This window comes from Malania oleifera, chromosome 9 (assembly GCF_029873635.1).
Source record: "Malania oleifera isolate guangnan ecotype guangnan chromosome 9, ASM2987363v1, whole genome shotgun sequence".
Lineage (NCBI taxonomy): Eukaryota > Viridiplantae > Streptophyta > Magnoliopsida > Santalales > Ximeniaceae > Malania > Malania oleifera.
In genome coordinates, this window is record NC_080425.1 from 96,063,829 (window position 1) to 96,135,917 (window position 72,089).

General features: G+C 38.0%; 3 protein-coding genes across 6 annotated transcripts; 1 reads left to right on the forward strand and 2 right to left on the reverse strand.

Annotated features, from left to right (window-relative positions):
- The first annotated feature begins 9,743 nt into the window (after positions 1–9,743).
- Positions 9,744–14,967, forward strand: LOC131165059 (protein gamma response 1). Of its 2 annotated transcripts, none has more exons than XM_058122711.1 (3): positions 9,744–9,996; positions 12,384–13,637; positions 13,947–14,967. In XM_058122711.1, the coding sequence occupies exons 2-3, from the start codon at positions 12,386–12,388 to the stop codon at positions 14,639–14,641; spliced, it is 1,947 nt and encodes a 648-aa protein (XP_057978694.1). In that variant the 5' UTR covers positions 9,744–9,996; positions 12,384–12,385; the 3' UTR covers positions 14,642–14,967. The 2 variants fall into 2 exon arrangements, with proteins under 2 accessions (XP_057978694.1, XP_057978696.1); XM_058122713.1 differs by having other exon boundaries at positions 9,839–9,996; positions 12,535–13,637.
- Positions 14,968–17,201: 2,234 nt separating this feature from the next.
- On the reverse strand, positions 17,202–18,649 carry LOC131165061 (DNA damage-repair/toleration protein DRT100-like). Its single transcript, XM_058122716.1, has one exon. The coding sequence runs from the start codon at positions 18,502–18,504 to the stop codon at positions 17,410–17,412; it is 1,095 nt and encodes a 364-aa protein (XP_057978699.1). The 5' UTR covers positions 18,505–18,649; the 3' UTR covers positions 17,202–17,409.
- Positions 18,650–22,319: 3,670 nt separating this feature from the next.
- On the reverse strand, positions 22,320–57,657 carry LOC131165062 (uncharacterized). 3 transcript variants are annotated; one of them, XR_009139399.1, is made up of 10 exons: positions 57,400–57,638; positions 57,080–57,180; positions 51,053–51,121; positions 50,772–50,830; positions 50,461–50,521; positions 50,328–50,381; positions 29,822–29,956; positions 28,942–29,586; positions 28,404–28,472; positions 27,600–28,254 (listed from the first exon to the last, which is right to left on the reverse strand). XR_009139399.1 is itself a non-coding variant. In XM_058122718.1 (8 exons), the coding sequence occupies exons 1-8, from the start codon at positions 57,545–57,547 to the stop codon at positions 22,642–22,644; spliced, it is 687 nt and encodes a 228-aa protein (XP_057978701.1). In that variant the 5' UTR covers positions 57,548–57,657; the 3' UTR covers positions 22,320–22,641. The 3 variants fall into 3 exon arrangements, 2 of the variants coding, with proteins under 2 accessions (XP_057978701.1, XP_057978700.1); XM_058122718.1 differs by lacking the exons at positions 27,600–28,254; positions 28,404–28,472; positions 28,942–29,586 and adding an exon at positions 22,320–22,701 and having other exon boundaries at positions 57,400–57,657; XM_058122717.1 differs by lacking the exons at positions 28,404–28,472; positions 28,942–29,586 and having other exon boundaries at positions 27,600–28,165; positions 57,400–57,657.
- Positions 57,658–72,089: the final 14,432 nt, after the last annotated feature.

The window sequence follows — 72,089 nt, forward strand, 5'->3', positions numbered from 1 at the left end:
CACAACCACGAACTGATCTAAGTACTCGTGAAACACCTTGTTCATCAGGTCCATGAATGCCGTAGGAGCGTTGGTTAAACCGAAGGGCATAACCAGAAATTCGTAATGGCCATACCTAGTGCGGAAGACTGTCTTTGGTACATCCTCTGATTTAACCTTCACCCGATGATACCCGGATCGCAGATCGATCTTGGAGAAGACCTGTGTGCCCTGTAGCTGGTCAAACAGATCGTCAATATGGGGTAACGGGTACTTGTTCCTTATTGTCACTTTATTGATTTCCTTGTAGTCAATGCACATCCTCATTGACCCATCTTTCTTCTTTACAAACAACATCGACGCTCCCTAGGGTGATACGCTCGGTCTAACAAACCCCTTGTCAAGTAGTTCCTGTAGCTGTTTCTTTAACTCCTTTAGTTCAGCCGGGGTCATTCTGTATGGAGCCTTAGAAATCGGCCCTGCCTTTGGAGTTAAATCAATGACAAACTCCACCTCACGATTAGGAGGCAATTCCGATAAGTCCTCTGGAAAAACGTCTGAGAACTCCCTTACCATGGGGATATCCTCCAACTTAAGTTCCTCCCTTAGTGCTTCTTTCAAAAACACTAGGTACCCTTGACATCCCTCTAGAAGTAGCCTCTTTGCCTAAATAGCTGAAAGAATATGTGGTGTAGAGCGCACACATGACCCTACAAAGTCAAACTCTTGCTCCAGTCTGAATACTACCTTCTTCCTGTAGCAATCAATACTTGCGTAATTGGATGCTAGCCAGTCCATCCCTAGAATGACATCAAAACCATCCATGTCAAAAACAATCAAGCTAGCAGGCAGCATTCTCCCTTGGATCTCCACTGGGTAGTCTCTGATCACCTTATTACGCACTACAACTGACCCTGTCGGTGTGACCACCACTAACTCGATATCTAACAACCATGTTTCCTACCTTGCATAATTTAATGAACCTCCGCAATATAAAAGAGTGCGTCGCTCTTGAGTCAAATTTAGGAATTCCTCCACCTTAGCTTCTTGGGTGGTAGCGGGGATATACCTATTGAAAAAGATATCCCTAAAACAGCTCTAAGTAATAACCGTAGGTCGTGGTCGCTGTTCCTCCACCAGCTTCACCACTCTCTGCCATCGTTTAACCTCCCCCCCCCCCCCAAATTTGAAAGTAGCGTATTGCACCTTCTGCTCATTCGTGCAATGCAGCACACTCAGCAGTTCCTTTCTCTCATGAACCCAATCCTCAACTGCGATTGGGTCTGCTCGTCTTGCAAATGCTGGCGGACTCATCGGGGTGAACTGCTCGATGGTGCAGCCCCGATCAACCGGTGGTTGATCCTTTCCTCTGGAGTCTCTCTGAATCTCCTTCCTAACCTATTGCGCTATACCCCACGGCACCGCTGAGGTATCGACATCCTCCTTACTGGAAGTTTCCACATGGTTATCCCCTCAGGAATCAATATTCTTTCCCCTGGAATCCATCCTAAAGATAGGATAGAAACCGACTTAGAAATTCCATATTTATCATGTTTAATGCAAGTATTGAACGAAAAAGTTAATATAACATATGAGTTCTTAGTTTAAGATTCATTCACACAGTCCTCCCACAAAATCGTCGACGGTTTTTATAGAAGGTCCCAAAACTGTCGACGGGAAACCTGAAATACAGTGAGCCTATTTTGGAGAAAACCGTCGATGGTTTGTATTTGCCCTCAGGAAATCGTCAACAGTTTGCCTCATGCAAACCATATTGCCCCTTTTTGCTTGTGTACCCTTAGTCTGTTCAAAGTATCGACCTCTAATCACGACACTGGCACTATACACATACCCAACTGACTTAATGTTCCAGCCTAAATCTCCAAGTTTTAGTCTCTTAACCCAGAAACGAAACCATCGATGGATTTACCGTAATTTTCCTGAAATCATCATTCTAGGAAAAACACAAAAGACCGTCAAAGGATCTTCGCCTCTAAGCTTCTAGACCAAAACCCAACCCAACCTACCCACTCTTATTCTTATCTTATCTCAACCTATACTCTAGTAATCATTAACTATCAAAGTCTATAAAACCCAGCAAACCTAGGCCTTAATACCACCTGTAACGGCCCGACCCGCCACGTAGGGCCCAAGGTGCTACTTTAATAAATTCTGTATTCCTAATACCATACTCCTTATATAAAAGCAGCGGAAATAATTAAACATTTTTCAAAACATTATCAGAGTTCTAGACTGCCATTATCCATAAGGGTCTCCAAGCATTTAATATTACAATCCAAAAAGAAAAGATAGAAACCAACTTCGTCCATACAAACCACGTACATAAACTAGACAAACTAAACTTAGCCCCTTTAGCACACTAAGCACGATCCCTAGTATTTCTTGAAAAGTTAAATGATCATTGGGGTGAGACGCCTCTTAGTAAGATGGATTAAGTTAATATCAGGGTGTGGCCCACATGAGTTTTAGTAGAATCAGAAAATATTCATTTCTCCATTTAACCAAAAATAAGATTTGCAGAATTGCACTCACACCTCTACAGTTGAAAATACACATTCATTCCCATACTATAAGCCAGTTCGATGAATAGCTAACACCATTTATATAAATTCACATATATGCATAGAAGACACCCGCTGAGACAAACGACATGATTAACTTCCATGACAGGTTGTGTGGCCCAAAGGCTGGACTTCGCCTGGGTGATCAACCTAAACAAAGTCAAAGTAACCATTTGTAAGTATGTCTGTAGGCATTTGCAAGCCCAACTGTAGGTCGGATTGCCTTACCACTTTCTGATCCGGACTTCAGGGAAGGTATAACAACACTTTGCAGGCCAACCGGCTAAAACCACCTACACTTCCACTACAGTGTGGTTGCACTTGGCCAAACAACTCACTTGCAACGGTACCGTGCTCTCAATACAACCGGTCCTCAAGGTTCTTAAACCATATCATGCAATTTAAGTAATAAAAATTGTAATATAAATCTCATTTTTATCACTTAGTACAAAACCTGTCATATCACAACCCGACATTCAGCCGTCACACAAAACCCGGCTCTTAGCCCTCATATCAACACCCCGACATACAACCGTCATATTAAAACCCCAACATACAGTCGTCATATCAAAACCCCACATTTTCCATAACTAGTATAGATATCAATTTCACGATATATTCTTGCAACCATACTCAGGTTCAGTTATGAAATACACCATATAGATTATTCTCATACCATACGATTTTAGTATTAAAACATAATCAGATAGACAACCAGGAAAATACCTTATAGTATATTTAGTTTGTATGATGAAAATGAGGGTATGATCACCTCCATGTTCTAGTTATTCAAAACATGCTTATATACATATATACATATAGATTTTTCCATAAAAATATGAAGATGATCATCCCCCACCCTTTGATTCTTTCCCCAAAACACAGATATGACCATAAAACCAAGCTTTCCACCATTCATCTCATTCAAGATACCGTATGATATACTCATTTTTATAAAGTCCATTTTTGAACGGTTGGATTTCGAAATAACCATTGATAGCATGAAAATACATACCTACAAACAATTTAATTGGTTCAATTTCAATAAAAGACCTGATATAATTTAATCCCCTTACCTGCTAATTATGTTCGGAAAACGAAAAACCCTAGCTTTCGAACCCGCCGCTGAAAGTGAGTCGGCATGCCGAGAGAGGAGAGAAAAATGATCGGGGACCGATGATGAACACCGAGTGATCTTAGAGAGAGAGAGCCATGTGAGAGAGTGAGAGTAGAGAGAGAGAGAGGGAAATGTTAAGTTATGAAATAAAATACATTGCTTACTACTTAAGTAAGCTTGCCCATAGGAAAATCGTCGACGATTTTCTTGGAGTTTCTAAAACCATCGACGGTTTGACAGTTCAATGCTCTTGGTTGTTTGTAACCATCGGCGGTTTTTCCTGAGCTCAGTGAAACCGTCGACGGTTTGGGGTCATGCCAAACCGATTTTCTTTTTTTTTTCTTTTCCCTTATTTATTTCTTCTTTTATTAAACCGATAACCGTATTTCGACTAACCTAGCCTCCTCTGTCCCTCAGGACCAACAAGGGGTAGCATAGGAATATTCACGTGTTGTCAATCGACTACGCCTTTCGGCCTGATCTTAGGCCCCGACTCACCCTCCGTGGACAAACCTTGTGGAGGAACCCTTAGGTTTTCAGGGCATTGGATTCTCACCAATGTTTGCGTTACTCAAGCCGACATTCTCGCTTCTACTTCGTCCACCGCTGCTCTCGCAGGTGCTTCTCTCTAAGGTGGAACACTCCCCTAACGATGATACCGTATGATATACTCATATTTATAAAGTCCATTTTTGAACGGTTGGATTTTGAAATAACCATTGATACCATGAAAATACATACTCACGAACAATTTAATCGGTTCAATTTCAATAAAAGACCTGACATAACTTAATCCCTTTACCTGTTTTTGAAAATAAGCCGATTACGTTTAGAAAATGGGAAGCCCTAGCTTTCGAATCCGTTGCCGAAAGTGACCTGGCAAGCCGAGAGAGGAGAGAAAAATGATCCGAGACTGATGACGAACACTGAGTGATCTTAGAGAGAGAGAGAGCCACGTGAGAGAGTGAGAGTAGACAGAGAGAGAGAGAGAGAGAGAGAGAGAGAGAGAGAGAGAGAGAGAGAGAGAGAGTCTCAAAAAACCTAATTTAGAGAGAGAGGGAAATGTTAAGTTATGAAATAAAATACATTGCTTACTACTTAAGTAAGCTTGCCCATAGGAAAACCGTCGACGGTTTTCTTGGGGTTTCTGAAATCGTCGACGGTTTGGGGTCCTACCAAACCGATTTCCTCTTTTTCTTTTCTTTTCCCTTATTTATCTCTTCTTTTATTTATTTTCTTTTCTTTTCCGGGTTCGGGTCCCTACAGGAAGTGCTCCGAGCCTAGAAGTTTTATACTTTGGCATGATCGTCTTGGCCATCTTGGTTCAACTATGATACGACGAATCATAGAAAATACACATGGACATCCATTAAAGGATCAGAAAGTTCTTTTACGTGGTGATTATTTTTATATTTCTTGTACTCAAGGAAAAATACTTGTTAGACCTTCTCCATCTAAATTACCTTTAGAATCTCCATCTTTTCTGCAAAGAATACGAGGAGATATTTGTAGCCCAATCCATCAATCTTGTGGACCATTTCGATATTTTATGGTTTTAATTGATGCTTCCACTTGATGGTCAGATGTCTACATTCTATTGCACATGTTCATACACAAAATGGTTTAGCGAAATCCTTCATTAAGTGTTTACAATTTATTGCTAGACCTATGTTTATGCGATCAAAGCTTCCTGCATTTACTTGGGATCATGCTATAGTGCATGCTGCGTCTTTTATTAGAATTAAACCAACTGCATATCATAAGTTTTCACCTTCACAACTTGTGTTTAACCACCAACCTAATATATCTCATCTTGGAATTTTTGGTTGCGTAGTATATGTTCCTATTGCACCTGTGCAATGAAGTAAGATGGGACCATGACGTCGACTTGGTATTTATGTTGGTTTTGATTCTCCTTCTATCATTAGATATTTTGAACCACTAACAGGTGATCTTTTTAGAGCAAGATTTTTGGATTGTCAATTTGATGAATTAGTTTTCCCGTCATTAGGAGAAGGAAAAGGTAAAGGATTAAAAATACAAGAAGTTTATTGGAACACACCAACTTTGTCTAATCTTGATATACACATAAATCAATGTGAACTTGAAGTTCAACGAATAATTCATTTGCAGAATGCTGCAAATCAATTGCCAGATTTTTTTACAGACACCAAAAGGGTCACTTAATCACATGTTCCGACTGCAAATATTCTTGTTTGATTGATTGTTCCTGAAGAACATCCAATGGGAATAGCATCTAATGAATCTAAAATGTGCTAGAAGCGTGATAGACCAATTGGTGCAAATGATACTGTTCCTCGAAAGAAAAATGAAATGAATAAAAGTGACACTCCAAAAGAGGTCATTAACTCAACAAGAGGTTAAAAAAAATATAGATCAACAATCCCATATTTTCACAGAAGTAACACCAGAAGTGTTTTTGGTACCGAAAAATTATGAGATCTCATTAAAATTTGGAAATATGCAGAAAAGAAGTGAAGTTGTTGTTGACAATGTGTTTGCTTATGCGATTGCTTCAGAAATTATTTATGATAATGAACCTGAGCCTCAAACTGTAGAAGAATGTCGATATCAAAATGATTGACCAAAATGAAAAGAAGTAATACAGGCTGAGCTAGACTCATTAGCTAAACGTAAGGTATTTGGACCAATAGTCCAAACACCTGAAAATGTCAAACATGTTGGGTATAAATGGATTTTGTATGTAAAAGAAATGAAATGAATGAAATTGTGAGATACAAGGCACGTCTTGTAGCACAAGGTTTCTCACAAAGGCCTATTATAGATTATAATGACACATATTCCCTTATTATGTATGTAGTTACTTTCAGATTTCTGATTAGTTTAACGTTTTCTAAAGGACTTGACATTCGCTTCATGGACGTAGTAACAACTTACTTATATGGCTCATTGGATAATGACATATATATGAAAATCCCTGATGGATTTTAAATGCCTGAAACATATAATCCAAAACAACGGCAAATGTATTTTGTTAAATTACAAAGATCCTTGTATGGATTGAAGTAATCTAGACGAATGTGGTACAATTGTCAAACTGAATATTTGTTGAAAATTATATATGAAAATAATCTTATATGTCCTTATGTTATTATCAAGAAGAAAAATTTTGGATTTGCTATAGTTGCAGTTTATGTTGATAACATAAACATAGTAGGAACTCCATAAGAGATCTCAACAACTGTTGACTATTTAATGAAAGAATTTGAAATGAAGGATCTTGGGAAGACAAAATTTTGTCTTGGTTTTCAAGTTGAACATTTAATAAGTGGAATTCTTATTCATCAATCATCTTATGTAGAAAAAATTTTGAAACAATTTTATATGAATAAATCTTATCCATTAAGCTTCCTGATGGTTGTTCGTTAATTCACTTGATGTGAAAAATGATCTTTTTTGTCCTTGAGAAGATGATGAAGAAATCATTGGTCCGGAAGTACCTTATCTTAGTGCAATAGGAGCGCTCTTGTATCTTGCAAATTGCACTAGACCAGATATAGCTTTTGCGGTAAATTTGCTGGTAAGGTCTAGTTCTACACCAACTTATAGACATTGGAATGGAATAAAACATTTTCTTCGTTATTTCCGCGGCACATCTAATATGGGTAATTTTACCCAAAGGGAGTAAAGTCTGTGTTGAAAGGATATGTTGATGTTGGATATCTTTCTGATCCTCATAAAGCTCGATCACAAACAGACTATATCTTTACATGTGGTGATACTGCTATCCCATGGCGATCTGTAAAGCAAACAATCACTGCTACTTCTTCAAACCATTCAAAAATATTGGCAGTTCACGAAACAAGTCGTGAATGTGTATGGTTAAGAACTATAATCCAACATATTAAAGGGGCAAGTGGATTATTACTGGAGAATGACAAGTCAACAATATTGTACAAGGACAACGCAACATGTATTGCGCAAATCAAAGGTGAGTACATAAAAAGGTGATAAAATTAAACATATTTCACCAAAGTTCTTTTACACTAATGAACTTTTAAAGAAAGGAGACGTTGACATTTGTAAAATTCGTTCAAGTGACAACTCAGTAGATCTATTCACAAAAGAATTGCCAATTTCAATTTTCAAAAAGCATGTACATAACATTGGAATGCGACAACTTAAAGACATTTCTTAATTGATTGTATTTTTTAGAGAAAGTATGAATATTGTACTCTTTTTCTTTCGTTAAGGTTTTGTCTCACAGAATTTTCCTTAGCAAAGGTTTTAACGAGACATATTCATGGTGTGTAGTCATCAAAGGAGAAGTGTTGTAAAACGTGTATATTATACATGTGGATAACTATTTTGAAAATAGGTTATAACTTTTGATATGCTCACATAATGGTTTCTTATGGAATTGACTTTTGAGATGCCAATATAATCTTTAACTATATAAGGACCTGTTTTACAACCAAGGTTGATATATAAAGATAATTAGCAACATCTAATTCCTGAATAATTAGACGACTGAATTTCTATGGTTCCAAATTTCTTTACTTTAATCTTTCCTATATTTCTCTTTTTATTCATTTACAACATAATTTTCAAAATATATTGTAATTATTGACTAAGTTTTCAACTTAATTTATTAAATTGATGTCGTTTTTTTTTTTAAAAAAATTATCTTACCAAAATTGAGTAGAAGGGTAAAATTGTCATTTTTTTTATTAAACTTAATGCTGGACTCATGATCAATAATGAAAGGTTTATCTTGTCAATAAAATTAAACCTTAGGGGTTTTTATGTTAGTTTTCAAAAATTCGAGGGATAAAGTGTTATTTTCTAAAAACTAAAGAGATATTACTAGATTTTATCCTTTAAATAATATAATCAATCTTGGTGTAGCAATTACTCCCCGTTTGGTTTGATGATCGAAATTCAAGGCAGATTGAAATTCAAGTAGCAAATGTATGGAGGGAAGAAGGATTGTAATGGCTTTTGAAATGTAATTATTTTGTTTGGTTAGTAACACTAAATGATTGTAGGAATGTAGTTTCAATTTCTTTCCAACATTTGGTATTCCTTAATAGTTTTTAGAATGGAATGAAAAATAAGTTCTTTCTTATAAGAACCCCTAATACATAATTATTTAATTTGTATCATTATTTTATTTTATAGTAGTAATTTTTATTAGTGTTTATATTCTTTTTTTTTATTGTTGTTATTATTATTTGTTTTTGTACTGATTATTATCCTTAAAATAATAATAATTATCTTTTCCTTTATATTATTATTTTCTTTTTGTTAGCATTATTTTTATAGTAATAAATATTATTTCCGTTGTAATTATTATTGGTTATGATTCTTTTTATTATTTTTATGATAATTATTATTCTTAAGGTAACAATAGTTATTATTTTTGCATTTTTTATTATTATTTTTCTTGTTGTAATGATTATTTAATAGTTATAAATATTATTATAATTGTTATTAGTTATTATTGTTTCTATAATAATAACAATTAATATTATATTATTATTCGCTATTGTTTTTGTTTGAGTATTATTTTCATAATAATGATTATTACTAGTGTAATTATTTTTTTATTGTTATTATTATTATTATTATTATTATTATTTATTTTACCTTTTTTATTCTTATTATTTTTGTTGCTATTATTATTGTACAATAATAAATTTTATTTTTATTGTAATTATAATTAGTTATTATTATTATTTTTATAATAGTTATTATTCTTATAAAATATCTAATCTTAATTTTGTTATTATTAATTTTATAATAATAAATATGATTGTTCTTGCAAGTATCATTAGTTGTTATTATAATATTAATAATAATTAACATTATTAATATTTGTTATTTTTAAAACTTTTTAACTATAAATCTATGAAGTAAAAATCAATTTCAATCTATCTAGATATAAATATCGCAATTTGCTTCAAGTACTATTCTAGCCTTGATTATGTGATATAAATATTAAAATATAATTTTGTTTTTGAAATTTGATCCCATTGGAGGCTTATTAGTAGTGTGCTTCCGTTCGAAGCCAAATTAGATTTGGAGGGAATGGTCAATCTAAACAACGTCGTTTTCCTTTCACCATTAAACTGCGCCACAACCTGCTTAAATTTGCTTCCCCGCTCTGTCCCGCTATCTTTCTCCGTCACTCTCCGTCTCCTCTCCCTCTCTCTCTCTCCGAATCTGCGGAACTTCTGTTCGATCTTAGACGCCAAGCAGCTTTCCTCGCCGTCAATTTGATCATTGGGCCCCGTGGGCCGCCGCCTGTCGCCGTTGTCAACTCCTGCCGCTCAGGTACGTCCCTCTTTTCCTCTCATTTGCTGTCTCTTCGAACATCTGAGACTTCCGTTCGGTGTCAAACCCTACGCTAAGTGCTGGATTGAATCCGCTCCGCCAGTGTATATGTATTACATCCTGAGTTACATGTTGCGATTTGTCTTAAATGTCCGTTTATTCCATTCAGTGGATTATGAGATTATCTTGCAAATCTTGTTTGTAATTCTAGACATGTTTGACGTCTTATGCCTTGGTGAGATGTCTTGTACTATTTCTGAAGCTCAATCTTATTCCCATCCAAAATTATGGCAATGAGTAACACAGGGGACTCGAGAATCAAAATGAAGCAGCAGGGTAAAATAAGGGTTTAACATAGATAAAAGATTTTCTACGAGATTTTTGAAAAAATAACAGACGAAGAGAATTGTTGTTCCTCAACTTTTGTTGGACATGGCAGAGAAAAAGCAAAAAGACTTATATGAGTGCATATGGCATTGATGATTTCCATAGACATTCTATAAATAGTTCAAGCATGTGTATGAGGCTAGGAGGTAAAAAAAAAAATTGAAGGCCCCCAGAATATTTAAAGTTTTTCCTCCCCCTCAAACCCCAAACCAAAATTAATAATAAATAATAAATAAACTGACAAGAAGAATGGAGCTATATTCCATATACCTATTAAATATTAACACAGTTTTTGAAGGTTCAGTAGCAGATGGACTCGTGTTGCCATTAATCCTCTTTTTTTTTTTTTTTCCTTCCCCTTTGATTGATGGCAACCCTTCAATTTTCTTATATTAGCCTCATGCATTTTTTGTCTGGCCAATTTTTTTTTTTATTTTATTTTCTCAGCATTTTGTAGGCCAAACATGAATAAGTTTATCTCTTTTCCTCACTACTCATGGCAAAGGTTTCTCATGTTCTATGTGTTTTCTATGCAAATCAGATATGTTGAAATATTTTTCTTGTAAAATAAATCAAGATGCAATTCAAAATTTAAGAACTGAGTAAATTTTGTTCCCCCTAGCCTAAAGAATAGAAACTTCAAAAAAGGTTAATTTGGATTCTTCTAATTATGTGCAAAACAAAGACCAATGCATGCAGTAGTTTGAAATGATATTGTCCAAGTTGATGATCTATATGGCAAGGAGAAAGCATGAGGCCATGAAGATTTTAAACATGGTTGTAAGAAAGGACAAGAGGCTTACACAATATACAACCCTCAACTGAGTGGAATTTTAAAGCAGCAGTGTTTAGGCAAGTTTAAGAGAGGCTCCTCCTCAGCTAACGCATCCATAGCACATAGTTCATGTAAAATATCTTTTTCCTAGATTGTAACAAAAACCTTCATGTTCCATATTCAAATTTCATCTTTCAAAAACTTGAGCTGGTTCATAAAACAAAAAAATAAATGCATTTTTTTAGATTCTTGAATTTCAGAAACATACATTTGCAATATTTCTTTAAAATATAAATCAAGTTTCCAGACACAATATTCTAGAATTTCTGTTTCAATTATGAACTCATGTTTCTTTTCTTCTAAATTTTGGTGGGGATATGGTTGATTTGAACTAGAAAAGGCATTGTGATCCATGCAACATTACATAAACTTTTGACCTGACAAACAGAGAAGAAAAATCTATTGTGCATTGATGCAGTGTTTTCTTCCACAAACCCAACTTAGTATTTAGAAGACCCTTTTGAGTGGGGAGAGATGTTTGACAACCCAGGTGACCATAATTTTATTGGTCCAGTTGACTACCATGTTAAGATCAAACTTGCCTGTTTTAAGATTTCCACATGCAAACCCACTACGATGGCAAGAAATTCATAAAAACATAAAATTTGGCTAATATCTGATCCCTATAATGTTTCCTTGGCATTGGATAAATTTCAAGGCTATATAGGTGGGAGAGTGGCACACTTGTTTTTCATCTTCTCAGTGAAAAGGGGGAAACATGTATGTTTTTGGTATTTAATTTTCAATTTGTCTATCGATTGGTTCATCGTTTGGGTTCTTATAGATAATTAATCAATTATGATCTATGGCTTCTTGGAAATGCTTCTGCAAGTGATGGTAAAGGGGGTAAACCCACCTCTTTTTATATTCAGGCATGAATTTTGTTTCTAGATTGTGAAAATAGAATTGCATCCAAAATTATTCTGTTCTAAAGTTTTGGGGAATAGGGGCTGCTTTTACCTGTGTTTGCACATGGGGATCTGTACTACGAATATTGTTTGTTGGGTTGCACAGCAAGACTTTATCTTGGTAAAAAAATATTTCAAGGTCACCTTGTCAACTTCTGTGATTCAAAATTGACTGGTGTTTTGAGAAGGGAATTTATACTCTGGATGCTAACAATGATATTATGTTAGGAGTCTCACGCATCACTTTTGTATTCTAGATATGAGGGGGCACCTGCAAAACTCTTTGCAACTAGAGTATCCCAGTGACAATGAGGATGAGAAATTTGTTTCTGGGCTTAGTACTATACTGGTTGCCACAATTCAGGAAGCAAAAGATAAAATTTCTCAAATAGAATATATTTTCTGCAGCCAACTATTTCCTAATTTTCAATCCAAATCAAAGAGCCTTCAGAAAATTTATTCAGAGGCCAAGAAAGATGCAGAAGATGCCTGGAAAAAGAAGGAAACTGATCTCTTACTGCAGTTAGAGAAACTTAAGCTTGAAAAGCAGCAAGCTTTTGAAGAAAATAATGCTCTCCATCTGGAGATGGCAAATATGTCAAAGGAGCAGGAAGAAACTATGAAGTTGCATTTTGGAAAAATAAAAAATCTAGAGAAGAGAGTTGGTGAGCTAGAAGTGGAGCTCCTTCAGAAGTCTAGGGAAGTTGATGAGGGAATGGCATTTCAGGGAAAACTAGTCCAACTGGTTCAAGCAAAAGTCACCGCAATAGCTAATAAAGAAAAACAACTGAAAGAACTTCAAGACAACACAAACATGCATGTTGTCAAACTAAAATATTTAGAGAAGAAAGTTGATGAGCTCCAAGAGGAGCTTCGGGAGAAAACTGATAAAATAAGCAAGGGAAAGGAGTTGCAGACAAATTTACTCAAAAAAGTTGAATCACAGGATCTAAAGATGGTGGAAAATGAACTCCTGTTGAGTGATTGCAAAGAAGAAAAGGAAAAACTCAGTGTTGTTGTAGAACATCTAAAGGGCAATGTTGATAGACTCCAAGAGGAGCTGAGGAAGAAAACTGAAGAAGTAGAGGTGGGGAAAAAAATGCATGAAGAATTGCGTCAGCAGATTAATTTGAATGGCTTAAAAGTGGTTAAGAATGAACAGCAGTTAGAAGAGCATGACAGTGAGAAAAAACTGCTTCAGGCTAAATTGAAAGGTTTAGAAGAGAAAATTGATAAGCTTCAAGTGGATATCAGACGGAGGAGCAAGGAAATGGCTGAAGGAAAAGAATCGTATGAAAAATTGCTCAGACAGGCTGAATTGAAAGATTCTGAATTGCTGTCTGTGAAGAAAAGAATGAAGGATTTCATTGGTGCTTATAAAAGTCTTAAATCTCAGTACAACTACATCTGCAAAAAGCATGGCCATATCACGGAGAATATGCCGGGCCCAACTACAGCAGAAGCGGAAAGTGATTCATCGAAGCATTTTCTGAAGCCAAGTACTTCAACGGGTAAGATTTTATTGCTTATGTTTTGTTCTATGTCATCCCTCAACATGAAGTCACGAGAGGACTCATTGTGAACCCTTGGCAGAGTCACCGAGATCAGTGACTCAGTTTCTAGATCTAAATGGGCCTGTTATGCTTTTCTAGTGTTAAATTTATGTAGCTATGTAGTTTTAAAGAAATTCAATTATACCTTGAGACAAGCAAAGTGCCCAAATGTGCACGCATGGGGTTTTAGTCATTCCGTGGTGATTGCAATTGCAGCTTTGGTTAGTGGTTTAGTGCTGGCTAATTTTCTGTTTCCTTTTTTGATAGACTCCGAAAAAAAAATTCTGGATGCTTCTGCAGTTGCGTCTGACACAAACAAGCTGAAGAATGGAATCATTTTACCAGAAAATCTGGAGGATGAAAAAGGAATCAGATTAAGTAAAACCTCATGTTCCCATGCCTCTTCTGGTTCCCTTTCATCATCAAAATGGTCCGAAAAAAAATCTGGCCCGCTAGCTGGCACCAAGCGATCCACATCTTACTGGAGGGATACCAGGTCTCGGAAATGCCAAGGTGGAGCTGACCCGCACGATGATTTTCTTGATACTCCTCTTGAGAATATCAGAGAAAACTTTAACAAAGCCATAAAGGATCATGATCTTCCTGGTCCTGTACCAGAAGGCGCTAATTTTGACAGCTCTGATGATGAGACACAGGACATGAATGTAGATGACAACATGCAGAAGCAGCAAATTCCAGTGCCAGGACCAGGCACGAGGGGTTTTAAATATGTCGAACCGGTAAGAAAGAAAGCTGAGCGGGAAAATTTGAAAGGAGTTGAATGCAAGCAGTGCAAAAAATTCTATGATGCTGTTCTTCCAGATGGAGGCAAGGATGCTGATGGTAATAAGCATAATGCCCGCTGTGAGCATCATGATGGTGTTTCTAGGCATCGATACAAGTATGTTCCTCCTATGACTCCGGAAGGATTCTGGAATATTGGGTTTGATTCTGAATTGTGAGTTTCTTGAGCTGCACGCTGATCTTATTTGCAGCACACTTAACTTTGATATTTAATTATATTTTGCCTGCTTCATGGTCTTAAGTGAACGTAAGTGGGTAAAAATTGATGACAAGGTGGAGTGCAAGCAATCTTTGATCATCAAGGATAATTCATCAATTCTTCAAACATTTTCAAAGTTCCTTTCCTCAAACTTTTACAAGACCTATCATGATTGAAAAGTTAACATTTTGTAATTCTGCATTCTTTACTCAATATTTAACAAGGATGTCCATTTGTAGCAATGATTTCATCTTTGAATGGTTGAATTGTGTGATAGTTCTCATCTTCCCTTTGGAAGCCAGCGAATTCAGTATGTTATTTTTCAATTTTTGGCTTACAAAGTGACTCAGATGATATGCATATTGTATACCAAGATGCCTTTCTTAAAATTGTCTAGTTCAGAACAGAGCGGGAAAAAGGATCTGCCACATGACAATATTTTCAGACCGGCTCTAATACTAAATGTAACAACTTTGGAATTAACTTTGGTAAGATATTATCTATTTTGATCGATCAATTTCATGGATTTCTCCTCTAAAAATGCTTTGTTTGGTTAGAGTTCAATCCATTCTTATAAAGCTAAGATCCATCCTTACACAGCCTAGCTTGTATGGGGGACGTGGGGAGCGTGTTGGGAATTAAGAACAAATTTCCGAAATTTGTGAGAAACAAAATAGAGAAAGAATACATGCCAAAGAAAAATCAATCACACGTATAAGATAATATTTATATGGATCGGTAATTTTGCCTACGTCTACGAAGTTGTAGAATTTTACTATTATTAGGAAGAAAATACAAAGAGTGGCGATACAATGTTCTTCCTCTCGCTCGCAAAGTGTGATCGCATATCCTAATCACCCTTAAAAAAAATATCGAATCATCATCCAAATTTAACGCAACTAAGCTACACAAAACTCGACTTACACTCCTCCTTGGACCATTGCTACGAGTAGGATAGAAAGGCTGCCTTTGAAGATGTCTGCCTTCCCCGTCTGTACATGTACTGTAACCACGTGACCACGTGGTTGGCCGCACCCAGTGGCCATTAGAATATATACGTGGTGCTTTTTGCTTTCCTCTTTTTTACTTTATTTTTTATGTATAATATAATATGTATACACATTACACACACATGGAGTTGAAAAGCTGTAAAGTTGTTTGTCTGTCTCTCTCACATTTTCTCTTTCACAAACAGAAGCATACATATAATGCGGCCTTACGGCTCAGTTAAGTGTTGAGTTGTCGAGTAAGTAATAGAGGATGTGGTTAATTTGCAAGTTGGGAAAACTTGAGGTCTTCTCATAACTTCAGTTAGCCCAAATACTCATAAATTTAAATCTGAATCTCAAAATCTATAGTCCCAAATAAGAGTGTAAGACAATCAAGCCGGCTCGAAAGCACTTTGGACGGGCCTTGACTTGATTTTACTCTGACTCGAGTTGAATTCGAATTACTTGAGTATTTTAACGAGTTGATGTTTCGAATCTAATCAAGCTATTTAATGGCATTATTTTTTTACATCACAAGTCATATAATATTTATTTTAATTTTTTAATATTATATGTAATATTTTTAAGGTTGAACACTAATGTGTGTTTTAAAACATAATTTACAAACAAAAAGTACAACCAAATGCTAAAAAGAAACAGAAGCAAAACCAAAACAAAGCCATGCAAGTTAACATGAATGATTGTCAAAGTCGTGTACCTAGCATCAAAACCTATGAGGATGTAGATCGCATAAGTGGGGGAGAATGTCATGAGTTAAACTTGTTCAGTACATTATGTTTGCCTGTGACCACTTGCCTCGTGTGTTTGAGATGAGTTTCCATAATATAAATATTAGTGTTGGGTTATTTTCCAGTATTTATTTCATTGTAAACTAAATAAGGCAGTATGACTCCTCAGTCACTTTGATGTTTCCTAGTATTAGAGTGAGAATAGCCTAGAAAGCTCTTTAGGGAAGGGTGAATGTTCATCAGTCATTATAAAACTCACTAGCAATTGTCAATGCACTTAGCCTACTTGCCTCCTTCGCTAAGTACACCATGTCAACGGAGGATTTGTTAATGAATTATGTTTGCTTCAATGTTTACTGCTTGCTTGTCATGACTTTCATGAATTGATTACTGTTTTCCCTACTATTTGAATGAATACTAATGAAAGTGTTTCGTGAATGAATGTTGATAAATGATAAGCTGATTAGTTAAACAAGAGTGCTTTAGTTAGCGCCGCACGGCCCTTCACGATGATGTGAAAATAGTCGGACCGTAACACTTGGTAAAGAGTTGGGAAATGGGGCAACGCCAGCTAAGTTGTTGCATAAGAATTCAATAATGAATTGATTTGATCGTATATTTAATTGATTGTAATTTTTAATCTGATCAAAAATTAGGTTGATGCCCAACAGCAGTGATAAGGTTTTCTCATCATCAATTCATTAATAATATTACTCAACCACACTCCTCATTCCATAATCATAAGATTTTAAAAAGAAAAAAAAAATTAAGAGACTCCTCATGAACCATATATATATCACGTGCATTGCAACTTCCTGTCTGTCCGTTTGTCGGCTCCCACTCAAAACATAACCTAAAAAATCATATTTAAAATTTAAAATCAACAAACATACACATGAGTTTTACAGTTACCAGTCACAACAAACACAGTAAGTAACAACCGATATTTCGGAGAAGCGAAGCACAACAACGCTCGGCCGGCCGAGACACTAACAACTTTTCAGCGGCCAGCCGCACAGACAATCGTTGTTTGAAAATGACGACGCTTCCAGGCGATCATACGGCGGCCCACTTGGAATCGAACCACAGAGGTGGTTGTGACTCAAGTCCAGGTGGCCGATATATTTCGCCGACGCTACGGATTTCGGTGCCGGACCTTTCAAATTATTGTACGACAAATCGAGTGCCGTAAAGTACGATTTCGGTCCGAAAACATCCGGCACGTTACCTTGGATGGAGTTTCGGCTGAGGTTTACTATGTTAAGCCCCGAGCTGATGACGCTGTCCGGAATGGAACCGGAGATTTGGTTGCTGTCTAGATTGAGTGTCGAGAGAACCGGCATTTTCCCGAGTCCAGCCGGGATTGAACCCGATATCCGGTTCATGGATAGATCCAGATCGGCGAGTCGGTACATTTTGGAGATTGACTCGGGAATCGAGCCGCCGATTTGGTTCCGACTCAGCAGCGCTCGGCTGAGCATACCGAGTTTGCCGAAGTCCCCGGGGATGGTGCCGGCGATCCGGTTGTTTCTCATGTCAAGGTGCATTAGCCAGGCAAGGTTAACGATAGACCCCGGAATTGCGCCGGAGATTTCGTTGTCGGCGACGTTGAGGACAACGAGGCGCCGCAGGTTGCCGATGTCGGCGGGAATCTGGCCGGAAATCTTGTTGCCAATGAGGTCGAGGATTCGGAGGTAGGAGAGGGAGGTAATGCAAGGAGGGATCGGGCCGGATATTCCCTTCCAGTCGGCGACGACGAGGGTTTGGAGGCGGTCGAGGCGGCAAATGTCGGGAGAAAGCGAGCCGGTCATGAAGCCAGACCTTCCGGCTCGGGAAATGAGGGGGTCTTCGGACTCGCCGCGGAGGTTAAGGTCGGCGACCCTGCCGGTGGTGGGGTCGCAGCTGACGCCGTACCAGTTTTTGCAGCAGTCGGTGCCGGTCCAGGAGTCGAACATGCCCAAGTAAGGTTCCGACAGTGAGGCCTTAAGGGATAGTAGCGCCGCCCTGTCCGAAGGCGGGCAGCCGCCTACTGCCCAAGTTACGGCGGCGAGAGTGATCGTCGCTAAGAAGAAGAGCTTTCCCATCCCTCCCTAACGTTATCGGAGTCTTATCACTCACTTGGGCTGGAGGCTCTGAAATATGGAAGGGATATGGGTTGTTTATATATGTTTTTTTGGACAGAATTGCCCTTGCTTGTTATCATTAATTACGGTTCCAGGCCATGGCTATGAGCCGATCCAACTCGTAGGGGAAATCCTGGTTTTATAGTTAATTTTCTTATTTTTATAATAAAATTATTTTTATTAAAAATTTTGTCTCATTTTTTTAGTTTTGAAACGTTTTTAGACATCTTCTGTTATAGTTTCTTCTACAGTTTATAGTTATTTTTTAAAAAAATTTAATGATGATTGTAACAATTAATTAATTAATTCATAAAATTCGGAGGTAATATATATTGATTGCTACGTTGAAAGTAATTTCAAGATATTATATTATCTTAGTAATATTAACATGAGTGTTTTTGAACATTTACTTGGTGACATGTGTTATTGAAATCGAGAATGTTGTTACTCTTAAATGAGTAATTAATTATCGTGATTCGTATGTACTTACTTTATAAATTATCTATATATAAAGTGTATATGTAATGAATAAAAGTTAGTAGTATTTAAAACTTTCAAAAGTGTTAAAATAACAAATGAAGTCAAAAGTATAGACCAGGAAAGACTAAAAAGGGGGAAAATTTTATTTTAAGAAGGTATGAAATCAAAAATTCAAAATGCATAGTGAAATATAAGAGGAAAATTGGCTTGAAAAAGTTTTCAATATAGATCAACCCATCATTTTGAAATAATGGGAATTTTACATTTGGAGGCCTAGTTAATACCTAATTGGGAAACACTTGAATGAATAAAAATAAATCGATTCCAAATTTTTAACATTTTCATTAAATATTTGTATAAATTATTTAACTTAATTCAAGATTCCAATCATAATCCTATTGGATGCGTGATTGTCGGATGCTTATAAGTGTCACTCGTTTAGACAAACTTCAATTTAACAATTCACTACCCTTGTTAAAAAAGTTAAAAAGCATCGTATCAGTCGACTAAAATTTAAGAATAAATAAATTTACAATAGACATATGTGCTTAAAATTGATACCTACCTATGAAACCTTTGTGACTTTGAAAGTCAAGATTCTTGCATAGTTGCATAGACTCTAATAAAACTAAATTTTAAAAATGAGTCCAATAAGGAACTTATGGTTATCCCTTCATTATTCATATATACATACAAACGTAATATATACATATATATATATATATATATATATATATTCATGTTTGGATTTAAAGAGTTCATGGATGAAGTATTGATGAACACCAACTTGATCTATAGACTTAAATTTATTAGGGCTCGGATATAACCATACGTATAAGCACTCAACCGTGGGAAAGAATATGAAACTACGACAATCCACTCACCTACGAGATTAGCATCCGTGGGATTTATCATTCGCAAGGACACAGGAATAAACATTTGAATAAACATTTGAGTCCAATTCGAACCATTAATTCTTATGCTCCTTGTTAGGTTTTGGAGAGTCCATGTATGAGTTTGATATAAATGAGTAAACACTAACTTGACCGAAAAGTTTAAATCCATTAAGCCCTTAAACCAACCCTATTCATTCTTTTTTATCCATCTTCACTTAATTACTCAAATTTCATATCAATTTAAAAATAAAAATTTCCAAGGCTAAAACTCTAAAGATTAATGAGAAAACTTTAAACAACCCTTAAAAGGCAACCTGATCTTCTTGGTAAACATGTTGGTATCATTTTATTTTGTTATAAATAATGGATTGTGAGTGGCAATGAATGCACATTGATGGGACGTAGACAAAGTCACATGAGCTTGCACCGCCCAGAGTAATAATGCAGTTCTCTAGCCTATTATTAAAAACAAGAAATGAGAGGTGAGGAGTGAGGTGGGGGCAGATTTGGGTTTTTCCTATTTAACTCTCTCTAAGGAGTAAGGGCCACTCCCAAAAAAAAAACCCACACACACACACACACACACACAGATCAATCTTGGAGCTACCAAGCAAAGGCTTTAATGGGGGGCATTCAATTGTAATAACCCTACCATCATGGCCCATATATTTTTTCTTATTATTGTGAGAATCCATCTCCATGTCATCTATTTTTTGTTTAATTTTTTAGGAGTAAATTGTTTATTTATTTATATTTATATTTATATTTATATTTTTTTGGATCATTAACACAACTTTTAATTGTTAAAACATTAATACAGTATAAAATTAAGCACAAATGAAATACATGTATGATTTACAATTAGAATAAGCTGTGAAAATCTTGCACTTTTTAACGAGATTCAAGCTCTTAATGATTTTTGGCTTACTCCACGAACAGATGCAGCAGAAGTTCTCTATAACTTGTCTTTCTTAAGATAAGACAATCTGATTCAAATCAAATAATAAGTAGATCATTTTCTATTAAGTGTGTTGTGATGCTTGTTAGTTATGTGTTATTGTGTAATGAATATCTATGATGAATGTGAGTATAACACGTGTTGTGGAATGAATGTAACATTGCACATTTACTATTATTGCGATTCCGATGACTTATATAATATTTGTGCTTCGACACTTTATCAAGTAAACCCTAAGAAGTGTCACACAAACCTCTCAAGTGTATAAAGAAACTTGGCGATTGTTCATGACAATTGAACAAAAACTCTTACATAATATTATTATAAAAGTAATTCAGTGATTAGAGCTCATTCGTAATAATTCAATGAGTAACATTTGTCAAAGATTCTATTATTGACAAAGAGTAGAGGAGACAATTCTATATATACATATCTATATAACTATATTAGGATATGTTTCTTGTTAATGATAGAATGATCAATAATAAATATTATAATAACCCAACTAGCCATTTAGTTACTTATCGTACTATGTATGCTATACCAGTATGTATGTAGAGATTATCTTATACGGAGTCCATCAAATAAAAAGTTATCGCCTCATAATGATATTAATTAATCAGAATTAGGCTAGTTAAACTTATTTTTAGACAATACTTTACAAATTAAATGAGTAAAGATATTTTTTTTATGTAATAAATGAGTAAAACTTGGCTACCATACATAAATCATAAATAAAGGTTATCCACCTTCTACTCGCGTCTCCGCAAATAATGCACAATTTATTATTAATTTTTTTTGTGAAACTAATAGTAGTAACAACAAAGTCATGAATATGCCACTTTTACTTTAAAATATTGAATATTTTTCTTTTTCTTTTTTTGTTTTTTAAAACTTAGATGGATGAATTATAAATTCCATAAAGACAAACACACTTTACGTGTTTAGGAAAATGTGGCACATAGAAAAATAATGTGAAACAATATTTTTTTAAAGCAAGATTAAACTTATTATTGTTCAAGAGTATAAATTTTAAAATTTTAATTTATATAAATTCATTCATTATTTAGTATAAAATTATATTTAACTTTGTCTAAATTCATACAAATTTGAATTCGCTCGATAGAATAGTTATTCTATCAAATAAAATAGAATATAATTTAAATTTTAGAAATCAAAGGAACAATTACTCCTTGTGTGTATTTCTAATTATCTGATTGAACGTGTAATAAGAACAGAATAAACATCCTATGATGAAATTTACGAAAAATTATTGGTTATCTATTCTTTATTATGAACTTATGAAATATTTCACATTGTTACTTGCTTTATACTAAAAACATAATTTTTTGTATAATTAATTATAATTAACCTATTAAAACTAATATAGAAAAAAGCATTTCACAAACCTAAAATCTGAAATTAATATCTCAAACACAATATAATTTAAAAGTTGTCTCAATCATTATGGTTCTTATTAAAAGGACAACCTTTTTTTTAAGCATTCTCACAATCATTCTTATATTAAAAACATTCGGAAGTAACTTATTTTTTGAATACATTTTAATGATTTAGCAGGATGAAAACGGAAATTGAGAGTGGGGGGAGAGGAAATGGGAAGGAGAGGCACTGTGTACAAAAAAGTTTGAATGGGTGATGGGGTGCTTGCCATGTGATTATGAAATCATTTCAACATCATCATCATCATCATCTTCATCAGTATATTAAGGAAAGAGATGGGGTGCTTGCCATGTGATTATGACATCATTTCAACAACACAATCATCATCATCATCATCATCATCATCATCAGTATACTTGCAAACTGACCCACAACCACCCAAAGATTTGAACTATCAATAATCTTCTGTAGCTAGAAAATCTCATCATATGTAGACCATTAGAATATAATAATAATAATAATAATAATAATAAGATTGGTAGAGTATTTTTGATTTTTAATTTTTATTTCTCTAATTTTTAACTGTGATACCAAACGACCCTTAAGCAAATGCTTTTTATAATTTATTTCTTTACTATGCAGAAATAAAAAACATCAACAATATCAAACAGGGCCTTAGCCCTTACATGCCTACACATGTTTTACACATCAAAGAAAAAACTGAAAATATATATATATATATATATTGTTATGTAAATGGTGTTAAGTGTCACATACTTATATGGTACGGTATCTTTTTAAATAAAACAAAACACATCTCCCCTAAGAAACTATTTGATGCCATAGTGTCACGGTCCGCCTTTTTCACACCGTTGTGAAGGGCCGTGCGGCGCTAGCTAAAGCACTCTTGCTTAACTAGCCAGCCTTTTGTTTACCAACATTCATCCACGAAGCACTTTCATTAACATTCAATCAGATAGCAGCGGAAATAATAATCAATTCATGAAAGCCGTGGCAACCAAGCAGTAAATATTGAAGCAAACATAATTCATTGACAAATCCTCCGTTGACATGTTGTACTTAGCGAGGGAGGCAAGTAGGCTAAGTACGTTGACAATTGCTAGTGAGTTTTACAGTGATTGATGAACACTCACCCTCCCCCTAAAGAGCTTTTTAGGTCATTCTCACTCTAGCACTAGGAAACATCAAAGTAACCGAGGAGTCATACTGCCTTATTTGGCTTACAATGAAATAAATACTAGAAAATAACCCTACACTAGTATTTACATGATGGAAACCCATCCCAAACACACGAGATAAGCGGTCATAGGCAAGCATAATGCCCTGAACAAGCTTAGCCCGTGACATTCTCCCCCACTCATGCGGTCGACGTCCTCGTAGACTTTTGGCAATAGGTACACTTTAACTTTGTCCACGAATGGATTCAAATCTTCCGCAGAAATCCAGTTGATTTCTTTATCATCAAGGCACTTCCACTTCACTAGGAACTTCTGCCGCTTCTTCCTTGAGGATAGGAACTTTCTGTCTGCAAGGATCTCTTCAACATCATGTCTGTCAGGTTGCACTATCTTCAACTCTGCGCTGTTTGACTGACTTCTGCTCAAGTCGTTGGGGTTGGCGTTGAATGGCTTGAGGCAATTGACATGAAACTGCGGTCTTCTCTCCTGTTCTGCCCATTTCTTCATCTGCTTAGAAGCTTTCTCCAGATAGACTTGGGCAAAGTCTGCATTCTGTCTCCCTTCACTGGTGAAGATGTACGCCTTAGGACTCTTTCGTCTGTACGGCTCGCCCACTGTGTGAGGTAACAGCGACAGCTGGTCTATAACAAGCTCAATAGGGCTCTTGTTGGTAGTTGAGCGCCTTTGGGCGTTGCCACAGAACGGAGCCACATGAAGTAGTTGCACGCCATTCTTCTGATTGTCATTGACAAAATGGCACAAGTACTCATCTAGCAGCTCTCTGAATCTCTTCATCTGTCCGTCTGTCTGTCAGTGAGAACTCGAAGAGATGTCAAGATGTGACCTGAATATCCTGAAAAACTTTGTTAAGAAGTTGTCAGTGAACATTAAATCTTGGTCACAAATAATAACTTGGGGAAAACCCCAATGTTTCACAATAGTCACAGGGAACAATTGTGTCGTCTCTTCTGCCGAACAGTACTTTGGTGCGGCCCTGAAAGTACCATACTTCTTCCGCTCCCCCTTGTCTTGTTGGCAAGTGAGAAAAGTTTTGGTATAATCAACCACATTATCCCGCGTGTGCGGCCAATAATACCTTCCTAATAGTCCTGTTATTGGAGTCATTCTCCGCGAATACCCCTCAACGAACTTCCTGCAGTAACTAGTAAGGCCAAGAAAGGAACGCAACTCCTTCACTGTTGTGAGGATCTTCCGTTCTTGAATCATCCTTACCTTCTCCATACCCCTCCGGATACGACCTTGTTCAACCACTTGACCAAGGAATTTGTTGCTCCGCCGAGCGAAAGAGAAATTCTCCTTCTTCAAATTCAGACTGTTTCCCTTCAGCCTGTCGAACACCCTCCGTAGATGCTCTTCATGTTTCCTCTGAAACGACACCGATGCTCCCAACGGTGTTTTGGAAGGGCGAACACATCCCGCTTCCACTTCATCAAGCTGTTTCCCCAACTCTACTATCTCTCGAGGCGCAATCCGACATGGGCCTTTAGTAGGTGGTTTCACTCCTGATAACAACTCGATCTCTTGCTCCACAGTCCGTCGTGAAGGCAAATTTTGAGGCAGCTTATTCGGCAACACCTCCTTATCCTCATCCAACACCGCTTGGATGGTCATAGGCTCCAACTCTTGGCCTACTTCTTTGTCTACCACCACCGTGGCTAGACGTGTCTGCTCACCCTTACCCAATCCTTCATTGAGTTGTATGGCTCAAAGGGACTTCCCTTCGTCTCCTTTCGTTGCAACGACTTGCACCATGCACGAGTGATCTCCCATCAGACACAGGGAACCAGCCGAAGGCATCAGCACTGCTCTCGTCCCCATTAGGAACTTCATTCCTAGAATGACTGGATAGTCATCCAATGGCACCACTGTGAAATTCGCATGACCTTCCCACTGTCCAAGCTTTATAACCACTTGCTTAGCTACTCCCAGAGTAGGCTGAGCTACAGAGTTAACTGCTTTCACGCGTCCTGTATCCTTCTCTAAGGATAAGTTGAGTCTTCCTGCTTCCAACTGCGAAACAAAATTATGAGTAGCTCCCGTATCCACCATAGCACGAGTACTCTTCCCATTTATCCTCAAGTCCACAAACATTAACCCTTTTGCTCGTGTAACTTTCGGTGTTTTTGCCTGCTTTTCCAATGCGTTCACCAACCGCACTAAACCCACCCTCGGGGCATCATCCTCTTCCCCATCATCTTCCACTACCTGTTCTACAATGGAAGCCTGTAAGGCATTAAGTGATGCTTTGTGAGGGCACTCAAAAACTCTATGAGGACCTCGACACAAGAAACACTCAATTTTACTCTTCCCCTTTCCATTGGGTGTGTTGAACCCTTGAGATGACGAAGCTTCCTATGAGGTTGATGATTTAGAGTCGGCTCCCCCACTCTTGGATTTGCCATTCTTGAAAGACTTTCCACTGTTTCCCACTCCGCCAAACCTTTTGGACGAAGCGGTCTCATCACCAGCGTAGTCTGTCAAGCGCTCTGCAGCCGCTTGTGCGGTTGACAAGTCTTGAACCCTTTGCCTATGAAGTTCAGTTCTTGCCCACGGTTTCATCCCCTCAAGAAAATAGAACAACTTGTCCTTCTCCGACATATCCCGAATATCCAACATTAAAGCAGAAAATTGTTTCACATATTCACTGATTGACCTCGTATGCTTGAGATCTCTCAGTTTTCTCCTTGCATTATACTCAACGTTCTCAGGAAAGAATTGGGCCTTGAGCTCTCTCCTCAAGTCTGCCCAACTATCAATCACACAGTTTCCATTTTCAATTTCTCGGTACTTGGTACGCCACCACAGTTTGGCATCACCAACCAAGTACATGGTCGCAGTATCCACCTTTGCCTGTTCTGAGGCCATCCTCACAACGCGAAAGTACTGCTCCACATCAAACAAGAAGTTCTCTAACTCCTTGGCATCTCGGGCACCCCCATACGTCCTGGGTTCTAGCACCTTGGTCTTGCTAACTCTCGGAGTGTTGGAGTTCCCCATAGCAAGAACCATCCCATTTACCTTTGCATCCAGATCTGCCATCCGGGCTTGCAAAGTTTCCACAGTGTGGCGAAAGTCCTCTGACATGTCGCCTATCAAACCTGCTTGATGTTTTTGTGATCCCCTCACTTCATCAACAAGTTCTCTCATCTGGGCCACCTCCGCGGCCATAGTATTGGTTGTTTCCTCAACCTGTGCTTCCAGCACGCTGATCCTCTCAGCAGTGTTTGGTGCCATGGTCACTTACCAAAGCTTTCCAAACCCAACAACGAAAGCAATCGAATTCACGTAGCAACTCAACCTTGGGCTCTCACCAAGTGTCACCGACTTGGGCTCTGATACCAAATGTCACGGTCTGCCTTTTTCACACCGTTGTGAAGGGCCGTGCGGCGCTAGCTAAAGCACTCTTGCTTAACTAGTCAGCCTTTTGTTTACCAACATTCATCCACGAAGCACTTTCATTAACATTCAATCAGATAGCAGCAGAAATAATAATCAATTCATGAAAGTCGTGGCAACCAAGCAATAAATATTGAAGCAAACGTAATTCATTGACAAATCCTCCGTTGACATGTTGTACTTAGCGAGGGAGGCAAGTAGGCTAAGCACGTTGACAATTGCTAGTGAGTTTTACAATGATTGATGAACACTCACCCTCCCCCTAAAGAGCTTTCTAGGCCATTCTCACTCTAGCACTAGGAAACATCAAAGTGACCGAGGAGTCATACTGCCTTATTTGGCTTACAATGAAATAAATACTAGAAAATAACCCTACACTAGTATTTACATGATGGAAACACACGAGATAAGCGGTCATAGGCAAGCATAATGCCCTAAACAAGCTTAGCCCGTGACACATAGTCATGACTAATTTACAAAGTAGAAATGAAACAAATTGAGGGTGATCATAAAATGATAAATTATTTTATAATAAATACGTAAAAATATAAAAATCAACCTAATCCCTTTTCACTTGCGTCAAAGTTCCTCTAATGGGAAAGTTAGGAAGGAGCCTCATCACAAAGTAGATTAATAAATTAATAAATTTTTACGATAAATTGAATCAAACCCTCTCACCATCTTTAATATTCTCGACTCAAGATATCAATAATAATATGAAAACTATATTTAATGCTAATTATTATCATAATTTTTTCCAAGAATATTCTTAAAATAATAGGAACAATGTCACGAATAATAAAACCATTTTGACATTAACAGTTTGGAGTTTTGTCCCATTTTAATTTTATTATTTAATAAAATATTAAATAATACTTTGTTTGGGAAAAAAATTTTCATTTTAAGGCTTACGTAATCTCGCAGGATGGTCCTGCGAGATTTAAACGGTCAAGGGTAATCGTGTGTTGACGTGTGGCGGCCAAATCTCGCAGGATGGTCCCGCGAGATTTAAGAGATTTGCTTAAATCTTGCATGATGGACGTTTGCATGGATGTGTTTTTCCAACTCCCCCGACGCATTTAGTTTGTTACTGGCACAAATCGGACAAGATGAGCTCCCAGATTTGCAGATCCGCAGCAATCTGACGGCAGCTGTAAGCGATGAAGAGGTAGGATCGGAATGTCTCGCCGAGCTGGAAATGGCGATCTGTCTTCAACGTTGGAGAAGATGGTGGCGGTGGCAGCGGCAACGGCGAGGTCTAAACTCTGCAACTAAAAACAGTGCAAAAAAAAAAAAATGATTTCATCAATGTATATCTGGCTCAGGTGGAAATTTGGCAGGGGCAGGGGAGACCATTGATCTGCCAAAAATTAAGAAACAGCTGAGAGTTAGAAAGAGGAAGAAACTGGACTACATAATTGGTATTAAGGAGATCAAAATGGAGGCTGACTAAGGAGGTTGCTAAATTTCAGAGGAAAAATCCATTTACAGCAGCTGAAGAAGTATCACCTCTAAAAATCATATTCAGTTTGCTGCACACTTGATTGAATGTTTCCAATATAGCCTAAAACATTTCCCCTGCAATTGAAAATGCTTTGTTAGATAGAAATTGAGTACCATTTTGAGAAATTCTTTTGCAAAACTGATTTCAATGACTAAAAATAGTTTGGGAGTAGGTTCTTGAAAAATTTCTGGTTGAATTCTAGGTGTTCAGATTTATGGGATCAATACATAAAATCATTTGGTTGAATCACATGAGTGAAATCATTTTGTGAATACAACTTGGGCTAACTGCTGTAAATGTTATAGTAAAAAAATAATAATAATAATTTTGGATCTAACATTTGGTTTGCAGCTGAAAATTGATTTTGAGTTTGAAAACTAATTCAGTGGAAGATCATTTTAAGGTCAAAATCTGTTTAGGGTTTGGAAATCAAATTGAGTTTGAAAGCAAAAAATCAGAAGAATTAGAAGAGAAATTTAAAGAAGAAGAAGCAGAAATTAGAAGAAGAGGAAAAATTAGAACAAGAAGGAGAAGAGGGTGTACCTGTGCGGAAGAGTAGGCGATGGTGGTTGTGAGAGTTGCGATGGTGGCCATGACAGGTGACGGAGCCAGCAGCTGGCGGTGGTGGCCGCGACTAGCCCAGGGCAGCCAAAAGAATAAGCGATGGCAGCTTGGAATGTAGGCCACAATCCTCGCGGCCATGTGCGCGAGAGAGAGAGAGAGAGAGAGAGAGAGAGAGAGAGAGAGGGATGCTGTGACGAAGGCAGCTGGCCTTAGGCGGCATTAAACAGCGGTGCTGCTGAGATCAATGGTCTCCCCTGCCCCTGCCAAATGTCCTTGCAAATCTCGCAGGACCATCCTGCGAGATTTGACCACCACGCATCAGCACATGAATTCCCTCGCCATTTAAATCTCGCAGGATGGTCCTACGAGATTACATAAGTCTTAAAATGAGAATTTTTTTCCCAAACAAAGTATTATTTAATATTTTATTAAATAATAAAATTAAAATGGGAAAAAACTCACAGTTTGGCTACCTGCTAGACACACCAATCTCACTTAATGTGCAGCTTCGGTTTTAAAATAATGCACCACACAGACATAGGCTACTGAGTACTGACGTACCTTTTACTCTGTATGTTACTCCATTAACAGATAATTTTACACTTTTCCCATAGAAGAGAGAAACTGAAAAATGCAAACAATTAGTTCATTTTATAAAAATTAAATGAAGATATTATTACACATGCACCTAACATCTAGTGATGTCCAATGAAAATTAAGCAAAAATATCTTCGGCAATGAGTGATTTTTCACTATCTATATGATTATCACAAGGGGCTTGAACTTGCTCGTAGTTTAACTGTCTAGAAGCTTCATAAACAGCAATGCCAACACTCACAGATAAATTTAGACATCTTACGTAAGTTTCGACCATTGGAATACGAATGGTGCCTCCGCCAGTAGTTTCATTTGTGCAGTCGAGCAGTGCTTCAGGTGGCAGCCCACAAGTTTCCGAGCCAAATATAAGCCAGTCACCTCTTCTATAGGAGAAATCCTGCATTGCAAAAAAAAAATGATTTAAAGATATCGCCGTATGACCTGGAGGTCATGGGTTCAAGGCGTGGAAACAGCCTCTTGCAAAAATGCAAGGTAAGGCTGCGTATTATAGACCCATTGTGGTCCGCCCCTTCCCCTGACCCCGCATACGCGGGAGCTTTGTGCACCGGGCTGCCTTTCTACGCTAACAAAAGGATAGAAACCAGCCGCTCGCCTGTGTAATTATCAAGCTGCATCTCCCAATTAGCAAAATGTTTTTGTACCCAATTAGAAAAAGATTTTAAAAATAATTAAATGGGAAGCCTTAATCTTCTAAATATAGAGCCAACCAAAAGACCATCAGGATCATCCAATTAGATGGGAAGAGGATGGGAACTAATTCCCCCAATTCCTGCTAACAAGGTGTGTAAAAAGGATCCAAACCTACCCTCCCCACACCCAAAAAAGAATGCAACATTGGGATTCCACATCCAGAGACCAGTTTATTAACACGTCAAAGGGAAGAAACAAAAGCATTTTTTGAAGTTGAGGTCCCAGCCGAGGCTCCAAAACAGGAGGCATCAAAGAATATAAAATTGGCAATCAGTGCCTCCATTGAATCAATATGCCATCTTGCAGTCTACTTGAAAGCTCAACTGACTGGCCATCAGCCAGCTTATATAATGTTGGGAGTGTTGAACAGAACACAACACAGATACAGCAACACCTATAATATATAAGGTCCCCAATCTCCCATTTTCATCACCAATCCAAGCATCGCCACTATAGCTGACTTAGCCGCATGTCATTCTTTCTGGCGGCTCACAGCCCCGTCACCACAACCATTGACAAACACACAACCTGAATTAGTTAGATCGTGCAACCTTCACCATCCAGCAGTGTCTGTGGTCATGATTATTTTTGCTTCCAACCAGCCATAGCCACGTTGACTCTCACCTATCTCCAGCCAAACCCAAGACACAGCAGAAAGGAAGAAGAAAGAAGTGGTTCTGAACATGGAGACATGCGGAAGAGTTAGTGGAAAGTGTAGGTGGGAAAAGGGGTATTCTGGTGAGGGAGAAGTAAAACAATAGTAGAAAGAAAAGTTTAAAACAATAAAAAGGGAAAAGAATTTAGAAAATGGGAGGAAGAAAGATGAAGTCTCTGGATGTGGGGATACAAAAAACAAGGAAAAGGAAAGAAGAAAAATGGAAAGGGCAGAATGGGAGACCACATGATGGGGACGCAACATTGAAGAAAGGAAGACGTAAAAGAATTGAGTATGGCCTCGGTTCCTCTGTAGCATCATGCAGTGGCAGTACACTGGATATAATTCAAATGTGAACACAGGAAGAAAGAAAAAATATATGGCTTTGAACATGGGTAGGGCTGGAAGAATGATGTGTAACTGCATGTGAAGGTGTCAGGGATAATCCCCGACTCCTGAGATTACTCGAGTATTACTTTTACACACATAGATGGGCACATGCAACGTTGTTAAGTTTGGCTCCCGACAGGCTAGGTAAGACAGCTTCACGAGTTGTCGCAATGTCCCTAAATCCCAATTCACAAAACCAATGGGTGGTTACTAGGGTTTTCAAATAGTGAGGATATCATTAACTATTTGACTAGTAATACTGTAATACTGAGATTCCCACTCCAATCTGCTCTGTCAATCCCAAATCTAGGGCGCCAAAAGCTCAGACCCACCTGGCGAGCTCTGCCGTCTAGACGACTAGTCCATCATCTCTCCCTGGCTGTTCCTCTCTTTCCAACGTGACCCCTAGACTGACTTTGAGAGTCTATCTCCCTCGTCTCAAAGTTTACTCATCAGATCAGTCCCTCTCTCTCTAGTTTCAGCGCACTATTGCGACTTCCACTTGCCTCTCAAACCAGATCTGTCACTCGATTGCGACAGCGGGTGTTCGTCATCGCCAAACGGAGCTTAGCTCGACGAACAGAGCTGATCCTGTAGAAGGTTCCTCCCGTCCTCTACAGCACAGAGCTTGAAAGGAAGAGTGACGAAGTCACAAGGAAGCTTAGCTGATGTACCCAGACACCGTCTAGCACAGCCAAAACCGACGACCATCGAGCAAAGGTACGGATTTTCTTCCCTGGTTATTTCTTCTTCTTTCTCTCTTTGTTATTGCAATTAGGGATTTCACGATTTAACCTCAAAGTGTTTTCAAGCCCAAAACATTTTTCAACCAAAAAAAAAAAAATTCTAAAACCACAAACCAGATTTTCGATTTAACTATAAACCCAATTTTTTCGAATCACATTTTTTATAGTGCACACTTGGTTTTTCATCCTTGCCCTTCATGGGCGGCCCTCCGGTGACCCTTGTCGCCGGTGGGAACAAGAGGGCTATCAAGTCTAGGTCCCAGGTGGATGGGTTGGATACTGTACGGGATGGAAAGATGGTTGAGAAAGAAAACAGCACTGTGGGTGAGAGACGTACTTCAAAGACTTGTACCTCAATCCAAATTTCGGTTACCATTAAGGAAACCTGAGATCATCAATGGGGAATTAGGCTTCGTCTTTTCGGATGTTGAGATGGATAAAGCGACTGAGAATCTGAAGTTCGCACTTATTCTAAAATTATTATCGAAGAGACCGTCAATAGATGTGCTACGATTTCAGATTAGTAAGATGTGGGGTTTCAGTGAAGTTCCTATGATTAGCTTTATGGATGAATATCACGTAATGCTACACATGGAGAATGAGAAAGATTATTTACACACATGGGCGAGGGAGGGACAAGTTGTGACTAGTTGTTAGTTCCACTTGTTCAACTGGATGATTGATTTTGATGTCAAGAAAGAATCATCCATGGCTCCTAAATGGATCTTCCTACCGGGTTTGCCGCTGTTTTTGTATCGGTTGGATTGTCTGCAAATTCTTACAACAAGGTTTGGAAAGTTTCTTGGCACGGATAATGCCACACTATATAGAACTTGCGCTATGGGGGCGAGAATTTGTGTGGAAGTGGATTTGCAGGAGGAGCCAATTCGTGGCTTCCCATTGATGGTAGGTCAAAAACATCATGTCTGGCAGGAAGTGGTGTATGAGAAGCGGGATTTTTATTGCAAAAAGTGTTTCTGTCAGGGCCATACAGAGGTTGCTTGTAGGTGTATCAACGCGAAACCAATTAATAAAGAACGAGATGATGATTGAAAGGAAGAAAGGGGAAGTCAAAGCTTGGAAGGAAGTGGGAAGGAAGGACGAGTTTAAATGAAGGTGCAAGTAAAAATGAGGAGGTGGATCCTACCATTGTGTCTGATAATAAGGAGTTTGAAAAGGAGGTAAAGTTTGTTGCGAATAAAGGAAAACAGGTTTTAGACAAGGGTAGTCCTCACCTGGTCCTCATTGATGAGGGACTGTATGAGGGTGGGTCTTAAAAACTAAGGTGTAGTCCCAAAAAGGGGGGTGAATTGGGTTTTAAAAGTTTCTTTTAACTCTTTTTATGGATTCACAACTTATTGTAAGTTAAGTATTCAAACAAGGATGATTTGAATTACAATATATGTTAAAAATCAATATTTACTTTTAAAACTATAAAAATGAGTAAATCAGCTTGATCTTGCAGTAATATCAATTAACACCCAACCAATAAATTTATTCAATTAATACAAACCAATGATTCACAATGTAATGCTTTCAACTTTTGAATAATTCAATCCTCTCAACAAGATAACCAAAACAAAATTCACACTAAAGAATGAATTCAGCAAAGCTTCCAAGATTTAGCGATTGAGTAACTCAAAGTAGAGTTTGATAAAAGCCCTTTTTTAATTAAGCACAATTGAAAATTCTAGCACTCTTCCAAAACTCAAATTTTAAATAAACTTTCAATTAATGAGTCTTAGGTGTTAATCAATCAACGTACTCTCTTATGGTTTCCGCAAAAAGTATTGATCAACCAACATACTCCCGTTTGGTTTCCACAATCCCAAAGTCAAATTAATTTTTGGTTTATTTGATACCCAATCCACACAATTTATAGATTTGAAATTAACAACCACGCAGTAATATATGTGTAGAAAATTAAAGAGAGTTTAGGGAAAGAGAGTGAGACCAAGTTTTTCACAAGGTTCGGCTTATCCCCAGCCTACGTCCTCGCTTTAGGCAAGACCACTTAAGGATTTCACTATAGCATTCCTTTACGGGCGAAACAAACCGAGCAATACCCCACGATCGGTACAACGATTCACCCAACCTTGAACCGTCAAAAACTATAAGATGAACCAGAAACAATTTGGTGTACAATGACACTCAAAAGAGTAGATTAGTACAATTGAAATCTATATACTTCAATCAAAAACACAATATCGAAATATGAAGCTCAAGTATATATATCACTGGGGTTCTTTCTTAGGTTGAATAACTCAGTAAAAATGCAAAGACCCGTGAGCTTTTGTAAGAACCCGACCCGAGATAAGTGTATTAAATAAATAAGAAAAGAGAAAGAAAATTTAAAAGGTAAAAGTCAGCAGGGCTCATCGACGAGGCTTCCTTTCTCGTCGACAAGGCCTCTTGTTTAGCTCGGCCACAAGATTCAATAGCTCGTCAACGAGGAGATACCGAAAGATTTTGAAAAATTCTGAAATCTCAGGCTCATTGACGAGGCCACCTTGGCGTAGACGAACTTCCTTTTGTGGCCCGTTGACTAGGACGCCGTCTCATCAACGAGTCTGGCCAGGTCAACTTGCTTATAAATATCTTTAGCTTTGCTTAATGAAGAAGAAACCAAAAACCTCTCTCTCTCTAGAACTCGAATACTCTCTCTCTCTCTCTCTCTAGGATTTCAGGTCGTCAATTGCTAGAATTAACGATCCGACCTTGCTACGTGGATCAAAAGGATAATCTCTACGTTTATAGTGGATCAAAAATTCGTTTCAAGGATTTTCGAGTTTTGACCAAAAACCGAGGTAAGGCTCTGAATCTGTTTTCTCGGTAGATCTGTAGAGAATAGGATTGTAAGGAAGTATTGTTCTTCGTTGTTTAGGTTTTGGTAACTCGGTTCGCTGTTTTGGAGCCGTTGAGTTCGTGTTTTGGTTTTCGAGTTAAGGTAAGGGGATTCTATTTATATCAGTTATTTTTTAAATCGGAATCAGTAAACATGTAGTTTACGATTGTATGTGTGTTTTGGCTACTTATTTGGGAAAATCTATCGAGTAAAAATACGGGATTTTCGGTTTACAATTTGGGGGTTTCAGATATCATCTCTATTTTTATTGGAAAATCGTATGTTGTATAAAACTGTAGTAATGAGATGACCGTACCTGTATTTGTATTCAACTATATTCTCGAATTGAAAACAATATGAATGCTATATACTCAAAGTTTGGAATGAATTGTTGTATGTAAAATGTTCCAGATTTTGTAAAATAGCTGTAACGGCTAATTACCGTAAGCTGATGGGTATAGGAACATGAGTTCCAAAATTATTTCAGGTTTTGTGAAATTTGCCACGTCTCGGCTAATTATCGTGGGCAAACGCCATGTCTCGACTAATTACCATGGGCAAGAGTATCCGGCTCTATATCCGAGGGTGTGAAATATCACCTATTTGTTCTAGCTGGTCACCGATGGGTGTGAGTGGACACCGTATTAACAACGATATCGCTATGTGGCTTCGGTTATTACAGGATATCGGGTGCTTGAGTGTGACGACACTGACCATATATTTGGTATCGTATGTACTGGAACTGGATTGTGAAAATACCGAAACTGTATCGTGTTATGTTTTATGTCGAAATAACACTTGTATGTCACACACTGATAGAACATGTTTTCCTCCTTACTGAGAAGTGTCTCACCTCGATTATACAAATATTTTTCAAGACCTTCGAGTAGCCGTCACTAGCGTCCTAGCATTCAAGAGCGTGGATGCCAGTTAGCTACGTATAGTACTTGAGTAAGTACTGATTTTGAAACCGGGTTGTCATGGTTGGGTTTTGTAGATACCCGGGGTATGTACTGTATTTTGGAGCATAGATTCTAGTCATGTATAGACTCTGATATGGTACGTTGTATGTATTAGAAAAAATATTTCCGCTGCGTATTTGATGTATAGGTATGTGTATGTGATTGTGTACAGGGTTTACGTGTACCCCACGGCGTCGGACCCTCATTCAGGGTAGTATCATGTATGTTTTAAATGATATAGAGACAGGTTAGGTTACTAAAATCACACCTGGGACCCATCTGTGGGTTCGGGGAGTGACACCTTGGTATCAGAGCTAACTAGGATGTTAGGTCTTATAGACTTGGTTAGGCGTAGTGTCACGGTCCGCCTCTTTTCACACCGTTGTGAAGGGCCGTGCGGCGCTAGCTAAAGCACTCTTGCTTAACTAGCCAGCCTATCGTTTACCAACATTCATCCACAAAGCACTTTCATTAACATTCATTCAGATAGCAGCAGAAATAGTAATCAATTCATGAAAGTCGTGGCAACCAAGTAGTAAACATTGAAGCAAACGTAATTCATTAACAAATCCTCCGTTAACATGTTGTACTTAGCGAGGGAGGCAAGTAGGCTAAGCACGTTGACAATTGCTAGTGAGTTTTACAATGATTGATGAACACTCACCCTCCCCTAAAGAGGTTTTTATGTAATTATCATCCTGACACTAGGAACATCAAAGTGACCGAGGAGTCATACTGCCTTATTTGGCTTACAAAGACTCTACTAGCAGAAATTAACCCTACACTAGTATTTACATGATGGAAACCCATCCTAAGCACACGAGATAAGCGGTCACAGGCAAGCATAATGCCCTGAACAAGCTTAGCTCGTGACATTCTCCCCCACTTATGCGGTCGACGTCCTCGTAGACTTTTGGCGGTAGGTACACTTCAACTTTGTCCACGAATGGCTTCAAATCTTCCGCAGAAATCTAGCTGATTTCTTTGTCATCAAGGCACTTCCACTTCACTAGGAACTTCTGCCGCTTCTTCCTTGAGGATATGAACTTTCTTTCTGCAAGGATCTCTTCAACTTCATGTCTGTCAAGTTGCACTATCTTCAACTCTGCGCTGTTTGACTGACTCCTGCTCAAGTCGTTGGTGTTGGCGTTGAATGGCTTGAGGTAGTTGACATGAAACTGTGGTCTTCTCTCCTGATCTGCCCACTTCTTCATCTGCTTAGAAGCTTTCTCCGGATAGGCTTGGGCAAAGTCTGCATTCTGTCTCCCTTCACTGGTGAAGATGTACGCCCTAGGACTCTTTCGTCTGTACGACTCGCCCACTATGTGAGGTAACAATGGCAGCTGACCTGTAACAAGCTCAAAAGGACTCTTGTTGGTTGTTGAGCGCCTTTGGGCATTGCCACAGAACGGAGCCACATCAAGTAGTTGCACGCCATTCTTCTATTTGTCGTTGACAAAATGGCACAAGTACTCATCTAGCAGCTCTCTGAATCTCTTCATCTGTCCGTCTGTCGGTTGGTGATAACTCGAAGAGATGTCAAGATGTGACCTGAATATCCTGAAAAACTCTGTCAAGAAGTTGTCAGTGAACATTAAATCTTGGTCACAAATAATAACTTGGGGAACACCCCAATGTTTCACAACAGTCACAAGGAACAATTGTGTCATCCCCTCTGCCGAACAGTACTTTGGTGCCGCTATGAAAGTACCATACTTCTTCTGCTCCCCCTTGTCTTGTTGGCAAGTGAGACAAGTTTTGGTATAATCAACCACATCATCACGCGTGTGCGGCCAATAATACCTTCCCAGTAGTCCTGTCATTGGAGTCATTCTCCGCGAATACCCCTTAACGAACTTCCTGTAGTATCTAGTAAAGTCAAGAAAGGAACGCAACTCCTTCACTATCATGGGGATCTTCTGTTCTTGAATCATCCTTACCTTCTCCATACCCCTCCGAATACGACCTTGTTCAACCACTTGACCAAGGAATTTGTTGCTCCGCCGAGCGAAAGAGAAATTCTCCTTCTTCACATCCAGACTGTTTCCCCTCAGCCTGTCGAACACCTTCCGTAGATGCTCTTCATGTTTCCTCGGAAACGACACCGATGCTCCCAACGGTGTTTTGGAAGGGCGAACACATCCCGCTTCTAATTCATCAAGCTGTTTACCCAACTCTACTATCTCTCGAGGCGCAATCCAACATGGCCCTTTAGCAAGTGGTTTCACTCCTGATAACAACTCGATCTCATCCTCCACAGTCCGTCGTGAAGGCAAATTGTGAGGCAGCTTATCCGGCAACACCTCCTTATACTCATCCAACACCGTTTAGATGGTTGTAGGCTCCAGCTCTTGGCCTACTTCTTTGTCTACTACCACCGTGGCTAGACGTGTCTGCTCACCCTTACCCAATCCTTCATTGAGTTGTATAGCTGAAAGGGACTTCCCGTCGTCTCCTTTCGTTGCAATGACTTGCACCATGCACGAGTGATCTCCCATCAGACACAAGGAACCAGCCGAAGGCATTAGCACTGCCCTCGTCCCCATTAGGAACTCCATTCCTAGAATGACTGGATAATAATCCAATGGCACCGCTGTGAAATTCGCATGACCTTCCCACTATCCAAGCTTTATAGCCACTTGCTTGGCTACTCCCAGAGTAGGCTGGGCTACAGAGTTAACTGCTTTCATGCGTCCTGTATCCTTCTCTAAGGATAAGTTGAGTCTCCATGCTTCCGACTGCGAAACAAAATTATGAGTAGCTCTCGTATCCACCATAGCGCGAGTACTCTTCCCATTTATCCTCAAGTCTACAAACATTAACCCTTTTGCTCGTGTAACTTTTGGTGTTTTTGCCTGTTTTTCCAATGCGTTCACCAACCGCACTGAACCCACCCTCAGGGCATCATCCTCTTCCCCATCGTCTTCCACTGCCTGTTCTACAATGGAAGCCTGTAAGGCATTAAGTGATGCTTTGTGAGGGCACTCAAAAACTCTATGAGGACCTCGACACAAGAAACACTCAATTTTACTCTTCCCCTTTCCATTGGGTGTGTTGAACCCTTGAGAGGACGAAGCTTCCTGTGAGGTTGATGATTTAGAGTCGGCTCCCCCACTCTTGGGTTTGCCATTCTTGAAAGACTTTCCACTGTTTCCCTCTCCGCCAAACCGTTTGGACGAAGCGGTCTCATCACCAGCATAGTCTGTCAAGCGCTCTGCAGCCGCTTGTGCAGTTGACAAGTCTTGAACTCTTTGCCTATGAAGTTCAGTTCTTGCCCACGGTTTCATCCCCTCAAGAAAATAGAACAACTTGTCCTTCTCCGACATATCCCGAATATCCAACATTAAAGCAGAAAATTGTTTCACATATTCGCTGATCGACCCCGTATGCTTGAGATCTCTCAGTTTTCTCCTTGCATTATACTCAACGTTCTCAGGAAAGAATTAGGCCTTGAGCTCTCTCCTCAAGTCTGCCCAACTATCAATTACATAGTTTCCATCTGCAATTTCTCTGTACTTGGTACGCCACCACAGTTTGGCATCACCAACCAAGTACATGGTCGCAGTATCCACCTTTGCCTGTTCTGAGGCCATCCTCACAACGTGAAAGTACTACTCCACATCAAACAAGAAGTTCTCTAACTCCTTGGCATCTCGGGCACCCCCATACGTCCTGGGTTCTGGCACCTTGGCCTTGCTAACTCCCGGAGTATTGGAGTTCCCCATAGCAAGAACCATCACATTCATCTTTGCATCCAGATCTGCTATCCGGGCTTGCAAAGTTTCCATAGTGTGACGAAAGTCCTTTGACATGTCGCCTATCAAACCTGCTTGACGTTTTTGTGATCCCATCACTTCATCAACAAGTTCTCTCATCTGGGCCACCTCCGTGGCCATAGTGTTGGTTGTTTCCTCAACCTGTGCTTCCAGCACGCTGATCCTCTCAGCATTGTTTGGTGCCATGGTCACTTACCAAAGCTTCCCAAATCCAACAACGAAGGCAATCGAATTCACGTAGCAACTCAACCTTGGGCTCTCACCAAGTGTCACCGACTTGGCTCTGATACCAAATGTCACGGTCCGCCTCTTTTCACACTATTGTGAAGGGCCGTGCGGCGCTAGCTAAAGCACTCTTGCTTAACTAGCCAGCCTATCGTTTACCAACATTCATCCACAAAGCACTTTCATTAACATTCATTCAGATAGCAGTGGAAATAGTAATCAATTCATGAAAGTCGTGGCAACCAAGCAGTAAACATTGAAGCAAACGTAATTCATTAACAAATCCTCCGTTGACATGTTGTACTTAGCGAGAGAGGCAAGTAGGCTAAGCACGTTGACAATTGCTAGTGAGTTTTACAATGATTGATGAACACTCACCCTCCCCTAAAGAGGTTTTTATGTAATTATCATCCTGGCACTAGGAAACATCAAAGTGACTGAGGAGTCATACTGCCTTATTTGGCTTACAAAGACTCTACTAGCAGAAATTAACCCTACACTAGTATTTACATGATGGAAACCCATCCTAAGCACACAAGATAAGTGGTCACAGGCAAGCATAATGCCCTGAACAAGCTTAGCTCGTGACACGTAGCTATGTGTATATACCAGAGTATAGGATGTAGGAAATGGGTAGAGTAGGTCCAGGATTGTTTTGTTGCTAGACGGGGACTCATGGGCGATGTTCTGTGTTTTTCTTCGAATGATGATTTCAATAAAATTACAGCAAACCATTGATGGTTTCGTGTCGGTGTGGAAGGGACAAACCTGGACCCGTGAGAGTTGTAGTTAACATGGTTACCTTTCAATAATTGTGTTAACTGTGTATGATATAGGAATTCTAACTGATTCCTATCTTACTTTCAGAATGGAGCCCAAGGGTAACAATTTGGATAGTGGTTCAGAGGGGACTGCGAGTGACGAGTCTCCTTCTGTGCCTTGAGGTTTGACAAGGCAGGTTATGTGGAAGATTGGGCGAAGTGTTAGGAGACGTGAGCATGCTCCTACTGCTACGGGTTGTACCATAGAGAGGTTCACCCAAATGCACCGTCCGACGTTTACAAGAGGACCCGATCCAATAGTAGCAAAGAACTGGGTACAGAAGGCCGAGAAGATATTGGAAGTTCTACATTGCACCGACCAGCACAAGGTTCTCTATTCTACCTTTCAGCTGGCAAGAGAAGCGAAAAGATGGTGGACGGCGGTGAGTTTGCTTGAAAAGCAAAGAGCGGGTCCGTCTAGTATGACTTGGAGCCATTTTAAGGAGGTATTCTTCGAGAGATACTTCCCGGCTTCCACTCGTGATGCAAAGGCTGATGAGTTCTTGAGCCTGACTCAGGGAACCCTGACGGTGCAGAGATATGCTGCCAGATATATCGAGCTATCTAATTTTGCACCACATTTGATCTCGAACGAATATGAGAAGACCCGGAGGTTCGAGAAGGGTCTGAGGAAGGACATTCGCAGGCTTGTGGGTATACTACAGATTTGAGAGTTTTTTGTTCTGGTGGATAAAGCCACCATAGTTAAGGCTGACCTTCAGGGGGATGAGGTAGTACAGGAACATAAGAAGAGGCCAGTACCTTCTGGTTCTCAGACTGGTCCTCGACAGGGATAGTGGAAGAAGAAGAACTATGGTTTGGGTTATCGCCAGAATACCGAGCAGTAGGGTCCTCAGGGAGATCCATCTTCCGTGCAATGCACCAGGTGCCGAAAATGGCATGACAGTGAATGTCAGCCGTTTTGGGGTAACTACTACAACTGTGGCAAACCGGGCCACATATCCCGAAACTGTTAGGCACAGAGGAGCAATATGATTGTACAGAGCCAGAACCGTGGGAGTAATCAGATGCCTCGGAAAAACTATCAGGCAAACACGACTCCGGCGAGGGTGTACTCTCTTACTCCAACATATGTGGAACATGCTGGGAATGTGGTGACAGGTACCATGTTATTGCTTTCCAATAGAGCTATTGTTTTATTTGATTCGGGACCAACCCACTCTTTTATATCTGCGAGTTTTGTAAAACTGTGTGGGGTTGAAACCCAAGTGATGGATGAGTGGTTGCCTGTGACTACACCGACTGGGAGTGTAACGATCTGTAGTAAGATGTTGGGAAACTGCCCAGTGGTTATTTAGGGAAGGCTGCTACCGGGGAACCTAGCAGTGTACGACATGTGCGGATTTGATGTTATACTAGGGATGGATTGGCTATTCTCTAGATATGCGGTGATTGATTGTCGTAGGAAGATTGTAGTGTTCAGACCTCCTGGGGAGCAGGAGTATGAATTTGTGGGATCGTGTGTGCGTTTGTCGCCACAGATTCTATCAGCTATACAAGCGAAAAGGTTACTCTTGGACAGTTGTCAGGGGTATCTAACTTGTGTGAAGGAACCACCACAGGATGATCTGAAACTTGAAGATATCCGAGTGGTTAACGAATTTCCAGATGTATTCCTGGAAGACTTACTCGATTTTATTTCCTGATCGTGAGGTAGAGTTCGCTATTGAATTGCTGCCAGGCAAGGCACTGATTTCTAAAACTCCATACCGGATGTTTCCAGCTGAACTTAGAGAGTTGAAGAACAGTTGCAGGAACTACTAGATCAGGGCTTTATCAGACCTAGTGTTTCGCCCTAGGGAGCTCCAGTGTCGTTCATGAGGAAGAAGGACGGGTTGATGCGAATGTGTATTGATTACCACGAGATCAACAAGGTAACAGTGAAGAACTAATACTCATTGCCTTGTATAGATGATTTGTTTGACCAGCTGCAGGGAACGCAGGTCTTTTCGAAGATCAATCTAGGGTTAGGGTATCATCAGGTGTAAGTTAGGACTGAGGATGTGGCGAAAACTGCTTTCCGAACCAGATATGGTCGCTACGAGTTTCTGGTCATGTCATTTGGGTTGACTAATGCTCCGGCGGTATTTATGAACCTAATGAACAAGGTTTTTCATAAATACCTAGATCAGTTTGTAGTGGTGTTTATCGACGATATTCTGGTATATTCTAATAGTTCAGAAAAGCACGGAAACCATCTGAGGTTGGTACTTCAAGTCCTACGGGAGAAGAAGTTGTATGCTAAGCTGAGGAAATGCGAGTTCTGGCTGAATCAGGTCGCGTTTCTAGGTCATGTCATGTCGAAGGGTGGTATCTCAGTTGATCCTGGTAAAATAGAAGCAGTGGTTGACTGGGTAAAACAGAAGAGCGTGTAGGATGTTCGGAGTTTCCTAGGACTGGCTGGGTATTATCGGCGATTTATGGAAGGATTCTCTAGGTTATCAGGCCCTTTAACACGGTTGACGAGGAAGGGTGTGAAATTTGATTGGACCGACGAGTGCGAGTAGAGTTTCCAGGTGTTGAAACACTGACTGGTCACTACTTTGGTTTTAACCATCCCATCTGGGGACGATGGTTTTGTGATTTACAGCGACGCATCGCTGAAGGGTTTGGGATGTGTATTGATGCAACGGGGGAAAGTAATTGCTTATGCTTCTCAGCAACTCAAGGAGTACGAGAAGAATTACCCCACGCACGATTTGGAGTTGACAGCAGTGGTGTATGCACTTAGGATCTAGAGAAATTACTTGTACAGTGAACAGTGTGAGATCTTCACGGACCACAAGAGCCTCAAATACTTTTTCACACAGAAGGATTTGAACATGAGGCAGAGAAGATGGTTGGAACTGATTAAGGACTACGATTGTACTATTAGCTATCACCCGGGGAAGGCTAACGTGGTAGCTGATGCGTTGAGTCGAAAGTCAGAGCATGCGTCCGTATCTGCAGTAGTAGGTCAGCATTTTATCAGACGGGATCTAGAGAGTCTTTGCGTGGAATTGGTGGATGGTAATCACCAGACTTTCATTGCTAACTTAATGATCCAGTCGACGTTATTTGAGAGGATTAAAACCGCACAGGCTAATGATGCGGAGTTAGTCGAGGTTGTAGAGAAAATGCAGTAAGGATTAGTTGCAAATTTTAACATCTCTAAGGGAGGTGTGCTGAGATTTGGGACTAGGTTGTGCGTTCCAAACGATGAAGGTATAAAGAAGACGATCCTGGAGGAGGCGCATCGTTCTTTGTATACGGTACATCCGAGTAATCCGAAGACGTATCAGATTTGCGCAAATCTTTCTGGTGGAGTGGCATGAAAAGGGAGATTGCTCGATTTGTGGAACAATGTCTGACGTGTCAGCAGGTGAAAGTTGAACATCAGAGGCCGGTAGGACAATTGCAGGCATTGAGTATTCCGGAGTGGAAATGGGAGCACATTTCCATGAACTTTGTCACCAAATTGCCACCGGCACTACACGGGCAGAATGCAATTTGGGTAATCGTTGACAGGCTAACTAAATCTACTCATTTTATACCGATGAAGGTTAACTACTCTTTGAGTAGGCTAGCAAATTTGTACGTGCAAGAGATAGTTAGAATGCACGAGATGCCGGTATCCATTGTTTCAGATCGAGACCCGAGATTCACTTCTCGATTCTGAAAGAGTTTATAGTAAGTACTAGGGACGAAGCTTACTTTCAGTATAGCGTTTCACCCCCATACTGATGGACAGTCAAAGAGGACGATACAGATCTTGGAGGATAAGTTACGGGCTTGCGTATTAGATTTTGGCAGTAATTGGATTCAGTTTCTATCGTTAGTGGAGTTTGCCTACAACAATAGCTTCCAGGTTAGTATCAAAATGCCACCGTTCGAGGCATTATATGTACGGAGGTATCGGTCTCCTTTGTATTGGGATGAGGTTGGCGAACGACAGTTATTGGGGCCCGAACTCATACAGCAAGCTTCTAAGAATGTCAAATTAATCAAGGATAGGATTAAATCAGCTCAGAGTCGACAGATGAGTTACGCAGATATTCGCTGTCGTGAGTTGGAATTCGAAGTTGGGGGAAAGATATTCCTAAGAATCGCTACGATGAAAGGGGTGATAAGATTTGGAAAGAAGGGTAAACTGAGCTCGAGGTAGATCGAACCATTCAAGGTACTAGAATGAGTGGGTCTGGTGGCCTACAGGATTGCACTACCCCCAGCGCTCTCGAGGATCCATGATGTGTTCCACATATCCATGTTGAAGAGGTACGTTCCGGATCCGTCACATGTGATTAGTTACGAACTTTTAGAGATTGGGGATGTTTTGGCGTATGAGGAAATACCCGTTCAGATTCTAAACCGTGAAGTTCAGAAGCTGCGTACCAAGGAAATACCGTTAGTAAAGGTAATATGGCGAAATCACGCGGTTGAGGAAGCTTCTTGAGAGTTAGAGACGGAAATATGCCGAAAATATCCACAGTGGTTTTGAGTAGTAGTTTTGATAGCATGATCGGTATGGGTATGTATGTATGTAACATTCTACTATTGTAGTAATGTTGTGTGGTTAGTCTCTGAGAGAGAGTTGTAATATTGTGAACTCCCAAGATAGTATGTATGTAACTACAGTATTCCTCCGCCATAAGTGAGGGTATGTATATATTTGGGACAGGGCTGCTATGTGGGTGGCCGCCAGCTCTTTCTAGAGTTGGGTATATTGTTGAGTTGGTAAATGAGAGATTACAAATTTCGAGGACGAAATTTTTGTAAGAAGGGGAGGTTGTAAGAACCCGACCCGAAATAAGTGTATTAAATAAATAAGAAAAAAGAAGGAAAATTTAAAAGGTAAAAATCAGCAAGGGCTCGTCGACGAGGCTTGCTTTCTCGGCGACGAGATTCAGTAACTCGTCGACAAGGAGATACCGAGAGATTTTGGAAAATTCTGAAATCTCAGGCTCATCGACGAGGCCACCTTGGCGTCGACGAACTTCTTCTGCGGCCCGTCAACGAGGACGCCATCTCGTCGACGAGTTTGGCCAGGTCAACTTGCTTATAAATATCTTTAACTTTGCTTAATGAAGAAGAAACCAAAAACCTCTTTCTAGAACTTGAATACTCTCTCTCTCTCTCTCTCTCTCTAGGATTTCAAGCCGTCAGTTGCCGGAATTAACGATCCGACATTGCTACGTGGATCAAGAGGAGAATCTCTACGTTTATAGCAGATCAGAAATTCGTTTCGAAGATTTTCGGATTTTGACCAAAAACCGAGGTAAGGCTTTGAATCCGTTTTCGTTTTGGTAGATTTGTAGAGAATAGGATTGTAAGGAAGTATTGTTCTTCATTGTTTAGGTTTTAGTAATTCGGTTCATTGTTTTGGGGCCGTTGAGTTCGTGTTTTGGTTTTCGGGTTAAGGTAAGGAGATTCTGTTTATATCAATCGGTAAATATGTAATTTACAATTGTATGTATGTTTTGGCTACTTATTTGGGAAAATCTATCCATTGAAAATACGGGATTTTCGGGTTACAGGTTTAGCGAAAATTTTGGGGTTTTCAGGTATCATCTCTATTTTTATTGGAAAATCGTACGTTGTATAAAACTGTAGTAATGAGATGACCGTACCTATATTTGTATTAAACTGTATTCTCGAATTGAAAACGATATGATTGTTATATACTCAAATAAGTGTGGAATGAACTGTTGTATGTAAAATGTTCCAGGTTTTGTAAAAAGTTGTGACGGCTGATTACTGTAAGACGATGGGTATAGGAACATGAGTTCCAAAATTGCTCCAGGTTTTGTAAAATTTGCCACGTCTCGGCTAATTACCGTGGGCAAACGCCATGTCTCAGCTAAATACCGTGGATAAAGAGTGTCCAACTCTAAATCCGAGGGTATGAAATATCGCATGTTTGTTCCGGCTGGTCACCGATAGATGTGAGTGGACACCGTATTAGTAACGATATCGCTGTGTAGTTTCAGTTATTGCAGGGTATTGGGTGCTTGAGTGTGACGACACTGACCGTATGTTTGGTATCGTATGTACTAGAACTGGATTGTGAAAATACTGGAACTGTATCATGTTATGTTTTATGTTGAAATAACACTTGTATGCCACACACTGATATAACCTGTTTTTTTCCTTACTGAGAGGTGTCTCACCCCGATTATACAAATGTTTTTCAGGACCTTCGAGTAGCCGTCACTAGCGTCCTAGTGTTCGGGAGCGTGGGTGCCAGCGGGAGCGTGGGTGCCAGCGGGAGCATGGGTGCCAGTTAGTTACGTATAGTACTTGAGTAAGTACTGATTTTGTAACCGAGTTGTCATGGTTGGGTTTTGTAGACACCCGGAGTATGTACTATATTTTGGAGCGTAGATTCTAGTCATGTATAGACTCTGGTATGGTACGTTGTATGTATTAGAAATAACATTTCCGCTACGTATTTGATGTATAGGTATGTGTGTGTGATTGTGTACAGGGTTTACGTGTACCCCATGGGGTCGGACCCTCATTCAGGGTAATATCATGTATGTTTTAAATGATACAGAGACAGGTTAGGTTATTAAAATCACACCTGGGGCCCATCCATGGGTTCAGGGCGTGACAACTTTTCTTCGTAAAATCGCAGCAAGTAATTCAACAAGAGTATAGACAAGGTAGCTTCGAAGAATAGAAAGAATTTGATTGATTTGCTGCTTGTAGGTGGTTGGTGTATTTGATCCTTGGGTTTAATCACGTATTTATAGAGTTTAAAGAATATTTTTTGTGTTGCCCAAGTTGCTTGGAGTATTCCCCAAGTTTTCTCAAAGTTTGGAATTCAAAAACTCAATTTTGAAAACTTCCCGTTACTTTTAAAAATCTGAATTTCGAAGGGTCAGCCGCCTAAACTCAACGAGTCAGTTGCCTGGACTTTAAATTTCAGCGAATTTTGGAAGTCAGTACAGAGTCAAGCGCCTAGACTCACAGGGTCAGTCGCTTGAAGTGGTTTTGTCTACTGTTTAGTCGCCTAAACAAATAAGGTCAGCCGCCTGACAGCTTCGACCACCCTTCAATATTTTGACATAACTTTTTCTGTACAACTCCAAATTATATGTTCTTGGTATCAACAAAAAGTTAAGAGAAAATCCCACAAATTTCATGTTGAACACTTTTTAAGACAAAGAGTTTTTGATAGAAAAAAATGCACATCAATGTAGATATAAAAAAAAAATAACAGAATTTGGAAAATCCTATTTTGGTATTTTTCATTCCAAAAAAAATTTTAACCTTTTTGAAATAACTTTTGACCTTATAAAAATATTTTCAAGTATTTTAAAAGGTATCTAGGTCCAAGTACTTAACCTAAGAGCTTCATGAATCCATATTGAAATCGCTTGAAGTACTTAAAGACTTCTTAAGACTTAAACATTCTAAGCACTTAAGTCTTTATGATTTTCCATCTCTTAAGTCTATCTTAACTTCCAACTTCAATTCACTTTAAACTTCATTAAATCATCTTTGAATCCATGTTTTAATAGTATAAGCTTTATAAGATCTTCTCTCTTTGGAGTTATGAGCTTTCAATAATCCTTGTGTGCACTTGACCTTGTATTCACATACTTGAGTCCTAAAGTAACATCACTTAACCAAATATGTTAAGTTCTTTTAGTTTGTTATCATCAACATAAGATTTTAAACCTTATGAGGCCAACAGGTCAGGCAATTGGGAAGGGCGAGATGGTACAGCTTGAAGGGCAAAGAGAGTATAACACATTGGTGATGGATGAAGGTAGTAAGGGAGGAAAAGAAATTCCAAAGTTGGTTGAAAATTGTGTTGTACATCAGTTGAGTGGAAGAGTGCAGGGTAAAGAGATGCTTGGAAAGAATATGGTGATAGAGGAAGGGGAGATTGTTGAACCTGCTTCCGATGTAAGGGATACGGGGTTGGACCTAGAACAATTTCAGCTTGCTCAAGGGAATGAGAGTAAACTACATGGTTTGGATTTTGACAAAGGCTATGATTCGAAAGGAAATTTTTCTCAACCCATAATTCTATTATTAAAAGCTTCCAGTAATAGAGCGAGGTAGTCCCAACAGGTTATTACCCATTGTGTAAGACTTAATTTATGAGGGCAAAAATGATGGTGTGGAACGTGCGAGGTATATAAACGTCAAAGAAACGCTTAAGGAATTTGGTTAGGAAATATTTGATATTTGTGTTGGCAATTTCGGAACCGTTCATGCAGGAGGACTCTATGTTTCGCTTTGCACAATTTTTAGATTTTCCTAACTATTGTTTGAATGAAGCAATGGGAGGTAAAGTGTGGGTAATGTGGAATAAGCATGATGATTATAAATTCTGATGATGAACCATGGAGGGTGAAAATTAGTAGATGGTTCATATGTGCCAAAAAATCAACCCAAAAAGGTACGATCATCGGTTTATTACCTACTATAATTTCTTGGAGACTATGGCTTAGATGTTATAAAGCTCGCGTGGAAGATAAGTATGAGTTGGGGAATGCAATTTGGTTATCTATGAGGTTTTGGCTTGCAAAAATTGCAAAAGGCGAAAAGGTTCTCTGCCTTTTATAGATAAGAATTTATTGGAAGAGTTCCAAGTGAAAACGATAACACCAAAGGTTAGAACTCCTCGAAAAGCAGTCTAAGAAAAGCCTCCAATATGTTGGTTAAAGCTAAATATAGATGGCTCTTGTAGAGGAAATCTTGGTTCTTGTGGTGGTGGTGATTATCATCTACAACTCATCGGGTAAAATTAAGGCCGCTTTCTCTGAAAAATTTGAGTCAGGTACTAATAATGGAGCGGAGTTGCAAGCTCTTACTAGTGATGTTCGACTCTGTAAAGAGTTAGGATATCAGAATATTTGTATTGAAAGTGACTCGGAATTGGTGGTGGGATGACTCACAATTGGAATTTACTCCACCTATTACTTATGGGACTTTTAGGAATTGTTAGAGGAGGAGCTACAAGGTCTTTAGTTCTATATAAAGCACCAATTTAGAGAAGGTAATCAAGTGGTGAATTACTTGACTCGTCAAGGCGAAGGAGGCAACACGAGGAGATATTTTGCAGGTGATGTGTTGCCGAGTAAAATGAGAAGTCTCATTTGTATGGATAAGATGAGTATTCCAAGCCTTCATCTTTAATTGTCATCATTTGGTTCTCCTCTATTTTCCTCTGTTTTTTGTTTGTAGGTAATTGACATCATTTTGCAGGTAATTTGGTTATGTTTGTGTTTGTTTGTTTTGATTACATATTGGCTTGTTTAGATTGTTTTAGTTGGATAATGGTACGGGTTTTGATAGGCTTGTATTGGTTTTGATGTCTGAGATGGTTTTAATAGTTTATTTGTAAATCTCATGTGTCATGTTTGTAACCATAGTATTCCTCCGCCATAAGTGAAGGCTATCAATAAAATTGGGATTTTTGTAAAAATTAATTAAAAAAAAAAAAGGGTGCATGCATTTGCAAACACATGTAGGCATGTATGTATGAAATTATGCATGTATCTGTATAGAAAACTGAAAAATTACCAAGAAAATGAAAATGGAATCACTGTTGCTGCTATACTACTTGGGAAAAGATGAAAACTTAAACAACATGAAGAGATGAAGATGGTAAGCAACTTACAGAATGAATTCTTGTTCCTCTCTTGGTAAAAGCCAGCAACCGTTTTTCTCCATCCTGAAAGGGAGAGTTAAGTATTAGAGAGAGAGAGAGAGAATAGAGAGAGTTTAGAATCAAGCGTAAGAAAGAAGCAAACCTGTTGCCTAAAATAGTCTCGGAACTCTGCCCATGAACCATGAACTTTGACAACCACATATCTGATTAAGAAGGTTAAATGTCCAAAACAGCAATATTTTGGTACAGAGATCACCTAAATTGAAAATCCTGAGTGCAAAGCACCCAAGGCAGCAAATCACTTCTTGTTGGAAATAAATGGAAAAAGAAAACGATATTTGTAGTAGGCATCATATTCTTAATACTTCTACAGTAGATATTCATAGGTGACAGAAAGAGGAGCTAAATGAAGTTTATGTAAGAAGCCTAGAAATGAAAAAGTTTCAAGGATACGGCCAGTAATCCAACCCAGCACGCTTCAATTTAGTGTCATCCACCTGAAATCCTAATGGCTAAAGAGGAAAAGAAACATATACAAATGGCTAAAGTTAATAGCAGCTCTTGGGCCAACCAATTGATTAGAAGATGATCCCATTCATTTTCAGAAGGAAAAAAAATGAAAGTAACCTCATTAATTTTAGAAAGGAAAAAAAAAATAGTCACACATTCACACAAACACAAAAACACGGAGAGGTATAACTCCAGAATCTCAGATAACAGGTGCTACTACTTACCTCAACCAGGTGTAGTCCAACTGCTGATGCTGCACATGTTCTCGCAATGCATCCTGTGTTTCCAGGAATCTGCCAAGGACAACAGAAATCTCAGAGCCAGCCTTGCAAAATTGAGTTTGTCTGCAACCCAAAAGAAAACACTTAAAACATTTTAGCATTATAACATTTAAGATGTCAAGATTGTTCAGGGAAACAATGGGAAAAAGTGTCAATGGAAACATAGTGAGAAACCAGCTTCTCTTCATATAATAGTTGGGTGCAAAAGACAAGAACAGCACAAAGAATTCAGACCACAACACAACATTATTACCATCTTTTATACTCTTTTCCTGTGGGGTGCATCTTGTATACATTCTCCAACAGAAACATATTAAGACTAGAGCTCATGAACCACTAGCCTCAACCAACAAGAAAAGGGTTCAAAAACCACTAATCTTAACCAATATAGCCCAAATACATTCGTCTCTATAGCTGTCCTCGTTCAGCATGTGATTATATGCCCAAGGTATAATAAAAAAATGAAGGCCAATTTGTGTGGACATACATCATTTTCCAATATATATATGAGGGAAAAAAAGGAAAAAAAAATATCAGGATCACAAAAATATATATTAATGAATCATGAGAATAAAGGATCACCATACTTGTATAAATCTGCTCAGCGTATTTTCTTCACATAACAGAAGTGGCAGGAACCATATTGACACATCATGTAAGCAAGAACTGTTTTATGTTTCCCATTTTTACTGTCTTTTCTATAGTTACACGGGCAGTGCATTTCAGGTGGTGGTATGGACACAGGAATGGAGTACACTACTTAAGAGGTATGCAGTTCTTGGGGGCTAGGCTTAGTTAGTACGCCATTTCAGATCGTGGTATTCGTGAACCACTTTTTGGGTTGATTAGATGCTATGACAGATTGTGGTATGTTTTGAATTTACTTCGGATGCAGTATAGAATATAACTGAACATAATTGCATCATAGTTTTCACCTTTCATACATAATCAAAGTTATAAGAATAATTGTAGGGCCTCACTATATATTTTTTATGAAAAATCACTTTATTGTCAACAATTTGAAAAGTTATTGAAGAGGATAAAGCACATCCAAATTAAACTTTTTTTTTTTTAATCTTAACATAGTAAAATATACAAAAAAATTATTCTAATAATTTCATATCTATGTAAAAAAAATATTTACATATTGAAACAATCACAAAAAAAAACCTTTTTTTTTTCAATATTTCAGTGAGAGAAATTCTTACTCATTCAAATTATATAAATTACAAATGAAAAGTAACAATCAATTAGCAAATTAATTTATTTCTTGTAGCGTAAACTAATGTGTTAACTTTTTTAAAAAAAATTTGGACTCTCTAAATAAACAAGTTGATATAAAAAAAATTAAAATTCATAATTACAAGCTGTATTCAATTAAAGTTCTAGGTCACTCAGAAAGCTCTCTCTCCTTGGTCACTCAAACATCTCTCTCTCTCTCCTCAAATCCATCCACCATTGCAGTGGCAGGAAGCCCTCTTCTCTCCCTTGCAGGCTTCCCAGCCACAGTAGCCCTCTTCTCTCTCTCATTGAAAGCTTCACAGCAGCAGAAAGCCCTGTTGTCTCTCTTGTCGCTGGCTTGGCAGACACAGAAAGCCCTCTTCTGTGTCTCCCATGGCAAGCTTCACAGTAGCATTGAATATTTTTTGTACGATTTTGAAATTTCTGAATATTTCCTCATCTCTTTTTCTTTTCTTTTTTTTTTTTTTTTTTTTTGAAAATGGTTAACAAATCCTGTTTCTGGCTTTTGGGATTTGGATCCGAAATGCTATTAACTCTCAAATCAGTATGTGTGATCCAGATCGCAGTTCCAGTGGGGCAGTGACACAGGTAACTACCGTCTGTTATTTTTTTTTTATTTAAGGTATTTTTATTGGGATTATATCTTCAAGATTCTAGGCAATTATTATTCAGGAAATTAGTATATTAGTCTATTTTGGTTTCTAAGATAGTTTCCTGATCTTCCAAGCATTGTAAGCCAACAAACAGCCCCAATGTGTTAGTTTTATTTAAACTAGAATGGAGAATTCACCAAAAATATAGATATGATGTACATGAATGTCTGCACAATATAAGTCAAAGACACACATTAGATTCCCTAGTCATTAATATAAAATCTAACCAAGCTGGTATTGTGCGGTGCAGAATGGAATTATATTGTATTGTCCTGAAAAGTTGTTGGTCTAATTATCAGTTGAGCTCTTTTCTGCACTTTTTTTTTTGTGAGTACTTATTTGTAATTTTATTTTTATTTTTTACTTTTATCTTTGCAACTCATGCTCAACACATCTCTTGAGAAAACGTAATCAACTTTTAACCATTTAACGACTATAATGGCAATTCTTTTTAAATCACATACGAAAATCTTTGAAGCACATAAGTCCTACATGCTATAAAACTAATGACAAGTCTTGAGGCTGATTTACAAAAATGCAAATAAGAACTCTAACTACAAATCCACGCAACTAGAAAGTGTGTCCTTTCCAGTTTTGGCTGGTGGCTGCCTAAGGTCATCTGATCAATAAGTTTATCTAGAAAAAAACTTGTGAGAGCAAAATTTATCTATAATAGCAATACCTAATCATGAAAACTGATTGTTTAAATTGATGACCATTGAAATTAGCATAGTCTTATCATCTTATGGTTATGCTTCCAAGAAATTGGCGGATATATTGTTTGAAAATAAAACGCATATGGGAAGCAAATAGCTATATGCACCACTCCATGGACCAATCAAATACAACAATCTCAGTCGATGGTAGACATGAATACAATTAAATGATTTATACTTAACGGGACATGTTCTCCATCAGTTTCAAGGGATCCCATTTAACAGTGATATAGACTATCAATCATGTGACTTAATATGCAATGTCATAGACACTTGCCTAAGTAAACACACAGCTTCATTGATTCAAAGAACTAGAAAAGGACCAAATCTAATTCCTCAGAATAATAAGAGGAGCCAGAAGGGAAAATACCAAAATTCCCTTAAAATATCATATGTCCAATCTAATATAGGACGGTTCTAAGTAGCCTTAGTCCTACAGTTGACCCACTTTGTAGCACACACACAATAGCACAATCTATGGGAAGAATTGAATTAACCAAGCATGAACATCACAAACATAATCTAATGATCACAAGTTGTTGAGATTTTAAAAATGTATGTGATTTGGTTTAAAAGCCCTTAGTTGATCATTTCATTCAAGTAATCAAGTTCACTTTAAAAGATGTTATATTAGAGGTCTTAGATCACAAGTCCTAGCGTACAAATCAAATATCCCTAAGCACGGTACTAGCAAGCATGTTCATGTTGAAAATCTAGGAAGATTCAAAGAGAATGAACAAGGTTTTTCAATCAAGGATTCGGGTATAGTTTCAAGGCTTACAATGTACCTTTAGGGGCTGTTTTAGATGGTCACAAACAAGGAATTGAAACGAGCTTACCAAAAGGTTCGGAATGACAAACACCCAGGCACACGTGTACTCGATCGCACCACGAACAAGCTTGTTGATCCTTAGGAATCTTAAGACAAGAATGAAGCTTTAGGAAGGTTGTGGCTGTGAGCTATGAAAGAGGAGTGGGCGTGTAGTGTTGATGATGACGTTGATATTGTCATGGTCTCTCACCATCCAATCTCCGGGAAGAGTGAATCGCCTCACACTACTCACTCGCAAGGAGAGGAACAAGATTCACAAGTTCAATCAAAGGCTTCATTTTCAATTGATAATGCAAAGATCCCTTCTACAATACAAGTGATGGCATATTTATAGTCTTACATGAGCATGCACATGACTTGCACACGGCTTCTTAAGAGATTAAAGAAAATACAAAAGTAAAATAAAACATTTAAAACATAGGTAATGAGGTTCCTAGGAAATAATTTGTCATAGGAAATAGGTGTCTAGGAACTAGAATAATTATGATAGTGGAGTCTAGGAACTTAAAATGAAATAAATGCTTCTTGAAAAAACAAGACTCTAACTTGCAAGTTGTAATCCTCTTTCCAAGCTAGCTTCCAAGAAAAGTTTCAATTGCTGCAAATAAAGTTCACATCCAATGGTGGACTTCAAGTGGTCATCCACGTGTCACAATATCCGCGAAAGATACTCGAGGTGCATGTTGATCCTCATCAAAATCAAAAGGTTCCCATAGAACATTGTAATTGGTACAAGTGTGATTTTGGCCTAAGAAATGAGAAAACATTGTTCAAGTTGGAAAAGTTCAAAAATTTGTGCAATTATGACTAGTGAGTGTTGTTGGGTCCACGCATCAAGCGATTTCTACTTTAGAAAAACTCTACATTCTTCTTTAATGTCCTTCACTAGCTCAATCTTGGTTTTTTTTTTTGGGAATCTAAGCAAATGTTTCAATGAAAGGAACAGAATGCACACACCCTCAACTATAACCACCACATGATTAAACATCATGCCCTCCCAAGACCCCTAATGGTGTGGAAGCCTCGTGCACTAAGCAATATTTTACATTTGATTAGACATTTTTGAGAAGGGGAAAAAAACCTTGCTGTCCACAAACGATGTAAACATAATATTAGGTGACAAATATTCTCACCTAATATTGCCTAGTGCAAAAAAATAATAATAAATAAATAATAACATTAGGTGACTAGAAGCCATCAAAGTATAGCGTGTCAATCAGACCACTAACTTTTAATTAGGCTAACATAGCAACCACTATGTGTGGCTTGGCCAATTGATTCGATTGGACAATTTGATCTATGATTTATCATTATAGCATAAGTGTCGATCAGACCACTAACTTTTAATTAGGCTAATATACCACTAACTTTTAATTAGGCTAATATAGTAACCACTATGTGTGGCTTGGCCAATTGAACCCAAATTTGGCTGAAGTGCTGTAGTGTCTTGCACTTGTGCCATTCACTATGACTTGTCAAAAAAAATTATAAGCAAAAAGGTGATTCATTAAAGGGCACCGAGGGGGTGCCACCCAAGTACAGAATAAAACAAGACAGGTTGCCAACAATGAAGAATGTCTATAAACTCTAAACAGCAAAAGAATGAGGAGTAAAACGGCCCTCAACCAAGAGGTGATAAAGGTCAGCCATCTGTCTTTCAGCATAAAAATCAGCATGCCTGACCCTTCGAAGGCCTTTTTTGTTTCTTTACAAAACACATGCTCAAGTTTGGTTCAATTGACCAACCTATATAAATGGTGGCTACATTTACCCAAATTGATGGCTAAATTGACACTTAAACTATACTTAAGTGATCTTAATTACTTAATGTTGGATATTGTAGTACATTTGCAGTGGAGTAATCATATAAAGCTCCAACCATTTGTTGTTCGAAGAATCAAAGTGATTAGCTCTAAGACTGATCGAAGTTCTCAAGCTGCTGTGAAATAGAGATATACTAGTGCTTATAGTTCCTAATGACCAAGCACTTGATATTGTATTGCATGCCTTTAGGTAAACGTAGGACCAAAGAATCAAAGACCCTATTAATTATGCATGGAAAACTTAAAAGATTCCAATCAAAGAACACCTATTATAAGCATACATCCCATTAGAGTCTTTTAGGAATTTGTGATAGCAACAAATTTTATCATCCAGTGAATACACAATTACACATGAATGAATGTAACTTTATGCATGACATTGGACCACATTAAGTCTCTTCTAAGAGATGCAAAGTCCCTATTTGAAGACATGTGAAGATATTTCTAACACTTAATCCTGTCAACACTTTTATGGTTTTGTTTCTATTTATTTACAAATAGCTTTGATAGTTTGATCTACACGAACTGAGGAACATAATGAATTGCTAGAAGCTCACCAGTATCGACCCAAAAGAAAAATTACCAAAGTCGTCCAATAATATAGGAATTACTTTAAAAAGAAATAAATAACTCGGCACACTAACACACTGCAAGCAAATCAAGAACCATCAGTTGGTGAAATTGAGATTAGCATTAGATAATACCTGCGGAGAAACTAGGACCACTTGAAGAAGCTTATTCTGGGAAGCCTCACCAACCGCCTCGCCTACACCTCCAGGCAATGACCTCCCATTGTCTGTCTCAGCTGCACTCCAACAAAAGTAAAATTAAATGACACTGATAGCAACGAACAACAATAACACAAGCTGAAGAAAAGAAACCTCTTGTTCCCTTACAACAGTGAGCAAATCTCACTATACTCAAGCATCAAATTCAACATTTGTGCCACAAAGAGAGAGAGAGAGAGAGAGAGAGAGAGAGAGAGAGAGAGAGAGAGAGAGAGAGAGAGAGAGAGAGAGAGTACAGTGAGAGCGTAGAGGAGCGAAGCACTTAGGGCTCCTGGGAAAAGAGAAGAAGAGAGGGCGAAAGAGAGAAGCTCTGGAACGTAAATGGAGGGGAAAATGGAAGGGCGTTAGCGTTAGGGTTCTCAGGTTCAGAGCAGTTAAGTCCATTCATCCGCCACCTTCTCTCACCCTCTCTGTCTCTCGTCTCTTCGATGTCTGATCTTCGTCACCAAAATCATTCCGAAAAACCGAAAGCGGACCGAAATCACAAGTAATTCGGTTTTTCGGCATTCGGTTTTCCTTTTTATTCCGATTTCTAAAATATAACCGAATCTATAACCTAAAAAATTTTGATTTAAATTTAAATTATATATATATTAAATTAATATAATTACTTAATATGTTAAAGTTTTTTCTCAGTTTATTATTAATTTATGATAATATATTAAATAACATCCTATTTAAAAAAATTATTCCCAAAATGAAGTTTACGTAATATCGTTACTTGATCCAGCGAGATTTGTCATACATTAAGACCAACTTATTTCTCAAACAAATCTCGTGAGATCAAGCAGCGAGATTTGCTTGACATACGTCAACACTCAATTGAGTTACCATTTAAATTTCGCTGTTAGGTCCAACGAGATTTAATTAATTTTGCATGATTCTGAAAACATCTTTTTAGACCTCGACAATGTGTTCTCTACTGGATTTTATTTTTATTTTTTTTTTGACCTTTTCACCCCTTATCATGGTTGCCCTAACCTGCCATGGCAACCTGTGTGTAGGCTAGCATTCCAGGCTTCACACATCTTTTATTATCATCATTATTTTGCAGTGCACAAAAAGGAAAAAGAACATTAAAATTGGGTATAGCGTTAGGAAAAGTAGGCGTGAATGCTTCTGTCAAGAAAATACTATCCAAAAGATTGTTTTATAAACAGTGAAGATAACGTACAATCATTAGAAAAACAATTAACTACTGAAAAAACATAATTCAACTCTAAACTAAAAAAAGAAAATTAAAAAAATCGTCTATTATGCGTGCCAGTTTTACAATCTAAGTTTAAAAATAAAATAAATTTTTACATTTTATAACTTAGAATTTTCCCCAAAAAATATAAATATTCCTCTCATCCTTAATCACATATAAAAAATAGTGATAATAAAAATTCATACTGGTGTCAATTGTTACTTTTATTAACATTGAAATATTATTATTAAATAAAAATAATATAGTAATTAAAATAATTATATTCTTAATGTATATTTATAATATATGATTATCATATTAATTTATGTTAAAATAATATAATTAATTAAATTAATATTTTTAATTTTTAATATTAATTTAAATTAATAAATAATTTATTTATTTATTTTTAGTATAGAGTTGAATTATGTTTTTTCAGTAGTTAATTATTTTTTAGATGATTGTACGTTGTGATCCTCACTGTTCATAAAGCAATCTCTTTGGATAGTTACACGAGCATTCACGTTACCCCATTCCTCCTACTTTCCCCATCTCTATACCCAATTGCATTGTTCTTTTTCCTTCTCCTTTGTGCACTGCAAAATAATGATGATAATAAAAGACCGGTGAAGCATGGGATGGCGGCCTGTGCATAGGCTGCCATGGCAGGTTTGGAAGGGCAGCTATAATGAGGGATGATAAGATAAAATAAAAAAAATTCCTGCAAAGAACACTTTGTGGCGCACAGAGGGATGTTTCCGGAACAGCGCAAAATTAATTTAAATATCGTTAGACCAACCAGCACGATTTAAACGGCCAAACCAATCGTCTTTTAACGCTTTGCAAGAAAATCTCATTAGATGGTCCAGTAAAATTTGCTTGAAAAACAAGCCGGTGTTGGCGCATTGCAAATCTCATTTCTTGGTCTAGAGAGATTTGTTTAAATCTCGCTGAATCAAGCAACAAGATTACGTGAGCGTTATTCTGAGAATAATTTTTCCGAACAGGGTATTATTTAATATATTATTATAAATTAATAATAAACTGAAAAAAAACTCTAGTATGTTAATACATTATTTGTTCATTTAATATTTAGAACTCAAAATGACCAATAGATTTTCAACAATCTTTGTGAAAAGCAATTGTTGAATATTTAGAAAATCAGTTAAAAATCAAAATGACCGTAACCAAACCGTCGAATGTTTAGTTCCTCAAGGAACAATAAATTAATTCAGTTCAGTTTCACTTTCGATTTGAGAATACTAAAAATTGCAATGTTTGATTCGATTTTCGGTTTAACCTACAATTGGATCGTAATAAACTGATTACACCCCTAGGATTTGGTGAGAGACTTTACGTTTTTTGCAGAAAATGTTGGGATAATCGGGGTCAGAAATTAGAGATAAAATCACACACAGAACAACACCAAAATATACGTGGTTCGACCAATTCTAGCCTACGTCCACGAGAGAGATAGCTATTGTATGTATTTTAAAAATACAGAGGAGGAGAAGGAGACACAAGTCTCACTCAAAACTCTCTCAACTATCACAGCTCTCTCTGCCCACTCTAGGCTTACTTCCCTCAACTCGTTCTTCACTAATATAATTTACATTCACAACACACAGATATTTATGCACAGAGGAAGGAACAATCAGTCACACAATCACTCAAAATCTTCCAAAAAAACATGCCCAAAAATCTTTTCTAATTTAGTGGAGAGAAATCCATAGGGAATGCAGAACACCTAAATATATACTCTCATAATTTTAGCCTTTATTAGGGTATGGACCCATCAATTCTCCCCCTCCATACCCGTCAGAGGAGAATGCATGCAACCATTCTTCAATTGATATCCATCTTGGCTATGTCTCTGCATAGCTCAAACTTCTCATGAGTCACTACTTTTGTCAACATGTCTGCAGGGTTCTCGTCTGTGTGGATCTTCACTAACTTTAACAGCTGTTGTTCCATCACTTCTCATATCCAATGATAGTGAGTGTCGATATGCTTCGTTTGGGAATGGTACATTGAATTCTTGCTTAAGTCTAGAGCACTATGACTATCACAATGTACTTTATACTCTTTTTGTGTGACACCCAGTTATTGGATAAACCGCATCAGCAACAACATTTCTTTACCAGCTTCCATTGCGACAATGTACTCTGCCTCTGTCATAGATAAAGTAACACACTTTCTACAACTTGGATTGCCATGAGACTACTCCCCTTGTAAAAGTGAAAAGAAATCCTGATGTAGATTTCCTACTATCAAGATCACCTGCTATATCGTAATTTATATATATCCTTCAAAGACTGGTTCAACTCCACTAAAATACAAACACATCTTTGATGTATTCTTCAAGTACCTAAAAATCCACTTAACTGCTTCCCAATTGTCCTTGCCTCGATTTGAAAGAAACGTGCTCACAACACCTACTGTGTCAGCAATATCTGGCCTTGTGCAAACCATTGCATACATCAGACAACCAACTACTGACGAGTATAGAACTACTTCCATTTCTTCTACTTCTTTCCTCAAATAGGGACACAATCTTTTACTCAACTTGAAATGATCTACCAATAGAGTAGTGACTAACTTTGCATTCTTCATGTTGAACTTTTTTAAGCACTCGTTCAACATAATTTTCCTATGACAACCATAATTTTGTGGCTTTCTTGTCACGAACAATTTTCATGCCCAATATCTGTTAAGCTGCCTAGGTCCTTCATGTCAAAGAACTTTGACAGTTCTTGGTTTAGTTTGGTCATCATACCTGCATCCTATCCAACAATCAACATGTCATCAACAAAAAGCATCAATACAATGAAGTTACCGTAAGGAAATTTTTGAATGTAGACGCATTGATCCGCTGCAATTCTCTTGTAACCATGACCCACCATGAATGAGTTAAAATTTTTATACTAATGTCACGGTGCTTGCTTGAGGCCATATAGACTCTTTTCCAACTTGCAGACCATATGCTCCTTCCTTGAAACTTCAAAACCTTCAGGTTGTTCCATGTAGATTTCTTCTAGTAAATCTTCATGGAGAAAGGTTGTTTTAACATCCAACTGTTCAAGCTCCAAGTTCAGACTTGCTATCAATCCGAGTATCACTCGTATTGAAGTCATCTTCACCACCGGTGATAAAATCTCATCAAAGTCGATACCCTTTGACTCACCTCTAAAAATAAGTAGCACTATGATTATCCCAAGTATAAGAGTTACGTCGTGTAATAATTAGCCCAAATAGGCTAAATCATCTCCACGGGGAATACAAATTAGTTATAAACTAGCGCGAAATAGGTAAAGAAAATAAGAAAACAAATTTTACTGAACATGGTTCAGATTCGAAATCTTGGGATTTTTGAAAGTTTGTGATGGAATTGAAATGACACAAATCCGAAACTAAAAATTTAACACGCATAAACCAACCAAACAACTCACTAATTAAACAAAGATAAACTAAAATTAAACCTCAACAATAACTTAAGATTAAACACCCACTCAACACCATGATGACTTGAATGAAATATAAGGATCATGCAACATTTCAACTACATAAAAAAAAATAGCTAAACTAAATAATAAGTAAAGCTTAACTAAATAAATAAACTATACCTAACAATAGATAAACTCAAACAACTCTTAAATAAGGATAACTAGATTTAGACAAATTAAAGCTCCAACAAGACATTTAACATGACATTAACTAAAACAAAACAACTAAAAAACTATAAGGGAAAGAGAGAGAATGAGGGAGGGACTTAAACAATTACTTAGTTTCAACATTAACTTTAAATAAAGGCAAAGGTGAACTCAATAACAAAAATACTCAACTAATATTAATTCCTACAATGACTTCAAAATAAAAAAAGACAAATTGAATTTAACAATATAAATAACCCAGGAAGAATGTAAATTCAACAATTATTCTAAAGAAATACTAAATTTAACAATTTAAATAATCCAAACAAGTGCTTAAATTCAAGAGAGAGAGAGAGAGCAAAAGCAAATAATATAAATAATCCAAACAAAGTTTAAAATCAACAATGACATTAAATGAAATAAAGGGCACTGAATTTAATATACTACACCAATATTTAAAATAACATCAAAAGAGAGAGAGGGAGAGAGAGAGAGAGAGATGGAAAAATGGGCTGGCCGTGAAGAGAGGAACAGCAGCAACGCTGCCCCCCATGCTGCCTGCTCCAAGCCTCCCCCACGCAACCTCTCGTTGCCAAGAAACCCTAGCTCCCTTTTTCTCTTCCTAGCTACCCCCCTTTTCCCCCCAATGCCCCTAATGCTTTTCTCTCCTTTTTGCCCTTAATAGCACACACACATGGGCTGCCAAAACTCTCTCCCAGCGTGCCCTTAAGTTGCATGGCCGGGTCACATCAATGGACCCGGCCACTTTTTATTTCTTCAATTTCTTGTTTTGTTTGCCCCATTTTAAGTTTCTACCCCCTAGTGAACAAGTCTGAATTTGACCATACTAAAACTCGTATCTCTCAAATCTCAAAACATGAAAATTGTAGATCTCTTTTTAATATTTTCTTAGAATTTTAAATCGTCTCGATTAGAGCTTGGACGAGAAATTTACACCCAGATTACGAAGTAATGCTGAAACAATCCATAAAACAACGTATGGTAAATTCACGTATAAATTTCGACCTTGATGCAGATAGTATTTCTCAAGATGCAAAACATGAAAAATGTAGAGCGTTTTCTTATCTTTTTATAGCATTTTGAATCATCAAAATCGGAGGTCGGATGAGAGAGTTACACACAGATTACAAAGAACCGTTGGTTTTTAGCTTCAATAATCGCTCTGCGATAAAAAATACCAAAAATTCATAATTTACTCAATAAAACCCAAATGTTATAAAGAGGACACAATGTTAATTTATTGAAATTAATTATACATTTAATTAAAAATATAATTCGTAATGTATGAATTGAAACACCTAATTATGCAATTTAAGCGCGTAATCACACCCCCACATAATGTTTTGCTAGTCCCTAACAAATAATGTGAATGCAATCAAACCAGGGGAGAAACACTAAAATTTCAATACTTATGAAAATTACATGCCATGAAATATACTTAATGAGTTTAGGAATACAAGACACGGATTAATCCCAGTTACGTCTCAACTAGAAGATTTATACACAATTTAGTAAAATTACAAAGGTAATGGAGTGTAACAAAGCTCACGTGTACAAGAGAGGATCAGAATTCCAAGATTGACCTCCAGCAAACATTAACGATTTCAAACACAATCAATTAGTCTGAGACAACCACACGATTTTACTCTAATTCAAAACCATTCTACTGTCGGCTTTCACACTATTACACTTTAAAGGCACCCACTTTCTTAATTAGTTAGGACCCCAGTAGTAGGTCATGCTACTACAAGGTACCCACTTTTTTGTTTAGTTAGGACCCCAATAATAGGTAGTCATTTCCACTACTCAATTTTTTCCCTTTTTTATTCCCTTTTTTTGTTTTTTTTCTTCTTTTTGTAACTGATCCCTGACTTGTTTCTCATTTTCATTTGCTTCAAACTTTTTTTTTTTCTTTTTCTTTCTAAGCCATTAGGATATGGTTCATTAGAGTCTCGAACAACTGAAGTGTATATCAACCAAAAATAGTCTAAGGTAGTCTTTCTAAGTCTTCTAACCTGTGTGGTGTGTGTAGCAAGACTCTCAGCATCCTTATCTTGGTTACAACTAAATGAAATGGATAAAACTCTCTTTTGATTCAAACTTTGATTGCACTACATCCTACATGTTTCATATCCTCAAAAAAATTGGTATGTAACATTCACAAATAAGGAATTTAGCATGCTTTGAGCTCAATAACAGTATTTCCCAAAAGGTGGATCTAACTAACATGTAAACATCACATGCAGTTTTTATATTAAAATTCTATCACATGGAAGCACACTATTGCACATGCAAATTCTCTCCCCCCAACTAAAATGAAACATTGTCCTCAATGTGAAAGCATAGGGGAGATGGAAAAGATATGAATAGGGGAAACAAACCAACAGAAAAAAAAAAAAAACAGAACAATAGAGAGTCACAACCAACAAACACAGTAGAAAAAGAAAAGAAAGATGCAAATAAGAACAAATAATATGAAAGGAAAAAGAAAAAGAAAAACAACAAGAGAGAAAGATCAGAGGACTCCCCTAGGGTCTTGTAGAAGCAAGACTTCCTCATGTGGATCGAATGGAGTCATGAAAGGCTTGAGACGTTGGCCATTGACTATGAAGTTGTTGCCATTCTTTAGATCTACAATTTCTACTGTGCCATGAGAATGAACTTTTCCAACGATGTACGGCCACCCCATCAGGACTTCAGTTTCCTAGGAAACAGATGTAGTCTAGGGTCATAGAGAAACACTTACTAAGCAGGGAAAAGTTGTTTGTCTTTGATTTTTCTGTCATGCAATAACTTCATCTGCTCCTTTGCTAAGCGGGCATTGTCGTAAGCTTCCTTCCTAGTCTTTTCAAGCTCACATACCTCCAATTTCCTTAAACCCTTGGCATCATCAAGTGAAAAGTTAATCTATTTTATAGCTCATAAAGCGCGATGCTGAATCTCGATAGGTAAATGACATGTTTTATCGTAGACTAACCTGTACGGAGACATCCCTAAATTCGTCTTAAATGCAGTTCGATAGGCCCACAATGCATCAACAAGTTTTTCTGACCAGTCTTTTCGATTAGGATGCACCGTTTTCTCAAGTATGATTTTGATCTCTCTATTGGCCAACTCAACTTGACCATTAGTTTGAGGATGATATGGAGTAGAAAACTTATGGACCACTCCATACTTTTGCATGAGTTTTTCAAACGGTTTGTTACAAAAGTGCAACCGTTCATCACTAATGATCGCATTGGGCATGCCAAAACGTGCAAATAACTCCTCGAAAAAATGGATAACAACCTATGATCATTTGTTCTACAAGGTATAGCTTCCACTCATTTTAAGACATAATCCAGAGCAACTAAAATGTAAGAATGCCCAAAAGAGTTGGGAATGGTCCCATAAAATCAATCCCCCAACAGTCAAAAATTTCAAGAGTCAAAATGGGAGACATAGGCATTTCATTCTTTACTGTGATTTTTCCTAATTTCTGACAAGTCTCATAGGTTTTACAAAAATTTTTAACATCTTTGAACATAGTAGGCCAGTAGAGTCCACTTTGAAAAATTTTTGAAATAGTTTTCTTTGCAGCAAAGTGGTCTTCACACGCTCCACTATGACAAAGATGCATCACAGAAGTAAATTCATCATCAGGCACACATTTGCAAACTAATTGATCAAAACAATATTTAAATAGATATGGATTATCAAAATAGTAGCGTCGTACCTCTGCAAGGAACTTACGCTTATCCTGAGTTACCCAATGCTCTAGCATTCGGTTGGTGACAAGGTAGTTTACAATATTAGCAAACCAAAGGGCGTGTGACACTGCAAAAAGACACTCATCAAGAAAATCATTATTTAAGGGAGAAAGGGATACATATATATCAGGTAACTTCAAACAAGAAAGATGGTCAGCTATAACATTTTCTACTCTCTTTTTATCTTGAATGGTGATGTTAAACTCCTGAAGAAGTAGAATCCATCTGATCAACCTGGGCTTAGCATTTTTTTTGTCAACAAATATTTCAACATAGAATGATCAGTAAAAATAATAACTGGAGATCCAATAACATAAGAGCGAAATTTTTCCAAGGCAAACACAACATCCAACAACTCCTTCTCAGTGGTGATATAATTTTTCTGAGCATCAATCAAGGTACGACTTGCATAGTAGATGACAGAAGGCTTGTTATCAACTCTTTGACCAAGAACGGCCCCAAGAGCAAAATTACTAGCATTAGTCATAATCTCAAATGGCAAGTCCCATCGAGGGGGTTGCATAATGGGTGTCATGGTCAAATATTTTTTCAGTGTCTCAAAAGCCTATTGGCATGCATTAGTCCATAAAAATTCAGTCCCAGTTTGCAATAAAGAACACAATGGTTTAGCAATACTACTGAAATTCTGAATGAAACGCCTATAGAAGCCGACATGGCCAAGGAAAGAACGGATATCCCTCACTGTCTTAGGGATAGGTAATTGGGAAATCAATTCTACCTTGGCTCTTTCTGTAACAACCCGAAGAATAATGGTATTTAAATAATAAAAAGAAAGGGAAATGGAAACCAGAAAAAGAAGGAGGCAGTCGATTTCGTGGATGAATGCTTCGCGTTCGTCGACGACATTGCATTTTGGAAAGAAAAACCGTAGGAAATTATCAGGGCCTCGTCGACAAACACAAGGGATTCGTCGACGAGGGTATAAGAGGACCTTGTCGATGGAGGCAAGATTCGTCGACGAGGAAATACCAAGAGAGGTTTTGGACAGTCTGAATTTTGTCGACGAGGAGTGGGTTTTGTCGAGGAAATTATTAAAGGACTCGTCAACAAGATGACGTGACTCGTCGACAAATCCAGCCCTATAAATAGTGAAGACCCTCTTTGATGGAAATTAATCGCAAAAACCCTCTTTTTTCATCCTACGGCCTTTCCCCCTTCTCTTTTCAATTTCGGGCCGGATTCCTACCGGTTTAAGGATCTGAAGCCACCACGATACTCCTGGGAAAGTTCTCTGCAAGTCTGCTAGAGCGGATCGTCGGTGGGACTAAAGTGGAAACCATCTCAAATCCAGGGTAAGCGTTTCTACTCAATATTTAGATTTTTTACAGTTGTAGAAAGTGTTATATGTGTAGAAACACTGAACTTTAGTTCTAAGGAATGTTGTTTTCAAGGTGTTGAGTAGGGAACCCTGCGGGTGCGAAACAAATTTTCTTTGGGGCTTTTCAAGAATCAGGTAAGGGGATAAACTAAGCTAGTCCTTTTTAAGAAAATGTATGTATATATAGCATTTGATTTCAGGAAAGTAAATATGTTCATATATATGATTTATATTTGAGAAGACACTGTTGAAAATGATGGTATGTTGAATATGCGGAAAACATGTTAGTGTGGCATAAGTAGAAATTGTTTTGAAATACTGTTTTTTGGAAATGTGATTATGATACGGATTTTTATAATGGAAAACCAGCGTACAGGCCGAGATTTTTATATGTTTTGCAGGTGTGCCGTACTATGTGTATGATTTGCCAGCATACGGGCATATGATTTGCCGGTGTACAAGCCAAGCTATGGATGTGATTTGCCAGCGTACGGGCTGAGCTATGTATATGATTTGCCAACGTACAGGCCGAGCTATGGAAATGATTTGCCAGCATACGGGTTGTGCTATGATATGATTTACCGATGTACGAGCCGAGCTATGGTAAAATGTGTAATACTGGCGTACGAGCCGATGATTTTCATGATATACGTATATATGCAAAATGTTATGATTGATTTGATAATTAATGATATGAGATATTCATGTATCACAGTTTTAGTATATGTTATATGATATCAGAACCTGGTTGGCTTGGTCTAGACTAGCACTTGCACGGTACCGTTGCTATGTGTCCATGGTCTTCATGATCAAGATATCTGTGTTAATGCCGCTGTACGGAGTGGTGTGAGATTGGATGGTCGATGTGGTTTTTAAAAAGTGTGTGAGCGCCCCTGGTGTACGAACTAGGTCTGGCAGACCCATCAGACTTATAGACTGTACTTTTGACTTGGCAATGGTCGGCCAACCATTGTCAGGTCCCGTCTTCGGGCCACACAACCCAGTCATGTGGGGGTAATACATGACAACATCCAACTAACCTACCAGGAATGTTTTTGTATTATTACTATATGAGATGATATATGTTTATGAAAATGCAGTATGTTCTGTCATGTTTTGATGATATATATGTTTTCCAGATTTGACAAAACAGTTACTAGATATATTCTGTATGGTATATGTATAACACGGAATACTCATGTTGTCACACACTAGTATTAGTTTATTTCCCTTACTGAGAGGTATCTCACCCCAAAATTTTATAAACTTTTCAGGAGCCCCAGATAGGAGAGCGGGTAAAGCCCTACTCATCTAGTACGGTTGGTCCGCCCTTCCAGAAGGGTAAGTGTTTTGATAGGGTCGAATGTATTTTGTGGAATGGCCCTAGATATCTTTTGGGTTGTGTATTGTGTACATATATATACAGTGATTGTAGTAACTCTGGTATTGTTATGTATGGTATAATGATGTGTTTATGATTTATGTTTCCTGCTGCATAGGCTTTTGTGATGTGTTTCTGATGTATCACTGGTACCCACGAGTCCAAGTTGATTATGATCTGCTGAGATATATGATATTGATTTTATTATATTCTAAATATATATATATATATATATATATGGGGAAATTAAGCAGGTCGTGACATTGTCAACCTCTATACCACACTCAAAAACTAAATGGCTTAGTACCAAACCACTACTTACCATAAACTGACACTTTTTCCAATTCAACAGCAAGTTCTTTTCTCGACATCTTTTTAGGTTAGCAGTCATGTTTTTCAAACAAGTATCAAAAGACTTACCAAACACAGAAAAATCATCCATGAAAATTTCACACATCTTATCTAACATGTCAGAGAAAATACTCATCATGTAGCGCTGGAAAGTAGCGGGTGCATTGCATAATCCGAATGGCATCCTGCGAAAGGTGTAAGTACTAAAGGGGCAAGTGAAGGTGGTCTTCCATTGATCCTCTGATGCTATAGAAATTTGATAATACCTAGAAAAACCATTCAAAAAACAATAAAAAGCATTACCAGCTATTTTTTCGAGTATCTGATCTAAGAAGGGTAACGGGAAGTGATCTTTTTGGCTAACCGAATTCAACTTAAGATAATTGATGCACATTCTCCAACCCATTACTTTTCTAGATGGGATTAACTCTCCACTAGCATTCTCAATGACAGTTAAACCATATTTTTTCGGTACTACCTGTGTCGGGCTTACCCACTTGCTGTCGGAGATAAGATAGATAATGTCAGCAGCTAATAGTTTCAGCACTTCTTTCTTTACCTCCTCTTTCATGGTTGGATTCAATCTCCGCTGCGCATCACGAACTAGCCTTACATCTCCTTCTAGAAAGATGTTGTTAGTACAGATTGCAGGATCAATACCCTTGATGTCTATAATTGTCCAGCCTATTGCTCCTCGATGCTGCCTCAATACCTGCAACAACTCAATTTCCTGCTTCAAAGTAAGATGAGAAGAAATTACCAAAGGGAATGTGCCCTCATATGGGCCCAGAAAAACCTACTTCAAGTCCTCAGGTAGTGGCTTCAACTCAAATGTAGGGATTTCTTCTTCTGATGACTTCATGACTTTTGGTAAGTCAAGAGCTTCAAAAGTTGGCTTACGCCAACTACTCATATTGTAACGACCTACTTAATTTAACATAAATAAAACATAAATAATAACAATCTCAACCCGAACTCGTGGGTAACAGGGACATCTATCAATCACAGCGGAAAACCTAAGCAACAGTAAACATAAAATCTAAATCATCGATCCATAAAACATAATACCAAAGTTTACTATAACATCATAAAACTGTATTTTATATACATCCTTATAAATGTCAAAATAACTCTAGGATCAAACACAAAATAATTCTAACCCTAGTACAATATCTCACCCTCCTAGCAGGGTAATACCACTGACTCCATGGCGGCTACGACCCGCAGGTCACTCAGGGTCTCCTGAAAAATATATTTAGTTCGGGGGTGAGACACTTCTAAGTAAGGGAAAATAAACTAAACACAGTTGTGTGGCAACATGAACATTTAATGCAATTATACATATACAGTACATTTCATATATCGGTAAACATTTATTATAACATACTAAATTCTCATATACTTTCATATTTATTAATAAACCATAACGTACATAAAGCCTATGTTATAACTAATAATACTGAAAACATACCCAGGATGAATAGCTAACTAATGTCATGTATTACCTCCCATGACGGGTTGTGCAGCCCGAAGGTGGGACCCGACAATGGTTGGCCGACCACTGCCGAGTCAAATATGTCTATAAGTACGATGGGCTTGTCGCGCCCTGGTCCGGACTGTCAGGTGGACATCTACAACTCTACACTGAAAGCCACATCGACTATCCATCTCCTACCCCTTTGTGAGGTGGTTAGCACAAGTCTGAACATAGATATCTGATCTATAAATAGCTACGGTACCGAGCTCCTGAACTAAACTAAACTAACATCCAGGTTCTGATAACATATATTACATAATCATATAGCATCTTTCATAATTACATAAATATGGCCTTGCGCCAAATATTTCATATATCATGGCCTTGCGCCGAACATTTCATAAATTACGATCTTGCGCCAAACATTTCTTAAATTACAGCCTTGCGCCGAACATATCATAAATTACGGTCTTGCGCCGAACAAATCATAAATTACGGCCTTGCGCAGAACATAACAATTACGGCCTTGCGCCAAACATATCATAGTATCATACTGAAAATAAATCATTTATCACGTATTTCAACATTGTAATGTACTGTACTCTTTCATAATTTCTCAAAACATATTCCCTTCGTATATTTATCATATCATGATATTCTTCTGTGTAAAATAATATTCATGCCACACATTTGCTATATAAAAACCATGCATTGTATTCTAAAATCATAGTTCCGGCATCTCATACATATATAGATACATTTCCAACATAGTAACAAATTTTTCTCAAACGTACATTTCCTTTGTAATATACAGATATAATATATGTTTTTCCTGAAAATAATTTTTCTCATAATTAACAATAATTTGTAAGAAAGTAATTGCTTTAGTTTATTCCCTTACCTGGCTACTCAGAAAGCCCCTAAAATATCCTGGCCTAACCCCCGTAGAACTTCCTGATCAATACCCTAAAACTGAAAACTCACAATACTAAACTTCAGTATTTCTACGAGTACATCATTTCCTATAACTACTACAAGACCAAATTTGGCTTAAAAATCCTTACCTTAACTTAAGGATGATTTCCAACTTGCTTTCACCAACGATCCGCTCCGACAGATTTGGAGAGAACTTCCCCAGGAGCGTCGTGGTGACTTCAGATTGTCGATCCGGCGTAAATCTAGCCCAAAAACGATAAGAGAGAGAGAGAGAGAGAGCCGAAGGGGAGAGAGAGAGGAGAGAGTTTACTTAGTTTAGAAGTAAAAAATCTGGATTTTTATATTTATAGAACTGGATTCGTCGACGAGCCACGTCATTCGTTGACGAATCTTTCATTAATTTCGTCTTATATTTATAGAATTAGATTTGTCGATGAGCCACGTCATTCATTGATGAATCCTTCATTAATTTCATCGACGAAATTCAGTCGGCACAAAACCTCTCTCGATTTTTCTTCATTGACAAAATTCAGTCTTCATCGACGAATTCTCTTAAGTCCTCGTCGACGAATCCCCTGTATTCATTGACAAAGTTGACTTCCTCCTTCTGTTACTGTTTTCATTTCCCTTCCTCTTTATCATTTAAATTCCATTTTTATTCGGGTTGTCACATATATAACCTGCATTTAACATTTGAGGGGAACGATCTATCTTTATGCACTGCCCCTCAGATTCTGTCAACTCTATGGACAAAGGAACTGTCTCATAAAAAACATCAAGCTACTCGAGAGAGTCATTCTCAAATGCACTGTCAGAACCAAACACTAATAACA

Coding starts and splice junctions, on each gene's coding strand:
- LOC131165059 (XM_058122711.1), top strand. CDS start 12,386: ATGAGGGGGCACCTGCAAAACTCTTTGCAACTAGAGTATCCCAGTGAC. Junction 13,638..13,946: donor GAAGCCAAGTACTTCAACGG/GTAAGATTTTAT, acceptor CTTTTTTGATAG/ACTCCGAAAAAAAAATTCTG.
- LOC131165061 (XM_058122716.1), bottom strand. CDS start 18,504: ATGGGAAAGCTCTTCTTCTTAGCGACGATCACTCTCGCCGCCGTAACT.
- LOC131165062 (XM_058122717.1), bottom strand. CDS start 57,547: ATGGACTTAACTGCTCTGAACCTGAGAACCCTAACGCTAACGCCCTTC. Junction 57,181..57,399: donor CGCTCCTCTACGCTCTCACT/GTACTCTCTCTC, acceptor GTTGGAGTGCAG/CTGAGACAGACAATGGGAGG. Junction 50,522..50,771: donor GCTGGGTTGGATTACTGGCC/GTATCCTTGAAA, acceptor CTTCTTAATCAG/ATATGTGGTTGTCAAAGTTC.